The 72089-nt window shown below is 36.6% G+C and overlaps 3 long non-coding RNA genes across 3 annotated transcripts; 1 reads left to right on the top strand and 2 right to left on the bottom strand.

Moving 5' to 3' along the window:
- Positions 1 to 36503: 36503 nt before the first annotated feature.
- On the bottom strand, positions 36504 to 38705 carry LOC127846787 (uncharacterized). The gene is made up of 3 exons (XR_008033668.1): positions 38598 to 38705; positions 37937 to 38047; positions 36504 to 37089 (listed from the first exon to the last, which is right to left on the bottom strand). It is a non-coding gene; the product is annotated as an uncharacterized LOC127846787 (long non-coding RNA).
- Positions 38706 to 45454: 6749 nt separating this feature from the next.
- On the bottom strand, positions 45455 to 47917 carry LOC127846768 (uncharacterized). Its single transcript, XR_008033658.1, has 3 exons — positions 47355 to 47917; positions 46286 to 46386; positions 45455 to 45913 (listed from the first exon to the last, which is right to left on the bottom strand). It is a non-coding gene; the product is annotated as an uncharacterized LOC127846768 (long non-coding RNA).
- An 18222-nt stretch (positions 47918 to 66139) lies between these two features.
- On the top strand, positions 66140 to 71619 carry LOC127846862 (uncharacterized). The gene is made up of 2 exons (XR_008033692.1): positions 66140 to 66752; positions 67760 to 71619. It is a non-coding gene; the product is annotated as an uncharacterized LOC127846862 (long non-coding RNA).
- The last annotated feature ends 470 nt before the right edge of the window (positions 71620 to 72089 follow it).

Genomic DNA, 72089 nt, shown 5'->3' with positions numbered 1-72089 from the left:
ATTTTGCTAAAATTGCCATAACTTCTTTATGATTAGATTAAATTTTGATTGATACTTTGACAAAACTACTCTTACCTTACATACCACAATAGACTCCACCCAAACCATCCCCCGTGCCCTCCCCCCCTCCCCCCGAATCCCCCCCCCCTATTTTTTATTTTTTATTTTTTTAAGATCATCTCACAAATGACCACCACACCCTCACACTATACCCCCACCCCACCCCCCCATAATTTTTTTTTTTTAAACCGATAAAAAACACAAATATTTATTTTATGTTTGAAATACCGTCCAACCATCGCACCCAAGAATCCCCCAACCCCCCCCACCCCCCCCCCCCCCCCCCCGCCCCCCACCCGAACCCCCCCCCCCCCCCTAATTTTTTTTTTTAAGAGCATCTCACAAATGACCACCACACCCTCACACTATACCCCCCCACCCCACCTCCACCCCAAATTTCATTTTTTTTAATGGTTAAACCCCCCCCCCCCCCCCCCCCGATTTATTTATTTTTTTAGCATTTTTTTTCTCATTTTTGGAAAATTATGTAATAAATGTCCACATTCCATGCTATACACCCCTCTTCACTCCACCCCTCCCTCCTTTGTGATTGAAAATGAAAGTCCCTTCACCTTTAAAAAGAAAATAGATGAGCGGTCTGCACCAGCAAGGGGGTGCTTATGTTTATTTATGGATTAACAGCACTTTATCATCTTTATGACAGTTTATGTAAGGCAATTACAATAAATGGTTGTTTATAGACTGATAAACAATGGAAAACAATACATAATCTATATATAGCATTGTGCTTTGATGTCATTGTTAATGGAACATAAACAAATGTGGTGTGCAGCAGGCACTCAACATTGACTGTGGTTGCTTATACCTAATAGAGTCAATAATTCCTTTTCATAGTCTTTACTAATGTGACAAAAAATCAGGAAAATGCTGAGCCCAGTGTTTATTTAGCTATTTGCCAGACAAGGTTTTCACAAATTCTTCTGTTTCAGAGTGACCTATGATAAAATACTTTGGATCCTCTATTGTAATAACAAAACAATTAATTCACCATGTTTGATCATGGGTCTCCCATAAAAAACTTAACACAAATCATGATACATAACACCTATAAGAGTCAACAATTCCTGTTAATGGTCTTGACTTGTGACAAAAAAATCTGGAACTTGGCCCATTGTTTATGTAGTTATTTGCCAGACAAGGTTTTTTACTTATTCTTCTTTTTCAGAGTGATCTATGATTGAATACTTTGGATCCTATATTTTTATAACAAAACAATTAACAAAATTCACAATACCTTACACACTTAAAACTCAAATACATATTCTCATGGCATTTCAGGGCACTTGTATGCTATGTTCATCAGTATTTTATCAATGATATTTCTGCCCTATGTTTATAAGCAGTTCACTTATTAAAATCACATTTTATCACCATGATGATGACAGGACAGTCGACCATAATGTCACACATTTGGTCACGCCTTCATATTACACAAATAAATTCAAGCATCATTTCAAATACTAAAGTCATCTACTGACTGAAAAAACAGCCAGGGTCACACATGCACTTTCATACTCAATGGTATACATCCAATAAAACCATGCTGCCAAATTCACACAACATGTTCCTACCCATAGTCAGTTATGTTGAAGTTAGTTAAAACAACATAGTTACATACACCATGTACCAATTTGTATGAGTAAATCTTTATATTGTTTCCGGGTTGCTTGCCCTTGACCTATTGTATATTGCAGCTCCTCATTACCCAAACCAAAATGAATGCTTGCGGCAAGCTCGCGGCAAGCTTGCGACAAGCTCGCCGCAAGCTTGCGAAGCTAAATTTTACCTTGTACAAGCTTGCGGCAAGCTTGCTAGTATTTTAATACAAAATTCTGCAAGCTTGTGCAAGCTTGCGCAAGCTTTTTTGGATGCAAGCTTGCGCAAGCTTTTTAGTAACTGTTGGACTTTGAAAATTTCAAAGTAGTGCATGTCAGCTGAAAGTAAGTAAAAATTTCAAAGTACAAAAATATATAAAAAGTTAACAAAAATCATTACTGCAAAGAAGGTTTTTTTTTTCCCAGCATATTGGGATTCAAATTTAATGGCATAAAACACAGAATCTTAATAATCAGGTAAACATTTTTTTCGGCCTAGCTGTTTAACATGACATAAATTTTGACCTTTCACGACCTTCTCAGAAGCCAATCAAATTTAAAATAAATGCCCGCCAGTATGTCTGAATGAATAACATCAAACAATCTCTTGGCTAATTCGAGAAAATGCCCCCTGAAACATTGACCTTCGAAATGAATAGGCATTCTGTGATACGATTTCCAAATGATCTCTTTGCAAAGGCTTAATTGGCCAGTGTTTCTCTGCTGTGTAAATCAATAAATGGGTCAACATCGTCTGGTGAAGTTGAAAATAGGACTTGCATTCAAGGCTATGTTTCCCTATTTAACAAGCAAATTCGTTGAATTGATATCCCCCGCCAATATGCTTCTGGACACAAAAGTGTTATATTTGACACTCAGCTAAAAAAGCATTTGTGTTACGATACAAAGGGCCATAACTCCGTAAATAACAGATGGTGTACAATGCCATTTGGCATGCATCATCCTCATATCCATATATATACTCATACCAAGTTTCAATAAAATGCACCAAAGCACTTCCATGACATGGCTCCGGACACAAAAGTGCCGGACGAACGGAAAGACGAAAAGACGGACTGACAACGCCAAAACAATATTCCTCTGCCATTGGCGGGGGATAATAATAACCACCATATTGTATGCGACACAAATAAAGATATATGTAAAAACAAGTGATGTGTTTGTGAAACACTATGTCCCCTTTTGAGGCTTTTGACCTATATATTTGACCTTTGACCTGGAAGGATGACCTTGACCGTTTTCCACTCAAAATTGCAGCTCCATGAGATACACATGCATGCCAAATATCAAGTTGCTATCTTCAATATTGCAATAGTTATGGCCAAATGTTAAAGTTTGTGCAAATCAACAAACCAACAGACAGGGCAAAAACAATACATGTATGTCCCCCAGTATAGACTGGGGGACATAAACATTGTTATTGCTGATATTTCAATTCACCTTGAATTTATCTTATTTTTTTGCTAATTTTGTTCTTCTGTAATTATTATTTCTTTAAAATTTTATAAATAACAAGATTTGGTGCTTTTCATCCTTTAAAATGTTTCACACAATACGATTTTAATTATATTTTTATGTTATCAAAATGAATCAAGTTTCTATGCATGATAAACTATAATAGAAATGTATAGTAGTTTAAATTTCTAAAACACATTTTTCCAGTCTCAAACTCCATGAAATGATACATAAATGACAATGTTTAATCAGATAAACACTGACCCCCAGCTGACCTGGACCTGGTTTTCTGCAGCCCCAATATTCCCTGACATTATGCTGAGCCCTCATACAAGAACCGGATTATGAAACCATCTGGTTAACAGGCTTTGGATTGGTTACTAGTAATTCACAGGAAGTTGTTTATATGTATTTGAATCAAGAGTGTTTAAACAACTGACTGACCTAAATTGAAGGTATAATTCCAAGCAATATTGTAGTGTAGAAAATGCCATGCAATTCTGATAGCAAGGGAGTATTGTGTGAAAAAACATTGTGTAATTAATACAGTGTGGAAATGAACAATACGTTTGTTTCAAAAGAGGTTCAAAGTGGCTGGTTACTGTGTTTTGGAATTCTTCACCAAATTCCTGTGTTGCTGGAATACTACAGAACAGCATAAAAGGTTTGTCTTTTGATTTCTGCATTTCTATTTAATTTAGATTATTGAATAATATAATTTGAATTATATTGATGTACTGTGTTCCAGTGGGAAATGTAAAAGGATGATCCATGGAAAGTCAATGTTGTGTGCCAATTTGAAGAAAAAACAACACAATTTCTAACAATAATAGATAAGAATACAAATATTGCTTTTAAATATATAGTTAGTACTTATATAAAACAACATTTCAGATCATATCATAGGATGGGGGGAAAAGGGGAGACTGCAACAGCTGAGCAGCACAAAAGCAGACAGTGTACAAACCAACACCAGTACAGCTTACATACGGTGTAGTGGAAGCCAATAAGTTTAACATGAAGTCTCCACCTAATGGCTTGAGTTGGACCACTGTGATCAAAGTCTGCAAGGGGCTTATCATTGGGAGGAATGTGAAACGGTAAAACAACAAGCACACAGAATATATTAAAAAATTGAAACTGAAAATTGCCAAATGACATTGACCTTATCTGTTAAAATACCAATTCAAAGCTGACCTACATTTTTGTTTAAAAGCGGATATTTGTTGATTTCTGTAGCATATCAATTTCATGTCATGATCTAGTCATGTAGAAATTATCAGGTTTTCTTTTATCACAAGTAAATAATAATATCACTATGCTATAACATGCTTATACCCTGTTTTTACAAATAAACTGTTAGCTCTGAACTGTAAAGCTAATTTTCAACTTGCAATGAGTTTCATAAAAAAAGCAGAATAGCAGATTCCTCAGAGCATCATTATGAAACATATCAATTAATCTTTTAATATTTTAACTCATAAAATTGCTTCCTGCTAATTATGGTTGCAGTCACATTTATTGAAATAAAAGGATATAAAAAATAATAACATTATATACATTTCAGTGGTATTGATTTCTCTTTTTTTCAGAGCTCTGGTGTTTAAAAGGTTCACCTTCATCGAGAACACGAAGTGTACATTACTCAGAGGCAACTTTCACAAGAACGGCATGCTTGAGCCTATATCAACAAAAGTTAACAATTGCTCTGCTGGATGTCCTTTTCAGCTGGGAACAACTTGCAAAGTCCAGCGCCAATGGGTCTGGGAAGGCCAATAATAGTCTAATATCAACAACATGTTTGCCTTGTGTTGCCACACAGGCTGTGAAACATTTTGTGTTAAATGCATTTAAAAAAGACAATGGTACACTGTGCCTGTCCGATTCAGCTTTCAACGACATACTTAACAGTAAATGTGCAAATGCTAGAAGGGCACTAACTTGTTGAAATGTTCAAATGTGTCAATTATGTAGATATGTATATACTATGTTATATAAACTGTAAAATATAAATTGTTCATTTGTACTCTTTACTTTTTTCTGATTGGAAGGTTGAACAAACTTGAAAGTACTATTCTATGGAATCTGCAAGCTTGCACAAGCTTGCGCGAGCTTGCAAATATACATCATCAGCAAGCTTGCACAAGCTTGCGCAAGCTCGCGCAAGCTTGCTGCGAGGTTCCAATTCTAAGCTTGCGCAAGCTTAATGAATCGCAAGCTTGCGCAAGCTTGCAAAACAAGAATTAGCAGCAAGCTTGCGCAAGCTCGGGCAAGCTTGCTGCGAGGTTCCAATTCTAAGCTTGCGCAGGCATCCTTTGCAAGCTTGCCGCAAGCATGTTAAAAGAGCTTGCGATTTTGGTTTGGGTAGCGACATGTGGATATATAAGGGGCAATTGTAGAGGCAATCAGCTTTGGATAAGCTGAATCAAAAAGGAACTTTGATCGAAGGGTTTTTTCCTTGATGATCTCTGTGTACTCAGTGCATGTACGTGTATCCCTTCTTTTCATTGATTGGCACCACCGTCCAATTGTTGGCTGCCTTCAATTTACTCTGAAATAACATAAAAGCATATTTGTAATTTTGAAATGTACACTAAAACTTATCATAAAAACTATGTATGAAATTTGTTTGCTATTTTAAACATTATTTTATTCATATCATGCCAATCAGGTAACATACCAATACTTTTCTGGGCTACTTGATTCACCAGTATTAACTTATGAACCTACCAATACTTTTCTGGGCTACTTGATTCACCAGTATTAACTTATGAACCTACCAATACTTTTCTGGGCTAGTTGATTCACCAGTATTAACTTATGAACCTACCAATACTTTTCTGGGCTACTTGATTCACCAGAATTAACTTATGAACCTACCAATACTTTTCTGGGCTACTTGATTCGCCAGTATTAACTTATGAACCTACCAATACTTTACTGGGCTACTTGATTCACCAGTATTAACTTATGAACCTACCAATACTTTTCTGGGCTACTTGATTCACCAGTATTAACTTATGAACCTACCAATACTTTTCTTGGCTTCTTGATTCACCAGTATGAGCTTATTATATGATGAAGTTATTATACTTGAGTCACTAACTGACAATTACTGTACAACTAGAGATTGGAGGAGAATGGCATTGAAATAATTTCATGACCAAGCACCATGCAAGTTATCTGAACAGTTCAGAAAACAAACCAGCTATCGGATATCCTCTGGTTTTCATAACATAAAAAGTTTCTGGTAAAAAAATGATAAAGCAATAATATTACCAAGAAACTTTAGGAAGCCCATAGAATCTTATTGAATATAAATATATTATTTTATCAATTAAAATATGCTAAGACAGGGTTGTTTGCATACTCTAAGTAAGATGTTATCTCTCCAATTCCTGACACATGACCAGGTGTGGTACTTCCTTGTGACACAAATGACAGGCCAGGACCTGGCGGGGGCTGATGACTGTGCATAGGTGAAGAGTTTGTTGTTCTAACATTATGCTGAACAATCAAACTTGCAATAGTTTGGCCGGCACGTCTTCCTAAATACCTTAAAAAGAAGGTATGTTTTAGAATATAAAATTGATCACATATCAATTTAATGAAACAACAAAATTGATGTTAAAATCAGGGAATAAACTGTATAATCATATTATCATATCATGATAATTGATTACATAATATAACATATACATTTGCATACCAGTATAATTTATAATATAATATATACCGAATAAATTAATCATTCATAATTCATCATTTATTATTAATTTGATGCTTCATTTGACTCGTGTTGGAGTGTTCCTTATAAGTTATAACGAATTCATTAAATTGATACGAACATCTTGGCATAGGGGCATAAAGGCTTATTTTAAAACGCGCAATGAACAAATTATGTTATCAGTGCGTATCTGGTTTCGTTGCAGAGTAAAATATCCAAACAATAAAACTAAATACCTATCCAAACTTTTGCTAAAATTCCTTTGTAAAAAGGCAACACTTGCCAAAAACTAAACATAGCTTCTAAAATATGACTTACAATTAGTGTGTTTAAGCCATTACCCTGACTTCGTCTTTTCCAACGATACTCCTATGTTTCTGCAAACACTCAGTCATGTCGCCAAGATTGAATAAATTCGAGCGATGTCGCTGGCTCCGGCTTTTGTTTCTCTTTTTTTATATTTTCGATCACAGAAATGAGATGCATTGTTTGTAAACCAAAAGCGGATAAGCGAAGCGCGCATGCGCAGGCTGCATTCTGGTATACTAGTTGGGATCCCATTCTTAATTTCTGACTAAAAATAACTCATTTCGCGTCTGAGACGCTTTATAATTTTCAGGTTTTCAAATCGTCAAAAATTGCATTTAATGGAAATTTTAGAGCATGGAAACAATTTGGTATTTTTTTTTAAAAGCAAATATCATAACTACAATGAAAATTTGCAAATCCGAAAAAAAAAATTTCAATTTTGTCAATTTATCAAAGTGTGAACAAGTCCCTTTAAGGGCTTCAGTTTAATGTTTAATGTATTTGGGATTTTTTGCCTGTAATGCTGAAACAAGTCAACAGTATGGCACACACCATTAAAATCTGTTTGAAAACAAAACTGATTTGGATGATCTAAACTAAATTTAAGAGTTTTAATTGAATTCCAATGAACCTTTAGGTTTTCAGTTGTCATCTCAAAGTTTTTAATATTGCTGGCCACATCCTTAAAATCAAAAAAATCTTTCAGAGTCATTTTATGTGCTATGTATGGTTTTTAGCATAGTTGCGGTTACGCAACTATGCTTATGTTAGAGCTACATTTCGAAAACCGGCATGGAACGGTTTACCATTATGAAGCCTTACCTTATCAAAAATCAGACGAAATATCTATTTAATATAGTATATGGTAATTCTAACATTTTTTTTATTTAGAAACGTTTTCTTCCAAGAATATTACTGACACCGTTTTTAGTGAATTTTTCTAAGACCGTTTTACGTGAAAAAACCTTCTAAGAAACTAAAACAAATTTCGTTCGTAAAAAAATTCTGTTCTGGTTGATAGTGATTGCACACCTACTTTCTATTTCCTTTGTTTACTGTTCTGGGAGAGGTCAAATTCATTAGGCCCTGGTTTAAGGATATGTAGAATTTCATTGGTTAATTATAAATAGAAATTAACATATTCTCAACAGGAAGTGGGGCATAAAGCACTTTCATTCTTTGTAAATGTGTAAAAAAAATAGCGGAGTACGATGAATGTTTTCTGATTTATGACATGGATTCTGACCTGCCTTTCTATGGATTAAATGAAGTAGAGTTTGAAAGTAATAGAGATGTGTTAATTTAAATGATTTACTTTGAGCCAGAAATTAACGTAACGAGTAGAGCTAACGGTTTAAATATGGCATCGAATTTAATGGATTCGCGCAAATTCTGGATGAGTGTTGTGTCTGTTAAATATTAAATGGAATGCCGTAAATGTATCAAGTCGGAAAAGAAAACGGATGGTTGCATAATGGTATGCGTGAAATAATGTAATTCTACGTATTTATTTTCATAGTTATGTCATTTTGTAACCATTCACATTCGTCCCAATTTGGAATTCCCGTTTCTAAAAATAGAACATTTTGGTAGCATGAACCAACAAGGGAGGCGACTAGTGATGTCAGAAATTGTTAAGGTTACAATAAACTAAATAATCGAGTCATGAATAATCCAGTCATGAAGGTCTGTACTCTCTAAACCAGGGACCTATACTGTATAGGTCCCTGTCTAAACAAATCATCATATTTTCCTCGAAGGCATGTTTTACACTTAAGATCTGGTTTTATCGTTTGGAAATATTGATATGGTAAGCATAGGTGTTCACTATTAAATACCTGAAATAGGATAAAGTTAGAGATTAGAGTAAAAAATGGAACTGCAAAAGATTACAATCCACTAGAAAACGGCCGAAAAAAGAAGGTGCAAAAACAGTCGATTTTGATTTGAGTCGAATTCTTTTTTGGTTTGAACATGACATATCTTTTTTATTGCTTAAATCGATTCAACTAAGAATGCCCCTCAAGAAAAGGTATGGTTATGGGGGTCTCTATTTGCAAAATGTTGCATTTATTTTTGCTTAAACTTGTCGCTTTTACATTGACACATATAAGGAAACAATTTAGTATATTTTTACCTAAACATTTACTTCAGCAGCAACTTCCCTGTATCTTGCAACTATGCTTTCAACGCCATCGGCGCTCTTGTTTATGATTGGCACTTCTTACGACTGTGGCCCACTGACCAGTTGTGTACACTTGCGGCTTGTCGATTGTCCACAGCTGAATGCATCGAGTCCCCTTCACTTTGCGTGTGACCTTTTTCTAAAGAATAATGAGTGACAGATTGAAAAAAATACCTATGCAGACAGTACCAAAGCATGGAGAAATAATACCGGTTTTTGTTTTGTGAAACACAATTGTCACTATAAAAAATGAAGTTGATTATACCTTGTTTAGCTTTTTTATCAATATAGCTCATTAAACATGATGCCATCTCGCAAGCCCCTCTCATGGCAATTGACTCATTCCAGAGGTAGCAATTACCTTCACCACTGCACAGGTCATACATTGTGAAATTAAAGGAATTTAATCTTCTCTTATAAAAAAGACTGGACTCGAAAGAATGTGGGGTTGACAAAATCTGCTCAAGTGCTCAAGATCAAAGCAACACACAGCTGTGTCCGTGCTAGCTTGGAATGTTTGTTTGTCTTTTTGTTGTCATGCCAACTGTTTGTTTGTTATATGTCTCTGATAACTGTCTTTTAGCTTTACCTTTTCTGCTGGTGATGAATTATTATAAGATTTACAAAGGTCACATTGATCCTTCATTGGGTGATAGAAGGACAAAAACATAAGTCATTACAGAATACTGACCTGTAAATACTTTCTGAGACACACTCGAGTGGAAATTTTCCTTGTACAAACAGTACATTTTTGAAATGTTTAATTCAGAAGGGAGATAAAGTTTTTTTGATTCATGTCTGCAATAATGGCTTTCCACTGCTTGGAATGAATTAATATGAGACCTTACCTGATCCAGGTGCTCAGCACTTGCTTTGTTTGGCCGACTATCATGCTTACCACATGCATCATCGTGGCACACACCCAATATACAGTCCAACCCCTCTTAAGCAGCCAGTCAAGGGAAACAGCCAAATTGGCTGCTTAAGCGGGGTGGCCTCTTAAGAGGGGGTTGGGTCAAAGGGAGTCTGGAGTTGATGAGTGCATGGCCAACTGTTCAATTTTTTATAAACAAAATGATAAATATGTGTACATGTACTAAACACTGTAAATACTTAAAATAATTTTATTTCTTCCTTACTAAAATCAGCTATAAGACAACATTTTCATTCAAAAAAATATTTTATTCATCTCTCTAATCATCATCAATATCAGCATCATCAGAATCAAGTCAATGAAAAAGAATCATTCTCATGATTCATTGTTTACACAATGCGCGTTGATGGCCCCAATGCACTCAAGATGGGAACAGTTGTGAATCAGTTATGCGTGAATAACTCCCGTGTCACTATAAATCGATAATTTAGTCGGTTTATTGCAGTTTTATGGCTTTGAATACCTACCGCACGAATTGGTCTCGACAGTGATCTCCTTCACGATAAAATCGTGGCCAGTTACTTAAGAGACTGATAGTAGCAACCAGGTGTAATCCTCCTGGTAATCGTGCTTTTTATGCATACTATTATAAAAACATTTTTTCGCCGCGTAAAGGGTTTTATCAAAATTAATATTGAAATAATTGTAAATATAAAACAAATATAAATGTTTTGTTTTATTCCCAAATGAGAATAATAATTTGTAATCCGAAACACACTCCCGATTGTTTAATGTTAACGAGACGTTTACAAATTCTAGCATCATGTATTTCCTTTGTCCCGACAAAAGCGCGCGAAGATTATGCACCAATGTACAATTTTACGCCATACCCATGGTTCGAAAGCATGCGTGTATTGATTTTTGGATAAAAACTTTGTAGCACAGAGAACATGTAGATCAGTTGATTTCGGTTAAAAGTTTCGTTGTTCTTTTTAACTTTTAATTAGCCGATAATTGTCATAAATGTGTGCTTGAAATAGTATGAGCTACAAATAATTAATTATAAATTAAGAATCTCCTTTCCAGTAATAATAGGTGATATTCGCACGTGCGGAGACAAAAAGATCAAACGGTCGCATATTGCTTTTAACCCGATAACCCGATAATCCGCCGCTAATTAATTGCAATTTGCAAACTGGCTGTCAAAATGTTTATCACACATCACCCTTCAGTACTACAGAGCCTAAACCGCAGACTGGAAGTACGTATCGATTTTTTCGCCGTTGCGTCTGTGTAATTTTGCCAATGTACATGACTGACTTACTTGCGCGTGACCACTCATATGGGGGAAATTTAACATTTGGGATGCAAAATTGCTGGCCGCTGGCCGGAGAAACGGGGTTACCGCTTAAGAGGGGTGCATTATATAGTGTTTATCGACGGTCGCGGCACAGACCGGCCGCCTACACGGGGTGACCGGCGATGAGGGGTGACCGGAAGTAGGGGTTGGACTGTATTCATTTTTTCAAACGCAGTTTTTACCATTTTGTCTGATATTCCAAGTGTATGCAAAAAAAATGTTTTACATACTCTGTTTTTCTCAATATTAGAGGATGCAGTGGGCATATTGTAGATTACAGAGTTTTTTCTTCTAGAATTGTCTGATTTTGTAGTTTTCAACCTTTTGTTTTTTTGTACAGCATTTGCCACAATGAAATTCCTCTGCTTATTTATATCACCTAGCGGCCAAAAGTTATGGAAAATGTTTTCTCTATCAGACTCATTGAAGTTGGACATACACTTAAAATTAAATTGACCTCCACAGCCCTTTTTCACTAACTTACTTGGTTTCACTGCTCCTACACGACCTACATAGCTTTTACCTTCATTTCGCGTATGTTTTGCTATATTACGTTTACATTTATTTTCATCCCTTTTTCTTTTCCTACACCGACTAGCCTGATCGACCCACTACAGCGTTTTTTTTCACCTGTTTGGGAACAGGTCCTGTCCCCTAGAAATTGAGAATTTTTGAGTCGGGAAATCCTTCAAATTGGGAATTTTCGCGTCGTGAAATCCATCAAATTGGGAAATATCAAAAATCATACAAATACATCAACTGGAATCTATTTTATGTAGTAAACAATGCTTTTATACACTATCAATGGCATTCTGGGATAGGGTAGATCATAAGTCTGTATAACAAATACCAGTTTATTTAAAAAAAAATTAAGAACTGGTTTTCCAGATAGAATTAATGGGTATTGCCGCAATATAAGTGAAAATTGTTTAAAATGGCATAAAGCCCAATTGAAAAATTACTTTGTGTAGCAATTTGAGATCACTTGTCTAAATTAAAAGGACCAGCAGATGATCATTGTTATAATGGAAAACAGAAATAAAGGTGTCTAAATTTATGCTTGGCTGATTTCGTTTTGTTCACTTTCTTCGAGTAGTATTTTGAATTGTGACTCATTTTCTGGCTATTTATATAAAAACCACGATACGAATGTGCAAAAAGTAGTTGACTTTTTAACTTCGCCACGAGTATTTGAAGAGTAAAACGAGATTTCGGATTTCCATATTTGGGTTTGTTTACTACGTAAAGACGTCGCTACGAATAAAACCAAAACCCGGGAAAATATTTTGTCAAAGTCGGCATTTCGAAATATCTATCATTCTTTTCGGATAAGGGTTTTATTTTGTATATTGAATCTGTATTTAACGAGAACGTTCAATAAACAACTGTCACGAGCATGTGAAACATTGTTATAGAAGCGTACAAAACAAGGTCAATTTTACTACTATTGCCTTATTTGGTTGACTGTTTCCCTGCCAGCATTCAATAATGCCGCATTATGTATGCCGGCCGGGGAACAGTCAACTTGGTAACTAGGTGGCTCCACCTATCGGAAGTTGCGTCGGCCTCATTCTAAAAGAACAACAACAACTACAACAACAACCGTATCCTTTTCATACTTGTTTACTAACTTCTGAAGTCGTTTTGAGACAAAAAAGATAGTCTATTTGGGATTTTCGAATCGATACAAGGCCTTTTTTTATATAAACTATTTGGGATAAGACATTTTTCTAAATTGGGAAGGGTCCGTCGGCGATTTTGGGACCAGGTCCGGTTCCGATTGGGAACAGGGCCGTTTACCGGACCCGTTCAAAGAAGGAAAAATAACGCTGCACTATAGATTTAATTGCCAAAGAGTGAACATCTTTTTCACCATCTTTACCAGCATTGGTGGAAATGATTGGACTGACCTCAGGAATCTTACCGGAACTACTAACATTTGAATTACTAGCGACGTTTGTTTTCGTTTGGCATAGCATTGCTAATGGTATATCATCACTAGTACAACTCAGTGTGCTATCACTAATTGTCTATCATCATTATTTTCATCATCATCTCTTTTATCATCAGCATCATCCTTGTCATTTTCAATACAGTCATCTTTGCCAGCACAAACATCTACATCATTACCATCCCCTACATCTAAATCAAGATCAGAATCTAAATCTAAATCCCCAGTGTTTTGATCATTTTTACAAACATTGTCAGAACAATTAGTATCTGCTTTAAAAAAATCATCTGTACTAACAGCAGTTTCATATTCTGTTAAAGAGAAAACATCTGCATCAATACTACCACTATCAGATTGTTTCATGGCTCTCTCACATACTATCATCCAATACACCATCAGATTGTTTCATGGCTCTCTTACACATACTACCATCCAATACACCATCAGATAGTTTCATGGCTCTCTGACACATACTATCATCCAATACACCATCAGATTGTTTCATGGCTCTCTCACACATACTATAATCCAACAAAGTGTTATTAATGCAACTTAGCAAAAGATCACTGTTATTTAAGTCACATAGTACAGCATCAATTTGGCTTTTAAAACCATCTTGATCTTCACTGTAGAGGCTTGAAAGTTCAGTGCTACTGTCTTCATTGGGCCCGCTCAATTGCTTCATTTGCCCTTAAAAGCCTACAACAGTACTCCCCATCAGAGCATGGGTCAAAAAAACTAAAGTTGCTGTCAGTATCAGTTTGAATGATCAGAACTGCCAATCTTAAGAGGTGTAACAGGAAGGGTGATGGCTGCCATTTCAAAAGGGACAGGTTGCTTGAAAAAGAGATGCTGCTAAATGTCCAACGAAGTTACACAGTGCAAAGATGGTCCTGTGCTCTGTAAGACATGCTGTGCCACCGTCGGCTTCAAGCATGCCAACTTCATTCCTGCTATGCGAGTCAAACAAATAATAACTGTCGTCATTTTTTCAAGATACATGTGGAATAGAATGGTTTGCTGTTTCCAATCGTTAAAATGCACCCAGTCATGAGATGTGCATTCATCAATTTTTCAACTGCATCATTCAGTGAATAAAATGGCTCACTAGTGAAACTTTGTAAGTTACCATGCATGCAAACAGTCTGCTACATTTGCAGTTGTTGTTGGGAGGTCATCCAGATTGAGATATGTCACGGATGTGTTGTCAGCGATTTTCCTCCTTCTTTATAAAGTACCGGTAAACGGTACTTTCCCAATCGAGCAAAAATTCCCAAATACCCAATCGGCATCTGAAAAAATCCCAATCGGCGTCCGAATTTTTTCTCAAAACGATCGAAAGTTTCGTAACAAAATCCAACTTTCGGCGAGTGAACAAAGAAAATCGTATAGTTGTGTGTAACCATGCGCTCGATTAATATCGGGTTTTATTATTCAGCGCGTTCAATCAATAGAGTCGTTACTGTTTGCGGTTCCTGTACGAAAATTCTATGCAAATTCTGTATAGAGTCTATACAAAATCTGCCCAGAATCAAGACAGAATTCATTTTTTCTGTACAAAGAGGACACAGACACAGAATATACCTTGCAATCTGTACAGATTTTCTAAGCAGAATTACAATGAAGCAGAATTTTATCTGTAAAGATTATTACACAAGACAGAATTTTAACACTTATAATTTTTACAAGACAGATTTTTAGCACTTTGCATTTTAGCCAGGCAGAATTTCTGTACTTGGTAGAAAAATGAGGCAGAATGTTGGACTTAGAACAAATTTAGATTCAACATTTCAAAATGGGACTTGTAAAATTTAAGAAACAGACTTCTGATTTCTGTTTCTTATTGTTTATTGCAGGAAACATTTCTCTATTCACCGAAAACTAACAGTTATGATCAATTCATACAATAGTTAAAATGACCAAAAAATACAGCATATTATTAGCAAAAAAAAACAAACAGCAGTACCTATTGTTCATACCATAAGGAACATAGAAAGTTACAATTTAATCCAACAGGCTTCAAGAAAAATCTACAATGGAGTGAAATAAGGTTTAATTTTTTTACAAAGTTTTTATTCTTTGCTTATTGCTGGATAAATTGTCCCAAAATACTGAAAATTGCTAGGACATTTTGTCTGCTGTTTGTCAGCAGTGACATTTTCAATGATATCCAAGATAGAGAGAGATCCAATTACCCAAGTTTACCCAAACACCAGCGTCAGGTGTGATTAATTTACTCCTATTTCAGCACATTTACTTTACTTGGCTCTCGTTTTATGAAAATATTCATTTGAATGCCATTGCTTTAACATAACACATTTTGTGACAAAAAATAAATATACCATTATAAATAGGAACAATTAAGAAATTAAGACATAACATTATTAAAGTGTTGTAATATATATGGTTTTAAAGATGTTTGGTTTAGTCTACTTTAAAAAGGTGGTTTAGTCTACTTTGAAAAGGATAGTACACTTGTAAGTGTGCGACAAAATCTCAGAGACTTGACATTCGAAGTTTTCAAGCGAAAATCAAAATGTTCCATGAAATGGGGCGCAGAAGACTATGAGGAAAGAATTATTATTACCAGAGGTATGTTAAAATTTGCTTTTTCTTTCATCAAAATATGTATTTAATCTGTTGACAGTATTTGGCTTTGTTTGTAAATTTGTTTAAAATTGAAACTTTGGTTGTGCATATCCAACTTATAATGCATAAATCATAGTTTCCTAGTTTTTGTAACAATGACCTTGACCTTGAAACGACTGGTCCCCGAATGAATTCCTATGCTAGGTCTGTATGTAAGCAATGAATCTGCATACAAATGATATATGCAGTATCGCCATCCAAACTCAAGTTATTGAGCAGAACTTATTGGTCATGGTGAGCTATATGATGTCTGTCTATGTATGTATATATAAGATCTTTTAAGGAGGCTTTTAGATCACCTGAGCACAAGGTTGTTCTTATTGTAAGCTTTTGTGATTGCCTTTTATCCATTGTGCCTCAAACATTTACCATGTAAACACTGTTGTGGAAATATTTAATGTCAAATCTTTATGAAACTTGTTTTGAACATATTTTTCAAATAATAGCACTTTTGCTCATCTTAAAAAAACAACAACATTTGTTTTAATGGTAATACGCCAAGTTAGGAAATGGTTCCTATACATACAAAAACATAGACACCAAGGTAATTCTTCCTTGTATTGCAATAATGAAATCTTCTGAACACAAGTGACAAACTGCACAAATAAGTTGAGTTACTTTGGGTCTTAGGTACTGGTAAGCTCAATATTTTCCTTTTACCCTCATTTTATTTGCATTAGCAGGCAAGTTAATAAAGATAAATGATTATAATTTTCCAGATGGAACATTATCCAACCTCAATAAAAAGATTTGGATTGCGCAAGTTTTGCAGACTGCTGCCTTTTACCTGATGGTGAAACTTAGTTCCGGGTATGTAAGGTATTAAAGTAGAAGTTTTTTTCATAAAAGTCTTTTTTTTATTAGTCTTTTCGAGAAATAAACATTGATTGTATCATCATAAAGCATACATAACTTTGACAAATGCTTCAATTTAACATTTGATTAGCAATGTTCACAGATTTTGATTTAGATCAACTTCTGTCTTAAAATATATTTTTTAGTTTTTAGAAGTGCTTTCATTTATTTTTAAACAGCCATAAATCCGAGGGAGACACAAGAACGGTCAAGAGGTCAGGCTCTGGCGGGGAACAAGCATGACATAAAGCCTGTGCTTGATGCCGTCATCATTTCTGCCTGCAAAGGTACATTTTGTCTTGGTTTTTTTGCTAGGTATTTAACATAATGAAACAGTGGTAGGAATTTTATTTAAATTTATGACCAGGTTTTCAAAGAAGATAAAAAATGAGATTATTAAATGCGGGTAGGGCGTATCTGGTCAATAACTTAAGTTTGCCTAGACTCAATTGATGACCTTGCATTGAGGCCAAGATAGGGATTGCATACAAAGCCCAAATGTGTCACTAAAAATAAACAAGAAACCGTCGGAGTCGGGTGATGCTCCCCAAACGTTTTTTTTGTCACAATATTGCACTATAAATTCAGATAAAAGCAAACGTCTTGAGGGCACAGTAGTTGGGGGACAATTTTTTTTTATAGAAAATTTCAAAAGGCCATAACTCTGTGAAAAATCATCCAGCCAGAACCCGCTGATAATATGCACATCTCCTCTTGGTAGTGAAGCTTCCCATAAAGTTTCATTGAATTCCGTCATTAGTTGCTGAGAAATAGCCCGGACAAGAATTGCACTATATGTACAGTTAATGGAAAATTTCAAAGGGCCATAACTCTGTGAAAAATCATCCGGCCAGAACCCGCTGAGAATATGCACATCTCCTCTTGGTAATGAAGCTTCCCATAAAGTTTCATTGAATTCCGGTCATTAGTTGCTGAGAAATAGTCCGGACAAGAATTGCACTATATGTACAGTTAATGGAAAATTTCAAAGGGCCATAACTCTGTGAAAACTCATCCGACCAGAACCCGCTGATAATATGCACATCTCCTCTTGGTAATGAAGCTTCCCATAAAGTTTCATTTAATTCCGGTCATTAGTTGCTGAGAAATAGCCCGGACAAGAATTGCACTATATGTATAGTTAATGGAAATTTTCAAAGGTCCATAACTCTGTGAAAAATCATCCGACCAGAACCCGCTGATAATATGCACATCTCCTCTTGGTAGTGAAGCTTCCCATTAAGTTTCATTGAATTCTGGTCATTAGTTGCTGAGAAATAGCCCGGAAAAGAATTGCACTATATGTACAGTTAATGGAAAATGTCAAAGGGCCATAACTCTGTGAAAAATCATCCGACCAGAACCTGCTGATAATATACACATCTCCTCTTGGTAGTGAAGCTTCTCATAAAGTTTCATCGAATTCCGGTCATTAGTTGCTGAGAAATAGCCCGGACAAAAATTGTGCACGGACGGACACACGGACAGACAGACGAAGCGGCGACTATATGCTCCCCCCAAAATAAATTTTGGGGGAGCATAAAAAGGTTAACCTGAGCTTGGATGGAGGTATTGGACACAAATTGTGTGTTAGCTTTATCCTTATTACAGCCATTCTCACCCTTCCTCTGAATGAAGTAGTGCAGTTGTCTGTTACTCAACTTACTGACATTAGTTTCACTGTTTGGTATAAGCACTTGGTCCTGGTAAACCAGCTATTCCAGGATACTTTGAGTTGGTTAACTTAATGATATGACAGGCATATTGTTGATATGCTGTTGACAACAGCCAATAATCCAACAAAATCAAACAATAATGCAAACGTAGAAAATTTAGTTGTTTGCAGTTTAAGTCGGATCAAGGTCAAAGTAACATTTACTAAATACCAAAAAACTATTGGGATCACATTTTAACTTTGGGTCTAATTAATACTAGAATCAAACAATGGTTTGAAATTCAATTGGATGTTTGTGCTACAAGTGAATTTTGTTGGGCTGGCACTTGATGTATGATGTCTTTAATACAGGTATGGCATTACTGTTTGAAACTGAGTAGTTAGAATAAATTGGTTTCACCATGTATCAGTTTTTTAGCTCGGCTGTTTTCGGAGAAAACCTGAGGTATTGTCATAGCCAGCTCGCCGTCCGGCGTCAGCTTTTCCGACGTGCTTAAACCTTGACATTTTGCTCTAAAATCAAAGTGCTTCCACCTACAACTTTCATATGTAGATCCACCTTGATGAGTTCTACACGCACACTCATTTTTGGGTCACTAGGTCAAATGTCAAGGTCACTGTGGCCTCTAAAAAAAAAAAAATATATATCTGACAAGCTTTTATTTATTCAAAACTGCACCCGCAGCCGAGCGTTGGCTCCTGTTATGCGGTGCCCTTGTTGAGGAATGATATAAATATGTAAATGTGTAAACATTTATTTTTTTCCGATAGGTTATGTCTGGATGTGGTGCAAAGACCACAGCAAAACAGTGCCAGATGACACCTCCTTCAACTAGGCAGTGACACTCCAAATAGACTACTCCAGGAAATAAATGAAATCATCTTGTTTTAATTGAGACTAAAAATAGGGGGTGTTAGATTGTTTAATTTTTTCCCTGTCATAATGTGATCAATTCAACAACAACAAAAATATTGGTACTGTCAGTATATTTCATTGTGTACATTTTATTGTTTACATTTTATAATCTCATAAAAAAATGTAATTTATTGATGGTCTGTTTATTTTGCTTTTTCTTCCTGCATACATTTTTTGTACAGAAAATTTTCTGTACAGAATTTAATATTAAACAGATTTTATTCTGCACAGAATTCTATTCTCACATTTTGGTTCTCACCAGATTTAATTCTGCCAGATTTTTTTCTGCCTCGAACAAATTCTGCTTAATTTAAATAATTCGTAAAATCTGTACAGAATTCGTTCTTTGTTTATATTGAAAAAATCTATAAATAGAAATCTGGTTCAACTCATCTAAAATGGACACCAAATATTTTCTGCACATATTCTACACAGATTTTGTGTATTTTATTCTGCACATAATCTGGTTGCAGTCTGCCCAAACATTTTCGTACAGGTTCTTTTGTCAGGCAGCCAGCGTACTGTTTGACGTCGGTTTGAAACCTTATCGTAGTTTGAAATGCCCTCCAGCACTGCCTCTGTGGAAAGGTTGTTCAGTCTAATGAACAATCTTTGCACGACCAATCAAAACTGTCTATCACAGGACACATTGACAGCTCTAATGATGCTGTGCAGAGAGGGATGCCAGCTTTACTGAGTGATGATCAAACATCAAAGATTGTTGAAATTTTCATAAAAATGAAAGTGAGAGACATTGCTTTATAAGAGATTAAAACAACTAGTAATTGATTTTGTGTCTTCTCTATAATATTTTGTTATTTATATCAATTTTATTACTTTAAGTTATGGTCATTAAGGCATGCCTGCAAATGATTATTTTAATGGGTATGTTCAATTAAGTTTGAACTGTATTTAATAAGACCCAAACTTCACGACGGGATTTTCCCAATTTAAGGATTTCACGACTCGATTTTTCCCAATTTTGAGGTTTTCACGACTCAATTTTTCCCAATTGGACCGGTACGGGTACTTTTCCCAATTGGACAAGGAAAATCGCTGGTTGTTGGTCAAAGATGTATAAAGAGCATCACCTTTATAAAAAATGTCATTTATGTCCTTAGACGTCCAAAACCTGTGTGGACACTTAAAACTCTCAAAAATTGCAGTGATGGCAATGGCCATGCATTGTCTTCCATTCCCAATAAGACTACTGTGGCCTTGATCACCCTCTTACAACATTCATTGCTTAATATCCTAAAATATAATACAGTAAATTCATTTTAAATGTAAAACTTCAGCTTTATTACTGTATTATACTGTTGAGAATAATGCCGCTTGCAATCAGTGTATTGCATCAAAACCTAAAATGTTAATATCATTTAATATAATTATTTTTTTAAATTTCAGTAACTAAATCAAACAGCTTCTGGTTTCAGTGGTTTGATTATTTTTAACAAATAAAAATATGCAAATTTTTCACACAATAAAGGAATCCTTAGTCTTATTTTACAGATAAATTTTAATACAGCAGACAATATAATTTCCAAATTCTTACCTTAAAACTACTTATTCTGTTATTATTCTGATTCTGTAAATTCTGTTTCAACCAAAATGTTAAATTACAAGGACTAATTATGTCATCAATGATGTCATAAGTGATGTCATATTATATATTATCATCATATGTTCAGATTTTTACTTCCCCTTACACTGTAAAGTGTATTTACATTTTCAGTGCAAAATGGTCGCAACTGCAGATACGACCGTTTTGCGATGAAAATAATTTCATTTTCAGATACGACCTTTTGCCAAATGATGGTTTTGGAGTGTTTAAAGCAGAATTTAGCTTTAATGTTTTTTCAGATGATAAATATTGACATTATATATCAAAATATGTAAAAAAAAGTCATTTTTGTAAAAAATTTCACTTACGAACGTTTTGGGCTAAGCCCGCGAATTATACTCTCGTTATTGTTGACAATTCATGGAAAAGAAAGTTGTTGGTATTAAGTTTAGAAAGATTGTATGGTGTGGATAAGCAAATAAGCAGGTGAGAATTATAATTATTTTGACACGCAGTGTTTTCATTTTTATTATTTGTTTCTTTTCTTTCCACATTCAGACTCCATGCTGAATTTACATCTGTTTCTGTAACAACGCTTCTGATTGGGTCTTTCGTTTTAGACCGACGAATCGTCAACAAAGTTTTAATAAAAATGGCGTGGTGTGACATTTTTCTGTTACAACGCTTCTGATTGGCTCTTTCGTTTTAGACCGACGAATCGTCAACGATGTTTCATAACAAGGGCTGTTTGTAAAACATGCATGCCCCCCATATGGGCTGTCCGTTGTACTGGCAGCCATTGTGTGAATACGACTTTTGTCACTGTGACCTTGACCTTTGACCTAGTCACCTGAAAATCAATAGGGGTCATCTGCAAGTCACGATCAATGTACCTATGAAGTGTCATGATCCTAGGCAAAAGCGTTCTTGAGTTATCATCCGAAAACCATTTTACTATTTTGGGTCACCGTGACCTTGACCTTTGACCTAGTGACCTCAAAATCAATAGGGGTCATCTGCCAGTCATGATCAATCTACCCATGAAGTTTCATGATCCTAGGCGTATGCGTTCTTGAGTTATCATCCGGAAACCATTTTACTATTTCGGGTCACCGTGACCTTGACCTTTGACCTAGTGACCTCAAAATCAATAGGGGTCATCTGCAAGTCATGATCGATGTACCTATGAAGTTTCATGATCCTAGGCCCAAGCGTTCTCGAGTTATCGTCTGACAACCACCTGGTGGACGGACCGTACGACCGACATGAGCAAAGCAATATACCCCCTCTTCTTCGAAGGGGGGCATAAAAATGGTGCCGTGTGACACCACTAAATTTATTACACTATCGGATAAAAAACAACAGGTTTTTCTAGAAATTCAACCGATGATATGGATTGCCAATTGGTTAATAATGAAAACACTGGACACGTACATTCTTCCCTCTGCTGTTGCTTCCTTTAATCAAGTAGTAATAATTTCTAAATCCAAAATCTTTTTATGCCCCCAGTAGGGTGGCATATAGCACTTGAACTGTCCGTCAGTATGTGTGTTTGTCAGTCTGTCCGTCCGTCCGAAAAAAAAACTTTAATGTTGGCCATAACTTTTGCATTATTGAAGATAGAAACTTGATATTTGGCATGCATGTGTATCTCATGAAGCTGAACATTTTGAGTGGTGGAAGTTCAAGGTCAAGGTCATCCTTCAAGGTCAAAGGTAAAAAAAAAAAAATTAATTCAAAGCGGGGTTCTCATGAAGCTGCACATTTTGAGTGGTGGAAGTTCAAGGTCAAGGTCATCCTTCTAGGTCAAAGGTTAAATTTTTTTTTTTTAAATTCAAAGCGGCGCAATAGGGGGCATTGTGTTTCTGATGAACACATTCTCTTGTTTTTAATGGATGTAGCTTTAGTGCGCTTTAACATATTTGAATTAAACAGACAACATTGCTTTGTTCTAAATGACATGATTATTAATTGCAATTTAAGCTAAAGTATCTTAGCTTCCACAAGTCAAAATTATACATTTGTGAGTGAGTGCATTTCAAATTCTTACAAATACAAATAGTTTTGTTCTGATTCTGACTTTTGTTTAATGTAAGAAGGAAATAACATTTAATAAAGACCTAGTAAAGGTAAATTCAGAGATGTTTATGCTGCAGAATGTTGCCCTTGTGTTAGTTTGGGAAATGAAAAATAATTTGTAGTCATTTTGAAGAATGGATTGAAATAAAGCACAATCCAAGTGGTCATATGTGGAACAATGTGGATTTGTCCATCTGTGTCTTGCTTGTTATAATAAATGCGAGTGTGTGCATGGAATAATGGAGGTTTGTCCATGTGTGCATACTTTTTTAAAGCTTATTCTAGGGATGAAAATTAAAGAAACAAGAAGAAAACTGAGACAAGGATTAAACCAAAGTTGATATGATTTTAAGTTTTGACCTTATTGTCTGGCTGTCAAGGGCAACATTATAGTTATTGTCAAAGTAAATTTGTACATTTTGGAGAAAGCTTTACCACTTTAGATCATTTTTCTTGTTTACACAAACCCAGTTTATCTTTTGTCACAAACTCTGACATATTTTCTTTTGAAGATACCCCCATAACTATCCCCGAAAAACAAACCTTAGCAACGCTCTCTTATTTGTTTAAAATACTCGCAGCCTGCTGCTTTTATAATATCAAAGGCATTACCGCTATCAGACGCTTTACCCGCAAAATAGACGGACAAATGATGTGCCGAGTTTTTAATTTTCACGACTCGAGACGACTGACGCGTGACCTTTGTTTTCAGTTCAAACATGAATTTCGGAGTGAAATATAGTGGCCGTTTGCCGTTATGGACAGTTGACCGTTATTCTTAAGTGTAATATAGAGTGATTTTCGTCTGGGGGGGGGGATCCAGACTGACCGTTGTCTGCAGGTGACCGTAAGGTCAGTTTCAACTGTGTTTTATTTGCCTCCTTTTCTTGCAATATGTCCGCAGCGTGTGAATGTTCATTCAGCAATGAATTTCTCGCTTGCATTTGGTTGGACTTGTGCTTTCAAAATTCAGATTTGTTTGTATTAACTTTGTTTTTATCAATCTTTTAGCTACGTAAATAATGTATGGTGTTTTATAATGGGTAAAAATAAACTTTTTTGCTGATAATATAACCATAGTTATGATTAATTTATTCACTGCATTTTAGAGACATCGGTCCGATATAGGACAGTTGTTAATTTTTATTTTGTTTAAAATACATACAAAACTGATCATATCCAAGTGATTTGGGAAATTTCAATAACATTTTAGTTACACAAATAGCACCTATCATTAAAAGACTCAATTGGTGGGGTAATGATTTTTCATCGGACAGTCTCACGTCGGCCCGTCGTCTGTCCTATCTGCAGATATTCCGACCATTTTCTGATATCTGTCCAATATGGGCTTGCTGACTGGGTAGTTCCATTTGAAGTTCAAAACCATTAACCATTAGCGTCAATTGCTTTTGATTTGCCATCTGAATTTGCATAGACTGATAGTGTGTACTCTTCTTCTTCATCTTGTACATGTATGTGGTTCGTAGATTTTGACTTTTGTGTATGGCACTTCTTTGCAAGATGCCCTTTTTTCAAGCACTTGTAACACTTGGAGTATTTTTGTGGATATATCTTTGGGTAATGCTTTCCATTGCCTGTGACAGCGGCGTCAAATGTTAGCGAGTCCTCTGCCAATAACTTTCTTAGCATTGATTCCGATGATAGGCCACAAACGAATCTGTCTCTCAAGGCTTCATCTATAAATGTACCATAATTGCAATTGGTAGCAAGACTGACTTCAGCTCTACCACATACTCTCCTACCTTTTCACCCTTTTTTTGATTTCTCTTATTGTCCCCTACCGGTTTCACCATGATGGCCTACGTTATACTGTCAAGCACTCGAAAAGTCGAGCGGGCTGTCTTCCGACTGCTCTTGTTGAAAAATATTTTATCACTTTCCTCCTCCCCGAATCATAACATACTACATTCCTTCTGAAAAAAACTGTAATCAATTCCTATGTATATACATTTGAAAACATTTTGTTGCAGTGTAAATTTCACAATATGGTTTTATTGACAATTTTGTACATTTAATTGCCAATATACTGCCGTGCATTTATACGCATTTGTCTTTTCATTGTCTGCTTAGCACTGGACATCTCTCTCCAACATTCATTGAATCCTTGGGTGTCCATTTACTGACTATGAATGGCGTACACTGAAAACATGATTATTTCACATTTCAGTTAAAAGAATTACATTCTAAAATCTCAGAAACAAAATTATATGAAAATATTTTATGCATAATATTTTGTCCGCATTAAAGGCTTCAACTAAACATATAAGCTATTTGGATAATCCAATGTTAAAAGTGTTATCTTTGTATAAATAGCCTTAAAGGAGTTGTAAATAATTTAAATTGGACATCAGGCAGTCTAATTTAACTAGAGCTATCATTAAAACGTATAAACACCATTGAACACTACCCCTACATAAATTGGCAGCTCACTCATAAAGGCATGCCACTTTTTTAGTATGAAAAATTACAAATTACACCAATGATGAACTGCATTTTTTTTTAAACAGGACTTTTTTAGCTCACCTGTCACGAAGTGACATGGTGAGCTTATGTGACCATGTGATGTCCAGCGTCCGTTGTGCGTGTGTCCGTCAACAATTTGTTTGTGTAGACAGTAGAGGTCACCGTTTTCATCCAATCTTTATGAAATTTGGTCAGAATGTTTATCGTGATTAAATCTGAGTTGGGATTGTATTTGGGTCATCTGGGGTCAAAAACTAGGTCACTAGGTCAAATAATATATAAACCTTGTGTAGACAAAAGAGGTCACAGTTTTCATCCAATCTGTATGACATTTGGTCAGAATATTTATCTTGAAGAAACTTGGGTTGGGATTGTATTTGGGTCATCTGGGGTCAAAAACTAGGTCACTAGGTCAAATAATAGAAAAAAACCTTGTGTAGACAATAGAGGTCACAGTTTTCATCCAATCTTTATGAAATTTGGTCATAATGTATAGCTTGATGAAATCTGGGTTGGGGTTTTATTTGGGTTATCTGGGGTCCAAAACTAGGTCACTTGGTCAAATAATAGAAAAACCTTTAACAGCATAATTCATTGTTTTCACTAAGTGTATAATAATAATTTATATATCAGATTAAAGAGAATAAAATTTTCTTTATTATGGTTTTTATTTCATGAAAATCCAGTAACGATAAGTGTTATAAATTGTTGCTTAATTATTGAACAATGCGGATTATCGGTATTTTCACACGTCCACGGTAGAGTGCAATATGGCGGACACGGTTCGGTGACAGTGGGTATTTTCCACATGTTTTGCGGTGAGGTAAATCCTAATTAATATTTATGAAGTGAAATTTACCAATCAGAGGAGGAATTCCCCTTTATGATGATGCAACTTCCGTTAAAATCGGCTTGTAAACAATTGTGTTAGAATGGACAAACGTCTGCGTGAATTTGTCGGAAACTTAATCGGTATGTATCAATAGAAGTTATATCGTTTAATGGTACATACTCTAAGCTTTAATTTGATATATTTCATGACCAAATCAGTTCACGTTTACCCCAACGCAATTTTGTTCAAAGTTCAGTAGTTACGAAAATCCCGAAATCCTCTACGGCAAAGCCACCTTTTTGAATTTCCTTCGCTTAGCGAAAAATTAACGAAATATTGTTGCGCTCCTCTTATGTATGGGGTAAACAGACAGAGCAACTCAGTTATTTTATTAAATCATTTAATTATTCTAACTCTTGACATAACCACTTTTAGGCAATAAACATATTTTGCTCAAAGGATAAAAAAACAAACCTTAAACCGTAAGAAATATAATAAACGCGAGACAAGTGTTGCTATGGCGAGAAATAAACATGTTTATGATCAAATTCGTTCATCATAATGCATAATAAAACTGTAGGTGACATTATTGACGAAAATAACTGTGATGTTTAATGTAACTAAAAATTGTATACATATAAAGAATACTGGGGCACATCACTACCCCCACGACAGAAAGCCAAAGCTCCTGCTGGCGTCAACTTAATCAAAGCTGCCAACAAAGCCGGTCAATTATTGAAAACGAAAACCGTTTAACTTCTACTTTTTAAAGCAAAAACATTTTACACCACAGTCACAGCAAATTCTTATAATAATGTAAACTGTAAGCCACATCAGCAAGTAATTTTGACATTAAAGGGGCCTTTTCACAGATTTTGGCCTTTTTTAACTTTTTCATTAAATGCTTTATATTGATAAATGTAAACATTGGATCGTAAAAGCTCCAGTAAAAAATCAAGAATAAAATTAAAAAAAGGAAAAGAACATTGCCCGGAGCAGGTTTCGAACCAGTGACCCCTAGAGTCCTGCCAGAGTCCTGAAGTAAAAACGCTTTAGCCTACTGAGCTATTCCGCCGAGTACACATACTTGACGTATTTTATACCTTATATAAGCAATCTTCGTAGTTTCACAAAATTTAACGACAAAAACAGAACTCTCCAAATTATTCAATCGTTTCGCGTTGCAACGCTTTATAATTTTTAGGTTTTAAAATCGTCAAAAGATGCATATAATGGCTATATTAGACCATGGTAAATGTTCAGTATTACTGTTTCCTCACAAATATCTTAACTAAAACGAAAATGTGCGAATCTGAAACAACTTTTTTCAATTTTGTCAATTTACCAAAGCGTGAAAAGATCCCTTTAACGTACTATCGTAAAGTGTTAGTTTACAGGCATTGATACAAATGCGTATAACTATCCACACAGCCCCTCATTATTAAAATTTACAGAGACTAGATAATTGACAAAAAAGTAACAAGAATAGTAAAAGAGAACGGAATAATACATCTCGATAGCAGGATGCATACATACACACACATGTAATGATAATGACTTTGCATGTTTCACTAACTCAATTGTCCGTTAAATCACACTTTGATAAAGTCAATTAAGTTCAATTTTTCAACACAACGTCCGTTAGATTATTGTTTTAATAAAGTCCATACAGTTCACATCGGTAATCTTCTTCCGTATTTGTTAAACTAACACACGTGATAACACATCAGCAGGCGTCAATTTGACAGTCTAATGAACGTTCGTCGGTGGTTGTAAATCCACACACTGTCATGCCGATTATGAATGAGTCATTTTCACGTTCCACATCAATTCTTCCTCGTCGGTTTTCTTGCATCCCGCATTTCTCGGTTCATGGAGCGCAGACTTCGCTCGATGCGGCGCGTCTCCTCTAGTATCTGGGCACTCCTGTCCGCTATTGTAGCTAAGTGTCCCACGGCCTGGCCGAACAGCTCGCGAATGGAACGCAACTCCCCTGCTTCACTGGTCTCCGCTTCTTGGCCCTAGAAAAGGGGGTCTGCCTGGTCCGTCTCAGTCGGCATGACGCTCTCGTCCTGGACCGGTGTAAAGGGAGCTGGTGGGGATGTCACGGCCTCACATCTGGTGGCGATGAACGCAGGGCCGTCATATTTTTCTGCTGAGCCGGCAAAGGCTGCGTCCCATGCCATCTGGACCGGATCTCCGGGAGCAGTTGTCGCTGAGACGCCGACATCTGCGTCAATCATCTGCGTGAGCCAACCAGGCAACTCCGTCGCAGACGCCTCCACTACTGTCCCAACGTGCTTTTCAAAGTCGCCTGGAGTGAACGTCCCCACCCTCATTATGGACGCATCGTCGACCGCACCCGTCCATTGTACTGCTGCCCGATGTGGCGCATACCGGTCGAAGTGGCTAGCGAGGCTCCAAGCGTCCATTGCCTTGTAACCGCATAAGGTACAATAAAACAGCGCTTTCACGAGGAATGTGCTCCTGAAGCACGTGCTCGAACAATCGGCAGCGCCGGTCCTGTTTGCCGCAGTGCCTGCAGAAGTACAATCTGCCGCCATTTTGCGCGTGAGCCATTCTGGAAACACAGAGAGGCATATAGTGTAGGTTCAAAATATGCAGCTCCACGAGATACACATGGATGCCAAATATTAAGTTGCTCCGTTCAATATTTAAAAAGTAATGATAAAACTTTAAAGAAGGTTAAAGTTTTAGGAAAGAAAAATACAATGATCTTTGACCTTGACTTTTCACCACTCAAAATGAGCAACTCCATGCGATACACATGCATGGTAAATATGAAGTTGGTATGTTCAATATTGCAAAAGTTATCAAACTTTAACCAAGGTTAAAGTTTTGGACAGAATGACAGACAGACAGACCGACAGGACAAAAACAATATACCCCCGATATATCGATCCGGGGGCATAAACAATTTTGCCAAGACTTTTTGACAATACTTAGAACTCCAAAAACAGCCATGCTAAAATTTAATTACTAAACTACTCACATAGTCGCCCATTTGCACTTCTGGCCTTGTTTTTCGGCTTGTAAGATTTTGTTTTTTAAATAACCTCACCCTCAAAATACATGCACACAATGGTCGAAAAGGTGACACAAAATATTAATAATTTTACATGTGTGATTGTATTAAATTCAGCGTTTTTTCTTGCCCTTTAGGGAAAGTACCATTTACCGGTTAAAATTAAATTAGTTCATTTCTATCTATATCACTATTATTGATGTTTGAGCAAATGTATATTATGCGAATTCACTCCCTTGAAAATGCATTTTTATTTTTCATGTGCAGTAATTCAAGCATTTATGGGTTTTTTTAGGGATGGCAATGAATACCGATTTGGTATTCGAATATTCTGTCATCCTTCCGATCGAATATTTGGATATTCGGTCCACATCTGTTGGAAAAAAATCAACTTTGTTTACCGTACCATTACTCCATGATATCTACTTTCGCTTTTACCGGAAGTTCACCGGAACTGACTAAATATTAACACAGCGTTGCTGCCGCAAATGAATCACAAAAACTGTTTTTTAAATGTTAAATATTGTACATCAACAATATAGAACGAGAAACATAATATTTACTTGACAACAAAACAATTACATGACAAAACAGTTAGACCTAAAAATATTTAAGCTGAACTTAAACGTATTATTAACATAGCAAACACATTAAAAAAAACAAATTTATTAATATACGGACAAAACACCAACAATAGATACTGAAACAAGATGCCACAACACACTTTAAACCTGTTTAACAGTCAGTCTTTTACTGTTGCCACATTTAAAAGTCACTCGGATCGTTGTCTCTGGGCACATGAACATTGTTCTTATTCAAAAACGCAATTGCGTCTACAATATCACTGGCGAGTCTATTTATGGATAACCAATCCAGTGGTGGAGAATATGCGCTCAGATGGCACAGAAGTTGCAGGCACAGAAGAACACTCCTAGCAACATGAGCGACTTTCGGAAATTCGTTCTCGTAGTTTCCAAAAGTCAAGAGGTTTAGCGTTCGGTTCCATTTTCATTAGCAAATATCTCTGAAGTTCGTCAGAATCTCTCTCACGTTGCTTCTTTCCTCTGTGTCTGTCTCGGTCAGTGCCTATTTGACGTATGATTTTTACCCGTCTAAATCAATTCTTTTACATTTACAATGATTTTCAAACAATAAAAAAGAAACAAATAAGCTGGCAATTAACTAAGCTTCAGAACGGATATAATTATGAAACCTCAAAGTTTAATAAAAATGATCTAAATTGCCCCCCCCCCCCCCCATCCAAGCATTTTGTGATGGATTGGGAACATTATTGGAATTGGCCGGAGGCCGGAAATATACAAGCATGATTTGCTTCAGCGACTATCATAAACACACGTCTTAAAAGGTCAAAAACTGACCTGTCACCTGACCAACAGACTATATAAATCACTATAGCACGTGCATTCTTATGTTTATGTTGTCTTGTTTAACCAAACGACAAACAAACTCCAGCTCACCAAAAAAACGCATTGTTTTTATGTCCCCCACCACTTTAGTGGGGGACATATTGTTTTTTCCCTTTCTGTTGGTTTGTAATGCTTTGTTTGTTTGCGCCAACTTTAACATTTGCCATAACTTTTGTAATATTGAAGATAGCAACTTGATATTTGGCATGCATGTGTATCTCGTGAAGCTGCACATTTTGAGTGGTGAAAGATCATCCTTCAAGGTCAAAGTAAAAAAAAATACAATCCAAGGAAATTAATAAGCTTTAAAAGGGAGATAATTTCTAAACCTGCCAAATGATATATTGAAACTTTATTTCAAAGCGGCGCAATATGGGCATTGTGTTTCTGACAAACACATCTCTTGTAATTTAAAAAAAAGTATAATGTTTCTAGCAAAAAGCTACAATTTAAGGGCTCTTATTCATTAAAGGTGGAAGTATATATCAAAAGTATTTCCAACCTGCACAAGTGCTATTGAAGCCATAAATAATCATTATTCAATGCTAAAGGTTTTAAGAAATTCTGTCAAAAAATTGCTGAGAAGTTTAGGTTACACAATTTGTGACTGACAGAAAGATGGACAAAGTGACTCAAATATTGCCCCCCTTTGTACCTTTGGTATGGGAGCATAATTACCTTTTACTTCAGAATAAGGTTTGTAGTTGTACCTTTCTTCGTCCAACATCCGGCAACCAAACTAGATCATCTCTTGCTAGGGTTGACGAGGGGGGGGGGGGGGCAGCAAGCAGTATCTTTTCACTTCTTCAACTGGAACGTATCATTTCGGCATCTTGAGTGCTGGCTCACCCAGGCTTTGTATTGTTCACATTTTGATGTGGTTGCTTTAGTAAGTTTAGACAGATCAAGATCTGGGAAGAGCTCACGAAGGTGCCTTTGAAGAAGATCAATATCATCATCTGTTACAGTGTTTAAAATATGGAAGGGTTTGTCCTACAACTTAAGCCTAGAAAACTTGCAAGCCAATGTTGCCGTGACGTCTTCAATCGCATCTTCCCACGCCTGCTTTAAGTTTGGATGTTTAACTGATTTCTCTTTTATTTCAGCCATACTGTAACACTGACCAAGTAGTTTCTCCTCATTTTCGTCACAAGGCTTTCTTGCCAATGCAACATTTTGAAGCCCCAAATTGAGAATGCTCATTACCGTTTCTGCAGGATTCACATAGCTGTGGTTGGGTGCACATCTGCCCAGAATAAGCAAAGTTCAGTTCCTTGAATATACAAATGCTTGCGCATTTAAAGGGGCCTTTTCACAGATTTTGGCATATTTTGAAGTTTGTCATTAAATGCTTTATATTGATAAATGTAAACATTGGATCTTAAAAGCTCCAGTAAAGAATCAAGAATAAAATTTAAAGAAGGAAAACAAGTAGCCAGAACCAGGGCTCGAACCAGTGACCCCCGGAGTCCTGGAGTAAGTCTGAAGTAAAAACGCATTAGCCCTCTTGGCTATTCCACCAGGTATACATAGTTTAGGTATTTTATACGTTATATAAGCAATCTTCGTAGTTTCGTAAATTTAAACGACAACAACAGAACTCTCCAAATTATTCAATCGTTTCGCGTTGCAACGCTTTATAATTTTTAGGTTTTCAAATCGTCAAAAGATACATATAATGGCTATATTGGAGTATGGTAAATGTTCAGTACTACTGTTTCCTCACAAATATCATAACTAAAACGAAAATTTGCGAATCTGAAACAACTTTTTTCAATTTTGTCAATTTACCAAACCGTGAAAAGATCCCTTTAACACTCGAGTGTATTTCCCTGATCACATCCACCGTCGGTGAATTTAAATAGAAGAGTTGGTACTTGTTTGTCAACCCTGAGAATTTTCACTAAAGCAGCTGCATGGCGTAATGCTGAAGATGGCTTGAAAACAGAATCATTAAAAATTACTGTAACCTGACCTCGGAACAAATGAGGATGTTGATGAATCTGCTATTTCGCAGTTTAGGTAAACAGAAGGTGTAAGTGAGCCCGAACTCTGCATATCGTGGTCTAGGGCACTTAACGTTGAAGTGATTGGTACGATACTTAGTTTACCCCAAACACCTGTCAACATCAATGCTCCTGGATTGCCGAAGGGTACTTTAGCTTTATCGTCACAAAAAAGAAGCTTTGCATGATCTTTATTTTCATTGGCACATTCTTTCATGTATCTAAATTGCGCGTTACAGTAGTGTTCATCTGGATGTGCAACTCGCAGTGGTCGTCTTTGAACTTTAAGCGAACCGGGCTTTTTGAACACTGAGACTTTGCTTGCTGCATCATTTCATCGAGAGATATGAACTTTGACATACAATTATGAGCTTCCCCATGGCGGCAATCATCAGCAGATGTCACCTCTTCTACTATACCAGACAACACATTGAAGAATGAGTCAAACTTATTGTTTGGTCTCCCTGGATTTAGTTCTCTTAGATTTTTAACCAGTCCAGTCTCTCCTGAAAATATTAGCCTAAGCCTTTCTTGGGTAACATGATTTTCAGCAGCTGATTTATCTTAAGTTAAATGTGTATATATGTAATCAGATACAGCTGGTGAGATAAAAAGAACAGAACCAGTTATGTAACTAAAATGAACTATACGTTGAGCGGAAATTTTCACTGACTTTTCTTCGTTGATCACAAATCCCAGAGATTCCAACTTGTTAATCATCAGAACCATATTACTTGCACAAACAGCTTGATCATTATGCATATTTATGCTATCATCAATGTAATATGAGCATCTTATACCCATTTTTCTGAAAAAAAGCATATACTAGCTTCAACACTTTTGTTTATTGCACTGAGCTCAAACCAAAAACAAAGCAAACAAAATTATATAACTGACCTCTTCATTCAAACTTAAGGTACTTTTCGAAAGATTTATGAATAGGAATAGACCAATAAGCTTTCCATAGGTCGAGACTAGTTGCAATAATTCAACTATCAGCTTTATAACCCAATGGGTTGCTGATAGTTGCAATGCGCTCTCTCTTGGCCATGGGTGCAAAATGTTATCAACAATGCAAACTGGGTTAAGGAACACTGAAACTGCAAGAACTTATACAAGTTTACCTGTCTAAACCACAAACTCATGTGAATGGTACCATTAAAGCAAGCAATAATTGGTTTTTATTGACTTCGTCTTCTATCGTACTTTTTATCTACCATATTGGATCAGTTTGCAATTTCCCGAATTAAAGTGTCGCTGTCGGCTAGCGCATTACACCAAATGTTTGCACAACGGGTTAGGGACGAACGACAACTCTGCTAGGAGCTTGCGATTACACTATTATTGATGCTATGGGTCCGTATTCACCGACGTTTTGGTGAAAGTTTAAATTATAAACACAAACTTAAGAAAATAAATCAATGGAAATAACGTTTAACCAATAATAATTGTCACAAAACGATCACAAAACGATCACATCAACATTAGAAAACTTTACTTCATCAATAAAAATAACATGTTACAGCATAAAATGAATACATCTACATTGAAACAAGTTTTACACGTCAAATGAAAAATATGCTACCATATTAATTGGTTCTTGTCCCAGCGCTGTGTATCCCCAATGACAAAGTACTTTGGCAATTATAATTATAAATATCAACAATGTCATGCACAAATGTTACTACCTGCCAGTAAACAGTGAAATAAGCACTAATAGTACTATTCGGTGTAAGTGTTAATTCTAGGCACATACTTACTAGAATAAATCAATCGAAATAACGCTAAACCCATGATAATGGTCACAAAACAATCAAAATAAAGAGAACTTCATAATATTTTGTCCGGACACGCTCCAAAACAAGTACAGCTTCGTGTGCATCTGTTACAACAAATGCACAACTGGCAAACACATTCTTCACATGTGTCATCTTGACAACCATCGCCTTGGGCCGGAATAGGATTCATGTCTTTAGTTCTTAGCTCCTTCAGAATGGTACGTCTGATGCATTCCCCCCCATTCACCATGGTCTTCAAATTAGCGTCATCGCTATCCGTAATGGACCGCGGGTACGCGAAAACCACAGCAAGAGCGGGATCTCCATCCCTACCGGCTCTGCAAATCTCCTGCCAGTAAGACAGGATAGAGCGCGGTGCGCCCCAGTGGACCACGAGCCTCACGTCTGGAATGTCGATCTACCATCACAGAAAATAAATGTCATTGTTGAGTATCAAGATTTACCTTTTTTTAAAATAAAAATACATACTCATGTTTTAACTTCGTACGATATACAAGTTTAATTTATTAGGTATGGATGTGATTGAGCAAAATGGAATAAGAGAAACTTTATTAACTAAGTAAATAATAGTTTTATAGAGACAAAAAGTAGAAGTGAATTATAATCATTGTGAAAGTAACTTACTCCAAGCCCAAAGGCGATTGCTGCCACAACGACGCGAACTCTTCCGGCTTGGAAATCATTTATAATCCTCTACTTCGTGGCGTCCGTTGTTGAAGATGTAAACATTTCAACAACGCGGTTGCAGCTACGGTGCTCCCCGTTGTAGGACATGTCACCCAGTTGAATAACCAACCATGACCACACTTGATATACACACCTGTACGACGTGAAATCGCAAAAGGAAGATCTTTTTGACATACATGTAATAATTAAGATTATTTGTTTATAGGAACACAGACATAGAAAAGCATATAAAACATCGTTGCAAATTTCAGAAACAGTTTAGTTTACCCAATTACCCGGGTGTACTTTGTCCAGGATTTTCCATGGAAATCCATGGAAAATATGAGGCTGGAGTATTCGGACTAAGTTTCCAGCCTTTTCCAGCGTCAATATTTAAAAAAAAAGGGTGGAAAATTGTCCATGGTATGTGGAAATAGCCTGGAATAGTTTCCATGGTTTTCCAGGCTCCCTGGAATAATTACCATGGAACAATTTCCAGGGTTTTCCAGCCAGCATGGAATAAATACCGTCCGAATACTCCATGTAATCTGGAAAACCATGGATTTTTTTCCAGGGTTTTCCAGATTACATGGAGTATTCGGACGGTATTTTTTCCATGCTGGCTGGAAAACCCTGGAAAATGTTCAAGGGTTTTTCCTTGTTTAATATTCCATGGATGCCTGGTATAACTGGAAAATTGTCCAGCGTTTACCATGTTCACTGAATAGAAAAAGAAATTTCTGGTCTAAAAACAATATTCATGTATTAAATGAATACAATACTCACAGCTTAAATAAATCATAATTTAAGGTTAGATTAAAACAAAACAAAAAATCAACATAATGCCTTAGTTTCTTCGATGTATTATTTTCTTCACAATTCATCAAAATATAACATCAGATTACAAATTGTGTTACATTTATTTAACAAATTATTCAGATCAAACAAGTGTTGTTTAATACATGCTTACAAAGCCTCTAGGTCCATTATCATAAATCAGGCCCTTACATAACAGAACAGGCGCTACTATAAAAGTTAAAAAGTATAATGCAACCTTAACAACATGTATTCAAAGTAACAAAATACAAGCAAGTCAAGTAATATACAGTAACAATTCACGAACCCTGTACAAACGATATACAAGAAACAAATGAAAAATTTAAGTTATTTTAGCTACTTCATGTTTGTCACAATATATGTAGCTGCCCATGAGCACAAGGATACTATTTTTCTCAGCTACTTTCACTTTAATGCAATTTAGGTGCTCAATTTCATTAAAATACTTTTATATAATTTTATTGTTCAAAGAAATTCAGAACATAATGCATGTACATGTATTACTTTCCAAGTGACAGTTTAAAATATAATTGCAAGTCTAAAACTTGTGTAAGCAGCTTAGTAAATTATAAGTACCCAGGTGGGATAAAATTACAGTTTTTAAAAACTTTTTTGTTAATTAGCTGGGCTTCAGTAGGTCGTGGATCTTTTATAGAACTTGTACTGCTGTTATACTGTACGGCTCCTGCATGATCTCTGAAAGAAAAACAAAGCAAACAATATTACAAGAAAGTCATAAGTTTTTTACATTCATCTGTAAAAGTAAATGGGGAGGCGGAAAACTACAACGGGCGAGGCATGGTCAGGGGTGATAACCCCAAAAAAGGGTTAGGGTAAGGGTTAGGGTTAGGGGTCGGGTTAGGGTTAGGGTTGGGTTTAGGCTAACCCAAACCCTAACCCGACCCCTAACACTAACCCTGACCCTTACCCTAACCTTCTAACCCCCCCTTGCGCAATACCATACCATGCCTCGCCCGTTGTAGTTTTCCGCCTCTCAAGTAAATGTGCAGCAATCATATGATTGAATATCTATACTTCAATGCTCATTCATATTTTAATATATTTTAGATATTTCATATCACTGCTCAATTCGGTACATCTGGCTTTTTTGTATTTGAGCGAACATTTACGATCCTAAGTAGTTAGCAATTATTTCTTTTCCATTTACTGAAATTTATTCTCTTTAAGTTTGCAAGCGGGCTTTAATCTACTTGCAAACAGGCAACCACACAGGAAAACTGAGACTTTCAAGTGAATAAATTGGTGATTTAACTTATATTTTTATATGACTCTCTTTTATTTTGAAATTTATATTGTTGTTTTCTTAAATGCCCCAAAACGGGGTACACTAGCATGTATCTGGAAACTCAAACATATATAGGAATTTTATATTCAGATATTGCTATATGAAAGTTATGCTAATTCATATAAAAATAACCTGTAATTGAAACTAGACCAAAATATTTGATACCAAAAAGACAAAATACTTTCAGGTGGTTAACACTAAATTACTTATATGAGCCCGGGGCATAACAATATTTACCATGAATTTGTGGCCATGTTAGTCCTCTTGGTAAATGCGCCAAAAGAGCCGCTTTGCTGTCTTGGGTTATTTCCCTGCCAAACTCTGCAGTATCTTCCATCAACTGGTCAGCTACAGTTAAAGCACATAATGAAAATGTATATAGAAAATAATTCAAGTATTGTTTTAAATATTTAGTAAAATGGTCTTTAAATAATAACTTACCATGAAGTTAATACATCACAAAGCATAGCATAACAAAATTTGTAGGTATGATTAGTACAAATTTATTATTGCTATAATTAGAATGATGTGTAATTCTATTGGTATGAAAATGCACAGTGAAACCTAAAAAACAATGCTATTGGTTTAATTAATTTATTTATAAACATTAACAGCATTAATGAGCATTGAGTTCTCATCATGCACAGCACATAACTCCCTTAGCCTCAGTTCCCTAGCCATGCATTATAAACTTCCGATACTACATTCAAGCTTATTAATATCTCCACATAGGACTTCCTTTATCAAGCGGAAATAAGTGAAAATGTGTGTGACAGCTGCTTTTAAACTTCTATATTTGCCATACTTTTACCTAAAATGTCACATAAAAAAGGTCTACAATGATGACATAAGAAGAATAAATTTAAAGGAATATTTAGAAATAATGAAAAGCACAAACCTTCAGTTGTTGTTCTATTCCTAGACAGACTTCTGAAACACTTGTATGCATCACTTTTTAACAACATTTCATGTCACTTTCCAAATGATATCCATACATTATTATTTTAAGAAATTCTTGTTAATGGAAAAACTCATTACTCTACTGTTTGTGAACATTACATTAAATTCATTTTAACAACAAGTTTAACCTGCATATTTTCTACAATACGCCTGCTCCAGAATTTCAATCTAACAGGTAAACTTTCTGTATTTGAACTCAGCCAATCAGAAAAGGCTGTGATATTTTATAACCAATAGATTAGCAGCAGACATATCTGACTCACACACAGGTTTATCAGATAGTTTGTTAATTGCAAACCTGGACTGTAGTTAAATATTGAGTGTGTATACACCTTGAACAGGGTTAAGGAATTTAAACTTGTAGACATTGCTTTGAAAGTTACTACTATTACTTCTACTACTAGTACTACTACTACTACTACTACTTCTGCAAAACTACTACTACTATTACAACAGCCACAACAACAACAACAACTACTACTACTACTACTACTACTATTACTACTACTGCTACTTCTACTACTACTACTACTACTACTACTACTACTACTACTTCTACTACTACTACTATTACTACTACTACTACTGCTGCTACTACTGCTACTACTACTACTACTGCTTCAACTACTACTACTGCTTCAACTACTACTACTACTACTGCTGCTGCTACTGCTGCTGCTGCTACTACTCCTGCTGCTGCTGCTGCTGCTACTACTACTACTACTACTGCTGCTGCTACTACTACAACTCCTGCTGCAGCGACTACTACTACTACTACTGCTGCTGCTGCTGCTGTTACTACTACTACTACTACTACCACTACTACTACTACTACTACTACTACTACTTCTACTACTACTACTAGTACTTCAACTACTATTGCTACTACTACTGCTACTACTACTGCTACTGATGCTGCTACTGCTACTACTGCTGCTGCTGCTACTTCTACTACTACTACTTCTACTACTACTATGTCTACTACTACTACTGCTGCTGCTGCTGCTGCTGCTAATGCTACTTCCTTAACTACTACTACTACTGCTGCTACTAGTATTGTTATTATTATTTATACTACTATTGCTACCATTACTGCTACTATTCCTGTAAATGCTAAAACAACAACACAATAATAACTGCTACTACTGCTACTGTCACTTAAATTTGCACCAATAGTATAATTATCAGTAGTTTAACTGCTTGTACAACTTATACAACAACCACTTTTACTTCTACTCCTACAACATATTCTACTGCCAGCCTCAGCATTACTACTTCTACCACTACTACTACTACTATAACTACTACTATTTCTGCCCAAACTATGCACATTGTTTTATGTTTTATTCATACGTTGTGTAAATTGTTGAACTCTGATTTACTTTGAATAAAATGTGTTGCATTTTTATAAGTTATTTTCTCCTCTTATAAAGTCTAAGTTTTTTCCAGGGTCAGCTGAAAATGTTAGAGTCTTTTCCATGCTTAAAAAATTCTATGTTCCACTTTCAATGCTATCTGGAAATATTTTCCATGGTTATCCAGCCTAAATCCAGCATTTTCCATTCCTTTTCCATGCTTTTCCATCCAAGGCTGGAAAATGCTTGGAAAAAAAGTCCACGTTTCATGGACATTTCTAGAACAAAACCCTGGAAAACCCTGGAAACTGTTTCAAATTCCAGGGATTTCCATGGAATTCCATGTTATACCATGGATTTCCAGCCTAAGTTCCATGATTACCCTGGACAATGTACACCTGGGCACAAAGATCTTCACACTATTGTACATAATACATAAATTTTAAACAAACAAGCCAACATTCTGATTAAAACAGAATTGAATTGAATTAAAATTACACACTTGCAGAATATTATAGTCTTAACCAGTTTGGGTGTTGTCTGAAACTGTTGCAGCAACCACACCAGCTCTTCCTCAGGGTGATCAGTCGATTTTCTTACCACCAGTCGAATATTCGGTCTGAAGATTTTATCATACAAATAGTATCATAATTATAATAGTTATAGCGTTGTATTTAATTATCTGGGTACACTTTAACTTATTTAACTACTGACGCAAATATCTGACGTACACAGGGAGTTTTAATTAAATTGTATGTTATTTATTTTTCAAAGACTTTTACCAATTATTATCAAACTATAAGTTTAACTAAAAATATACAGAAACCCAATCTTAGGACTTGTATTGCAAAATGTCGTTAACTTGAACACACAATCTAAATTAGTCTTAATTAATGCATGAAAATGTTAAAGGCATGAGTTAAAAGCACACATGGAAGGCGACATGAAAAAAATGCCGGAGGTGAAATGGAAGTGTTTTTTTTCTCAAGCAACTATCTTTTAATAGCGTTCTCTTAGTCGCGAGAAGGGCACTTTCCTTTTTTTGCAAAAGGACACTAGGCGCGGGAAACGTTAACTGTCAAGTGAACGTGACTCGATTGGCTGACCTGTTACACAAAATTAGGCAACTTATTGGCACAATTCCCCCCAATTGGATGACCCGTTATGCAAAATGAGTCAACCAAATGGCACAATTCTTATCCGCCATGCGTTTTTACATAACTTAGAACGAATTTCGATTCATAAAACCGTTTATTAGTGGATACAGTTTTTTTTATACGACGTTTGCTGTTAATTGCAATTATATAAAACTTACTGCTAAGCATTTAATATTTGCTGCGAGGATTGTGGTATTTTGTCTCATTTACTTGTCGGGTAATAGGCCGATGGATAACGCATCGTCGGACAACAGCAGACCTTGGTGTATATCCTGCTGTACCTTCTCTGTTGCTGTGGCAGTAACTGCAAGTAAGGGTACATCTGTCAGGCTGCACAGTTCCCCAATTTGTCGGAACTCTGGTCGGAAATCTTCGCCCCTAATAATGTTATACTGTTAATAAGTACAATTTATTTTTGTTTTGTTCCCATATAGAAAAATATTTAGACATAATTGTGTTTACATATCGGTATAAAAAACCCATAAATACCTATAACGATGGGTACATAAGTATAAACCTATTATACATAATTTAACACAACGTGTAATTACATAAGTACTGCTAAACAAGTCGCCTGATCTTCATGAGTTATGTGTACACGTAATGCTATAAGTATTATTCGCGTATTGTGTTTCGTATATATATGTTTAGTTCTTTTGTATTAAAACACGTATGTCGTCCAAATTCTATGAATTTTCTGTCCTTCCTAGTTTGCCTGTTTAGGTCCTTTCCCCGTCTATATAAGGAGTGTCTTCCATCGTCCTTCTACCTGTTTTGGTGTGAATGAATAACCCATAAAATTTAATTCATTTGTAACTTCCAACCACAAAACCTTTTTCATGGATGGATTTTTGAATGTGTCCACTTTGTCTTTGTATAACGCAAAAAGTAGTTCTGTTTGTGGCCTTGAACACTTTAATGTCTCTGTAGAACTAGAAGTGTTCTGTTTGTGGCCTTGTCCACTTTAATGTCTCTGTAGAACTAGAAGTGTTCTGTTTGTGGCCTTGACCACTTTAATGTCTCTGTAGAACTAGAAGTGTTCTGTTTGTGGCCTTGACCACTTTAATGTCTCTGTAGAACTAGAAGTGTTCTGTTTGTGGCCTTGTCCACTTTAATGTCTCTGTAGAACTAGAAGTGTTCTGTTTGTGGCCTTGAACACTTTAATGTCTCTGTAGAACTAGAAGTGTTCTGTTTGTGGCCTTGTCCACTTTAATGTCTCTGTAGAACTAGAAGTGTTCTGTTTGTGGCCTTGTCCACTTTAATGTCTCTGTAGAACTAGAAGTGTTCTGTTTGTGGCCTTGTCCACTTTAATGTCTCTGTAGAACTAGAAGTGTTCTGTTTGTGGCCTTGTCCACTTTAATGTCTCTGTAGAACTAGAAGTGTTCTGTTTGTGGCCTTGTCCACTTTAATGTCTCTGTAGAACTAGAAGTGTTCTGTTTGTGGCCTTGTCCACTTTAATGTCTCTGTAGAACTAGAAGTGTCATCTTGTTCTTTGTATAGAAGCTCTGCTACTTCTGCCACAGCAGAAGTTGTCCCTACAATAGCAACAATGTAATTTAAGAAACACTTTAGTTGGTAAATTAGATGAACATTTAATTTAAACTATAAATTTTGCCAAAAATATATATGGATGCCCCAACTGTAGATTTTTATATTTATAGCAGGACTACTGAATGTGGCAGTTTGGTAAGTTTCATCTACATGTATTTCATAACAAAGGTTTAAGCAGAATGGCATTCACAGAATCTTTAGACAGACGGACAGTGCAATGCTTATAAAATTAGACGACAACCAATCAAACGCTTTAGAAGCGCTCTTTATCTTTCAGAAGCTCTTCCGTTTTACCAAACGAACCGGCTACCGGAGACTGTCTATCAGTCAAATTTCTATATTCTTTCTTCCATGGTTTCCTGTCTGTGTTTTTCCTATTTGGGCACCTATTGCTGACATGGCCTTCTTCGTCACATGAAAAGCATATTATAGGGGATGAAGGCCTTGACCATTTCCCTTTTAGATTGTCTTGTTCTTGTGCAGAAAATTTGTTTCTATATTGAAAACTCTTCAGCATTTCATACATTTCTTTGTGCATCTCTATCATTTCCCTGTGCATCTTGAGAAAGATGGATTAATCTTCCCTGGACTGCTGCATCCGTCTTTCCTCTGTCACAAATCTTTTTCCATTTATTCGTCTCAAATCTTCCCCTTCTTCTTCATCTTCATCAGAACTTTCATCAAAGTTTACCTGGCGTATACCACCAACCTTCTTCGGGTGCTTTATTTGCAGCTTTCCAACGAAGTCAGACTGTCGACAGCTTCAAACAGTGTCTTCGGACTCAATTTCATGACTTCATAGGCAAGGTCTTGATCTGGGATGCCGTTCAAAAAATGTTGAATATAGAGTTGCATAAACGTCTCAGTTCCATCGATGTCCGGGAAGGCTTTCTGCATTTGTGTTTGAATTCTTGAAGCCAAGTCTTGTAATGTCTTTGATGAACTCTTTCGCATAATGTTTAGGCTAGCTCTGTATGTTTATGCCGGTGTCCAATGTCCAAACCTCTTGATAAGTGCATCAGACAGAAGATCAGTATCTTGGATTATTTTTCTGTCTAACCCCGTGGCAAAGGTGGCTGCTCCCCCTCTCAAATTAAGGAGTAACTGGGTCCCAAATTCTTCTTTATTCAGTCGGAGACTATCTGCAGACACTTGGAATTGCATCCAGAATGCGTCCCATTCTTCTGACTTTCCTGAATAGTACGGTAATCTGGGCATTACTCTCATATGGCCGTAAGAGTGTGGGGATCTGTCCATCCAAGGTTCTGTTCTACTTGGGTATTCATTGATCGGGCCTGCTGTCTGTTGTCTTGGAAATGCTGGAGGTGTATATATGGTAAAAGCACGTTGGTGTCTGTTGAATTAAACCAGATGCGGTTGTTGTTGTCTCTCTTTTTTTTATACATGTCTGGATCCCACAGTTATTCTTGGCTGATATTGATCAAGATTGATTTACTGTTGGGGAACAGGTCCAACGGAAGGTCTGAAGGGTTTGGGTCGATGAATTCCCTTGTCCCTCTCACAGTTGTTTGTAATTATCTCTGATGGTGGACTGTTGTCTCTTCCGAACAATCCCCTTGGCAGCACCATTCCTTCAGAAGATCTGTAAGGACAACTTATAATTCTTTCTTGAGTAATGAAAGGCTAAAACCCGTCGTTTGCTTGAGGGTGGTTACTGGTGTTTCTCTCTCGGTGGTAAGTGGAATGACTGGTACTGAGGTCGTTTCCATGTCTGTAGGTGTGAGAGCCTTGGTGACGCGTTTGATTGACTTCCCGTCTGTAGATCTGCCGTGGAATCATATGGATTTCTATGGAAATCGTTAGATGGAATTCCGTGGAGTATTGGCACTAACTTTCCATCCGATTCCATGCAATCAATGGAAAAGTGAAAAAAAACAGAAGGGGGACTTGATATGGGATGGAATTCCATAAAATGCCGTGGAATTCCATAGAATTCCGTGGTATTCCATTTAATGCCGTGGAATTCCATAGAATGCCGTGGAATTCCATAGAATGCCGTGGAATTCCATAGTATGCCGTGGAATTCCATAGAACGCCGTGGAATTCCATAGAACGCCGTGGAATTCCATGGAATGCCGTGGAATTCCATAGAATGCCGTGGAATTCCATAGAATGCCGTGGAATTCCTTGAAAAGCTATGGAAATTAATAAAAAGCTGGAATAAAATAGAAAAAAAAACAGATTATAGATCAAAGGCATTTTATTGATTTTGAAAATGACAAATGTGAATGTAACTAAAGGTTTCATCATAGAAGTTAAACAAGTACAAGATCTGGCATCAATCATTAACCACACACATGCAGTCACAGTACATATTCAAAAATGAGTGGTTTTACATTTTCATAAAGTACCTACTCTCTTAACCACAAGCATGCATGCACACATTCAAAAACACATCCATAAACATGCACGCATATACAGGTGAGAAAAGAAAAACTTATAAAAGGCACAATATAAAACATAGAAGTAGAATTTTACATTTCTCTAATGACAAGTAAACTTCCTTTCTCACATATGTTCATAAACACACACAATTACATGCACACACACATCACGCACAATTGTTCTAGAATTTTTTCTCATAAATTTTAACGTTCAACAACTGTTCCTTATTAATTCTAGAACACTTTCAGTATGATAACAGAAGTTCAGTAAATTCTAGTTGATGTGTTCCAGTACAATTCTAGAAAAGTTCCGAAGGTTAACTTCAAATATTTTAGTCTGAAACCAACTTTTTAGAAAACAAATTCCCATGCAGACCGCCAGTATTCAAGTACTGAGCATAGTTAATAATAATACATAACAAATTAACAACTGTTGTAAATTGGTTATTTATTATACTATGCTCAGTACTGTTGAACACGGACTTAATTCAATTATCCAAGTTTCAAATTCCTAAATTAAAAAAAACAACAAATAAATTAAGACCAAAAACAAACACAAAATACAATTCACAAAATAAATAACTGGTCTTTTTTATACAAGAAGTAACCAAAATAAAACATGTCACCAGCCACAGACTGCCAGGCTTAACACAGAGGCTAGTTTTTAAAAATGTTTGTCCAAGTCTTCCACTGCCATTTTCCTTTTCTTCTGAGAATATTGAACACCAGTCACTGCCTCCGGGTCCTTTTTGGTATGAGGTACATTGTATACTGCTCACATGTGCTCTACAGAATAAAAAATCATAAAAATGTCTAAAGCAAAGAGTTATTTACATTCAAACTATAACAAGAGATTGCAAAGCAATATGGTCCCCTAACTGTAAAACTTCACTATTTTAAGTTTGTTAAATATATTTGTTGCCATAGCAACCAGAATTCTTGCATTATAAACAACATGAAATGACGTGCAAAATGTCCTTATTGTCATCTGTTCATGTTTCAAGTTTCATGAAAAAATACTTAGAACTTTTAAAGTTATCCCAGGATCCAGAAAAGTGTAACTGACTTAGACCAATATATTGAATTCCAAAAAGACAAAATACTTTCAGGTGGTTAACATTAAATAACTTATCTAGCCGAGGGCATGACAATATTTACCATGAATTTGTGGCCCTGTAAGTCCTCTAGGTAAATGCGCTTAAAGAGCCGCTTTGCTGTTGGATTATTTCCCTGCCAAACTCTGCAGTATCTTCCATCAACTGGTCAATGGTAATTAAAGCACATAATGAAAATGTATAGGGAACGTAATTCATTAACTTAATTTGTTGGTATGATTAGTAAAAATTTATTATTGCTATAATTAGAATGATGTGTAATTCTATTGGTATGAAAATGCACACTCAGATACCTAAAAACCAATTCCATTGGTTTAATTTTTTATTTACAAGCAAATACGTTGAATTGATATCCCCCACCAACATGCTTCTGGACACATAAGTATTATATTTGACACTCAAACAAGCATTTTTTAAAGATACAAAGGGCCATAACCCCGTTTTTAACAGATGGTGTACAATTCCATTTGGCGTGCATCATCCTTTTATCCATATATATACTCGAACCAGGTTTCAATGAAATCCGCCAAAGCACTTCCAGGATATGGCCTAGGACACACAAAAAGCATTTTTTCAAGATACAAAGGGCCATAACTCTGTTATTAACTAATGGTGTACAATGCCATTTGGCATGCATCATCCTCTTATCCATATACATACTCATACCAAGTTTCAGTGAAATCTGCCAAAGCACTTCCAAGATATGGCTACGGACGGATGGAAAGACAGACAGACGTAAGGATGGAACGACGGACAGACAACGCCAAAACAATATCCCTCCGCCTATGGCGGGGGATAATGATAAACATTAACACCATTAATGAGCATTGAGTGCTCAACATGCACAGTAAAAAACTTCCTTAGCCTGCAGTTCCATAACATTGCATGATAAAATTCCGATATAAACATTCAACGTTATTAATTTCTCCACATAGGTCTTATTACTTCCTTTTTCAACCTGCAAACTCCACTAAGTGAAAATTTGGGTGACAGCTGCTTTTAAACTAATATTTGCCATACTAAAACCTCAAATATCACATAAAAAGGTCTACAATAATGTCATAAGAAGATTAAATTTAAAGGAATATTTAGAAATAATAAAAATCACAAACCTTCAGTTGTTGTTCTATTCCTAGACAGACTGCTCAAACACTGTATGCATCACTCTTTAGCAATATTTCATGTCACTTTCCAAATTATATAAATACATAAGTATTTTAAGAAAGTGTTTTTAATGGAAAAACTAATGAACTCTTCTGTTTGTTAAATGTCTTTAACTTTATTTTAACAAGTTAAACCAGTACATTGTCCACCATGTTTCATGTTTCAATCTAACAGGTAAACTTTCTGTATTTGAATTCAGCCAATTAGAAAAGGCTGTTATATCTTATAACCAATAGATTTGCAGCAAACATACCCAACATCTGATGAACAAAACATGCTTGGCTTATCAGATAGATTGTTATTTGACAACCTGGACTGGCTGAGTTTGATATTGAGAAAAAACAGTGTGTATACCACTTGGACAGGGTTAAGGAATTTAAACTTGTAGAAATTGCTTTGAAAGTAACAACTACTCCTACTTCTGCAGAACTACTACTTTAATTACTACAGCATCAACAACACCACCAACAACAACAACAGCAACAATAACAGCAGCAACAGCAGCAACAACAACAGCAGCAACAACAACAGCAGCAACAGCAGCAGCAACAACTTCTACTACAGCAACAACTACTACTACTGCTACCTCTTTTGCTACTACTATTGCTACAGAAACTGTTAATGCTACTACTACTACTACTACCACCACAACCTCTACTGATATAAAAACACTACTGCTACTACATCAATTACTACAACAACAACACCTACTACAACAACAACAACAACTACTACTACTAATACAGCAACTACATCTACAACTACTACTACTACTGCTGCTACTGCTGTCGCTACTATGAATTCATTTGGCTATTTTTAAGTGTAAGGTGTTCTTATTCCCCATAAGAACTTTTGTAGAACTAACTGGTTCTTAAAGCATTCTAGATGTGTTCTAGAACTACATTTTAAAACATTTTTTGAAAATTTTGACCATATTTTGTCCTTGAAATGTTCTAAAAAGGTTATTGAAATTATTGGAACAGTTTCAGTCCTAAGCCATTTTCCACAAATGTTCTGGATTAATTCTAAAAAAACTGTTTTGGAACAATTCCAGAACATACGTTTTAGAACACAAATATGAAACTGTTCCAATTTCTAGAACAAATTTATATATATCTTTATTGCATTTTCTTTTAAATACAAAATACATGATGCAAATAAATTTATACATGTATTAAACTACAAATACATTTCAGACAACCAGCGAAAATTTTCTAGTTATTTTCCATTGATTTCCATCCAAGAAAATGTATAAGTTATTTTCCATAACGATTTCCGTTGAAAAAAATGGCTAAGTCCAACTTTCCATGGTGTTTTCCATACATTCCGTGGAAATGCATGGAATTTTAGTCAAGATTCCGTGGAATTCCATAACAGCTTCAGATGGAAAATTGGCAAGTGGATGGAATTCCATCAAATTCCATGGATTTCCATCGATTTCCGTAGAATTCCATAATATTTTCTACGGAATTCCATAGAAAAGTGCTAATGACTATGGCAGATCTACAGACGGGTTGCACTTGAGCGTCCAGCGGGTAATCTTCACGGTGTCTTGGTCCTCTCAGGTGTGACGCAGTGGTCTCGCTGGTAGTTGTTAGAGGCTTGAATGTCCTCTGCAAGTGGTCATCTATGTAACTCGAACTCCTTGGCCGCTGATCGTCTTCTCTATTACAGCTTTTTGTCTTGTGATCATCCTTGGAGTAGGAATTTCTCATCAAGTGTGGAGTGCTCCTCTGACTGTAGCTTCTCCATTCGTTTTCTTCATTTCCAGGTGTTTCCTCTGCACACTGAGCTTGGCAATCTTGTCCATTAGGATACCGATGCCTAAATAGCTGTGACAATGGCGTTTCTGGAACAATGATCTGCTGGCTGGGTGGAGTAATGTCGGTTTCTGGTAAATCCAAGATGGGACATGGCGAAAGCTGTGGAAGTATCACGGTACTGCAGCTGCTTGGGCGCTTGCGTTCTGGATGTGGCTGTGTTGACTCATCTTGAATGCCGATGGAAGTTTTCTTGACCGCAGCTCCATGTGGTTGCCTTTCGTTTTCAGTCTTCTTTCTTACTTACGAGATTATTACAAATTTACCAAATTGCAACATTGGTAACAGACTTGTTTTAAAAAAATCAGATAATTTTGAAGAAGTTTTGATTGAAGTGTTCACTTTAAAGTTACTGAAATAATGAACCATTACCCTGATGGAATGCCAAAGATAGTTGCAGGTCAAAAACAGTAATGAATATTTTGAAATGTGAACACTAAGGGTTAGTGTTAGTAGTAACAGTGTTAAAGATCTGTTCAGCTAATAAAGTTTGGCTAGCAAAAGTTCAGACTCATAACTTCTTTAGTTTAAACTTTGACTTACAAAAAAAATGCTCCTTCAAGACTGGATATTTTAACCTGAGACCTGAAATCTGACTTGTTAAAAATCTGAAAGGAGATAACCTTGGTGGGACCGATCCCACTTCTGACAATACTTTTGTGGCGGTGCGGTCTCGTTCGCTTACGCAAGTGAACCGGTCACGGGACGGTTATGAGTTAATAGAGTTATGTAATGTTGTGAGCACCTATATAATGCGGAAATATTATTTGAGTCTAATTAAAGAACGCTTATTTCCGGTCAGGATGACACCACTGACTGGTTGTAATTCAATTTACTAAAGGCGCCCAGTCAGATACGCCTGAATACACTTAAAGAATTAATCTATAAATGAAAACCAAAGCAGCTTTAATGAAAATAACTTACTTTTATTCTCAGAACTATACAGCATGTAATAACGCTACATTTTCACAATTGTCCTAAAGACGTGACAGTAATGTGACATTATGAAACAAAGCAAAATTGTGTTGAACAAAAGCCAGCCAAGTCTGAAGTATAAAGTTCTGTACAGGAATTATTAGAAAAATATGCATTTTAAAGTATTAGACCTTAAAGTGTTTTGAAATCAGGGGTAATAAATTCCAGAGTTGATCTAAAAATAGATTAGGGAGACTGAGTAACCAGGTTAAACATGGGAGTTAAATACTGCAAACTTATATACAGGTTGTCTTTCTGTTAGCTATTTCTTAAATGATAGGCTTATCATAAGCGATGATGACTAACTGTTAATTATGAATAATGACATCATATTGGTTACAGGTTATTAACCGGTCAACCAAACGCATTAAGTAGTTAAAATGTTTAAGAGTACGTAAACAATGTTATACCGCTCGAACTTCTCTATAGAAACGAAAGTAATTTCTAATTTGAGAACGCTTGCATCATTAATTTATTTTTGAATGGGCCACTCATATAACGTTCGCGTCATATCGCTAACAAAATGACGCAACGCCTCCGGCAATCCCCTTCTCAGCATCGGTCAGCAGGAGGCCCCTGTCACGATTCCCTGTTAGGCTTGGTTTGAGTAAGATGTCGGTAACAACACAACGCTGCTCCACAAGGCATTGCAACATCATCTGCGAAAAAAATCCAGAGCGTTAGAACATCCTGGATTATGTAATAGTCAGAAAGTTGCATGACAACTCGTCCCGATCGCAGCTCTGCTGTCATGGTAGTGGAGTGCTGGAAGTGGCCGATGATCTTTTGTGCCCTCGACATCACGTCTGCCACTGACGGAAGGTCCATGATCGGCTTCACCAACAACTGAAGGGTGAAGGTCGTGGACAATGACTACAGCACGTCCCTTCAGACCAGACTCATCCACAGAGTCCTTAGGGCGGATAGCGATGTTTTTGCTGGTGTCGCTCTGGCATGGCGCGTGTCTTTAGAATGCGCGACTCCATTGACCAGTCTTCTATAATGTAGTGGACGGTAAGTGTGAGGTATGCCTCTGTGTCATTGGATGTCCAGGCGTCAGTTGTGAGGGCGACTGACGTGCTTCCCTGAAGACTGGACAGCAGAGACTTCTTTGCGTCATCATACTGCTGGTCAATGCGCACCCTGATGGTTGTTCATGAAGGCACCTTGTACTGTGGATTCAGCAGTTGCATCAGATGCCGAAAGCTCTCGTGTTCCATGATTTTGATGGGCAGGTATGCCTGGACCACGAAACTCTCAAGGGCCTGGTTGATCGCCTCGCTCAACGATGGTTGGGGGCCATAAACCTTGTGTAATGTCTGTTGCTGTGCCACATCCGGACTTGCCTTGTTGTTGTCAATGGACTGATGCTTAAATCTGATATGATTTCGCAGATTTGAGGTGCCGCCATGTTGTTCAATTGTTGCACTTCATAACAGACAAGAAGCACTGATCTTGTCTGTTGATTTTCTGAAGTATATCCATACCTCGGGACGATAATTTTCGTTATTTCGACAAGAATTTAACTACGAATGCAATTCGTGATAAAATTGTTTCTTATAAACACTGTATTTTCGCGAGCAATCAGTGTTGGATATTGGTTAAAAAACATCAAAAAAGCCATCCATTGTCTCAACTGTTTTTATCACGAGTTTGATAAACGTGTCAGTTACGTCTTCGCTAATAGCCCCCCACTCCCCGCAATTTGCCAGTAAAATGTTCGCAAGTCAAACAAAAAAATTGTGCCAATTATCAAAACACGCCCACTATTTGTTATCATAAAGGTATTGATTTATTGCTTTATTAATTTGTTTGTTGACACGTCATTTATTACCGTCAATGGTGCGGCATGTTGTTCTAACTAATCGCAAGCGTAAGTTGGCAGTATGTCACGCGCAAAAAGGAAAAACGTACGTTATTCCATGAAAAAAAAACATAATCAAATATTGTGTCAGGTTAACCTTGTGCCGAAAATGTAACCGGTAAACTGGTCGTTTCGGTAGGTTTACCGATTAACCTCTTGCATCCTTACTAAAAATATATTTGACAAAAATTCACCATCTTCATGATGAGAATGTATTATTGCCCCTTCTTGAAGCATTTTTTTCAACTTCTGTTTATATTATAAATTTTTCTGAATCTGAAAAATTTATTTTGTTTGGAATTTTCCTTTGACCTGGAAGATCATCAAATATAATTTTATAGCCTTGTACCTTTCTAAAACTTATTGCTCAAAAGTTAAATTCTTCCATTCAGGAAAACAGAAAAGTAACTTGTCAAGATCACTCACCTGGAGCTCAAACACTGATGGCTGCTGTAGTTTTGGTTATTAGAAGCAGAAGGTACAACTTTCTTCACTGTGTTGGACGTCTGACGGTGCCCAAACTGACCATAACCGTCCTTCTTTTTACCAAGAGTCAAACCTGAACCAGGGCCTCTTGTATACGGCTTTTGCCTCCATCTCTGGTAGCTGGTAGTCCTTCTTCACCTTATAGGACTTGAGGAAAAAGATTTTGTAATGGATGAGTATTTTCCAATCTTTACACTTGTCCCATATTTCTTAAGTTCTTTGCTAGCATCATCTTAGGAAGTCGTCGGAACATTGCAAACCCCCGAATACTTCTGTTTGAGAAAAGGCCTCATAAGGTATCTACGCCTTAACATTAAATTGTACTTGACATAAAATGGTCAAAGAATCAGAAATCAAAGTTTTGACTTTGGTACTCATGAAGTGTATGGCTTCAAGACCTGTGCCAACTCTAACAGTCAGGAAGCATCCCAAACATAAGAAGATTCTGAGAATCTCGAATAATTTTGTCAGTTGTTTGAACTTTCCTATTCCTGACTAAATCACCCAAAATCTCCTCATTGACTCTAGGGGCTGACAAGAACTCACAGTCCGAGGGAACTTTGTACTTCTCTATTGTCTATTAACCTCACACTGTAATGTGCATGAATCATTAATCAACTTGGCCAGAGACTTCGAAATGGGATCCCCCTTCTCAGGATTGAGCCTTCAACAAAGGCTGAGGCCAATTATCATCATTTTCAGATGAGGTATCATTTTCATTCAGACTTTTCTCATTATCATCCGAGAGAGAACCCTGCCTCGCATTGTGACTGTTACCATTATTCAAGCTCTTAGAATTATTACTGGCCCTATCACGATTGACCAAAACAGAACTATCCGACTCCCAGTCGTGACCATCTTGAGACAATTCAAAGGATTCTGTGACCGTCTGTGAAGAACGAGACTTATCTATGCCTAAATTAGATCTCATTTTATTGTAATTCTCTTGTGAAATACCTGCTAAATTGTTCAAATCAACCAAATTAGATTTGCTTCCTGAAAGTTCACAGCCATTTGCATTATGGTCAAGTGGTCTATGCAGATCGTTTCCGTTATTTTCGTTAACAACGTGAACAACCGACCTGCGAGGGGCCCTTGGCGGGAAAACTGATCCACTTCTATTTTGAGAAGTATTACTATCCCTGAGGGAGCTTTTTTACGGTGTGAAGCTGAAACAGGTGAACACCGAAAAATTAGAGGAATCTTTGCAACCTTGACTTTTATCATTATTATGGTCGGACACCACTACTGGAAGAGACATCCTCTTACCCCTTCTATCCTTAGTACGCCTCGACATCGTCGAAGGCAAGTCCAAAAAACAAGAGGATTGCGTATGAGTTTATGGCTCAGCTAAAAATAGCTGTAAGAAACAACCACTAAAAGAATGCAAAGCATTCAATAAAAGCATTCAAGAAGCACAAATAAATGCAAAAATTTTAACACACCTCAAAACCGCGTGGTTGCTCACCTACGAAGACTGTACCAGTCTTCTAAGACTAAAGAAATCTATGAGAATGCAAGTGTTATAGTGATTTATATAGTCTGTTGGTCAGGTGACAGGTCAGTTTTTGACATTTAAAGAAGCGTGTTTATGATTGTCGCTGAAGCGAATCATGCTAGTATATGGAAGGCCGTTACATAGTCTAATGAAAATAATTAGGGATGCAAGAGGTTACACAAATCATTAACCGGTTAACGTTTTTCCATAACCCGTTAACCGAAACGCATTAAGTAGATAAAATAATTTAGAGTACGTACAAAATGTCATACCACTCGAACCGCTCTGTAGAAACAAATTATTTCATATTTGAAATCGCTTGCGTTGATAACATGCCAGTTTCGTAATAAAATGAATTATAAAAAATATTTTCATAATTTTGATAATGTATTCTATATATTTGATTTATTTTTCCTGTGTAAATGCATAAGAGTAAAAAACTAAAGAACTACACAATGTTCATTTTAACGTGTTATTAGCTTATTTTTGGTTGGGGCCGCTTTAAGTACGTTCGCGCCGTATCGCTCACAATAATGGTGTGTTCCTGTGTTCATTTTGTTATAATTTTTCAAGCTCAAATTGGCTTAATATAGAAATGTTTTTTCCCTTTCAATTTGACGTAAAGTGGGTCATGTGTGTTCAACAAATCCGCATCTCTTTTTATTCGATAATTGCATATTTTGTTGTTTGCATTTTAGCGTTTGTAGCCGAATTTGTATCGTTTGATTTTCATTATACAATTAAAAAATGTGCGTAAAATTAAGGACACAAATAAAATTAATTTTGAATGAAATGTAAGTTGAATATTTAATATAATCAGTGTATTTATTTAATAGGGAAGTAACTAAGTATTTTGATCTCATATACTGATAGTTACGTATGTTTGTCGACGTACCATAGCGCGCAAATTTTACGCAATTACACAAATATTAAATTTAACGGGTTTATTAAAAAAAAAAAGATGTTTATTTATTTAATTAGTTAAAGATTTGCTTTCTTAAATAGAACTTGCATCGGACGGTAGTGGTGGAATTATAGATGTAAATTATCATAATGATATTAATTTTTGATAAACAAAAACGACGTTAACTCGTCATGATTTTAACTACGAATGCAATTCTTGATAAAATTGTTACTTATTAACACAAAATTTTCGCGAGCAATCAGTGTTGGATATTGGTGAACAAAACATCAAAATTAGCCGTCCAATGTCTCAACTGTTTGTTATCGCAGGTTCAATAAACGTGTCAATTACGTCTTCGCTAATAGCTCCCACTCACCGCAGTTCGCTAGTTAAATTTTAGCGAGTCAAAAAACCAATAGTGTCAGTTATCAAAACGTACCCCCTATTTGTTATCACAAAGGTATTGATTAGTTACTTTATTACTTTGATTATTGACACGTTATTTATTACCGTCGATGGTGCAGCATGTTGTTCGAACTAGTCACCAGCGCAAGTTGGCAGTATGTCATGCGAAAAAATTAAAATCATACGAAATATTCCATGAAAAAAAAAATCATAAATTTTTTCCAGGTTGACCTGTACCCGAAAATGTAACTGGTTAACTGGTCGTTTTGGAAGGTTAACCGATTAACCTCTTGCATCCTTAAAAATAACGCATCAGAGTGGGCATAAATCAACTGTAATAGTTAGCTGTAAAGTTCATAAATAAATTGCACTCCTGTCATATCGTGACATCTTTGGCACTGCATCGGGTAATATCATTTTTTCATCAACATGTTTAATGCAGACCTGTTTACTTCTACGGATTCGCCGTAGTTACTACGGATTCTTTGGCTAAACTACGCACTACGGATTTGTACTGAAAAACTACGGATCGGTCGATCAAAATGGTCAAATTTGGGTTTTTAATCGTACTTTCGCTTATTTTCGGTCATTGCGGGTAATTTTTCAATCAAAATCATTTTGGGGCTTGCGTGGTAAAAAATGTTAAATTTCAAGCCTTCCGGGGACAATGCAGAATATCATTGACCCGAATGTTGGCATTTTAAACATGGCGAGTTCTTCCAAACGGCCCGGTACAGAATCAAACGCCGATATTGACATACCAAATAAAAAAGTTACTTAAAACAAAGTCTCAAAAGTACAAAGAAAGTTATAGAGAATACTGGCCATGCCTCGGGCCGTCCTTAAAAGGAAAACAGAACTTCACTGTTCAACATGTACATGTACCATTGACTTTTCGTGTGCTCATGAGTCATGGAGGCAATAATGACTAAGAGACACATTGACTGGCAGGGCCACATGAATTGGAAGATGATCAAATCTTCAAATAAAGACATTTTCACTATGATGCGAGGATCAAGCTTCGAGAAGGACTTGAAAATACCAATGCGGAGGTTATTATGTGCGAGTTTATTGCACAGATCAACTTGTCTCTAACAACGGCCTTGACTGAAACACTAAAAGTTATATTTCCTGATTCAGAAATCGCTCAAAGTAGGTTATAGTTTAAAAAGCATGCATACAGTTCATTTTATGAGGCACAGCTCTTTGTATAATTGTTAATAAGCTATATGAAACCAACTACAGCTTCGATCTCTATCATCTAAGTGCATGTCGTACCCAGTCTTTTTTGCTACCAATTAATTTGGTATCTTAATGCCTCTCAAAAAATGATGTCAAAATGTATGTTGTGGTAATGGTTTGAACTTGTTTCCAATCAGAGAAAGCTGACACATGTTAGAGGAATAGTCAATTTGATCTCATCAACTTATCATTTGAGACAGTTCTTCAACAATTATAAAAGATTATTACTATCATTGAGATAGAGCGATCCTCTGACAACCCTGGAACTATAAAACTAAACACAGGTGAAACCTTATATTATAGTGCTGTTTAGCAGGGTAGTGTGCACATCCACTAAATAATAAAAGTTATAACGTGATTAACAGATAAAATTAATAGAAGCTAAATTCATCTAATGCTTTATGTACCGTTAAACTGATATGTGATCCAGTCATGCTGTTTATATGCTCTAAATGATTGAACAGTTAAAACTACTGACAACAGCCCAAAACTACTGAGAGATGCCCTTTAAACTACTGAGAGGCAATCGGTAGGGTAAACAGGTCTGTTAATGTAAAGTCGAATTTTTACACCAATATGAATTTTTTTAAGAAACCCTGGCGAATATGTCGCTCGGGGGACATTGGTTGATATCATGTTTGGTGCAAAAACTTTTTCACTGGCGTACCTTTAAAGAAATTTGTAAATAAAGTGCTAAATAGGGAACAAATCTCTGCATTGTCGACTTCAAATAGCCATATTTCAATAAATCCTAAATAATAATAACCAGGATTTTTCTAACATACATGATAATACCTCCTTTGCATATACCTAAAGATATTTTAATTTAAAAATGCCTATATATAATTATAGAACTGGATTTACTTACCCTACTGAAATTCAGCCAAATTTATCGGAAACTTTTCCATGCAGGTCGAACTTTTCACGTCAGTTCGGTTTTCCGGGAATCTAAAGGCATAATTAATTTTGTTCCACATTCTGCTCAGGATTCTGTACCTCTAAAGCCTGCACTTGTTGAACATCGTGCTCAAGATTCTGTACATTTGAACGACACGCTTCTTTTACATTTGTACTTGACCTTGACAAAGAAATGGGTGGGTCAAAAGTATATGAACATCCATCATGTTCAATTGTGACATTGTATGAACTTGGCTCCACTTTTCTCATCATACATCTATTAGGTCATGTATAGATGCATTCATAATTGTATTTCCAGGTATAGTTATACATTCACCCAGTCCATGTTTGGTTGTCAGCACGCCCACAATCAATGACTTCCCATTGTTCTCAGTCCCACAGATCTCAGTGGGACCATGTACAACAAAGCATTCAAATTGTTTGCATTGGGGCAATAAAAACTCATTTTCATTTTTATCAAGATAACATACATCTCCAATTTGAATGAAAGAAGGTACGAACTCTTCAAAAATATTGTTAGGATCATCAGTATCTTCATGAAGTATTGTTATGCCCCTCTTCGAAGAAAAGATGGTATATTGTTTTGCACATGTCGGTCCGTCGGTCTGTCGGTCCGTCGGTCCGTCCACCAGATGGTTTCCGGATGATAACTCAAGAACGCTTAGGCCTAGGATCATGAAACTTCATAGGTACATTGATCATGACTGGCAGATGACCCCTATTGATTTTCATGTCACTAGGTCAAAGGTCAAGGTCACAGTGACTCTAAATAGTAAAATGTTTTCCGGATGATATCACAAGAATGCTTAGGCCTAGGATCATGAAACTTCATTGGTACATTGATCATGACTGGCAGATGACCCCTATTTATTTTCAGGTCACTAGGTCAAAGGTTAAGGTCACAGTGAGATAGTTGAAATAGTAAAATAGTAAACAGTGAGATAGTTGAAATAGTAAAATTGTTTCCGGATGATAACTCAAGAATGCTTACGCCTAGGATCATGAAACTTCATAGGTATATTGATCATGACTGGCAAATGACCCCTATTGATTTCAGGTCACTAGGTCAAAGGTCAAGGTCACAGTGACTCGAAACAGTAAAATGGTTTCCGGATGATATCTCTAAAATGCTTACGCATAGGATCATGAAACTTCATAGGTACATTGATCATGACTGGCAGATGACCCGATTGATTTTCAGGTTACTAGGTCCAAGGTCAAGGTCACAGTGACTCGAAACAGTAAAATGGTTTCCGGATGATAACTCAAGAATGCTTACGCCTAGGATCATGAAACTTCATAGGAACATTGATCATGACTGGCAGATGACCCCTATTGATTTTCAGCTCACTAGGTCAAAGGTCAAGGTCATAGTGACTCAAAACAGTAAAATGGTTTTCAGATGATAACTCAAGAACGCTTAGGCCTAGGATCAAGAAACTCCATAGGTACATTGATCATGACTGGCATATGACCCCAATTGATTTTCAGGTCACTAGGTCAAAGGTCAAGGTCACAGTGACTCGAAATAGTAAAATGGTTTCCTGATGATAACTCAAGAATAATTAGGCCTAGGATCATGAAACTTGATAGGTACATTGATCATGACTGGCAGATGATCCGTGTTGATTTTCTGGTCACTTGGTCCAAGGTCAAGGTCAGAGTGACAGAAAACGTATTCACACAATAGCTGCCACTACAACTGACAGCCCATATGGGGGGCATGCATGTTTTTCAAACAGACCTTGTTTCACACGTATCTATGGAATAAGCACTAATAGATGTCCAGTTATCACTATAAGCAGACTGATGGATGCGTGTGTAGTGACAATCTCTTCATTTTTGTTCCCTTCACTTCTATCAGTATCAAACAAAACTTGTATCTCATCCTGTTTAGAAGAACTTGATTCAGTTGGGTGTTCACTTTTCTTACACTTAGTTTTAATGTATAGGTAGTGTTGGGATGCAAACATTCCATATGATTTCAAAAAGTCTTGATAGGAACACTAATTTCCATGTCTGTCTTTGGATTCCATTATCTTGGTTCCATCATACTGAGATAAGTGAACCTCCATGTCTTTCAGTTAACCCTTCTGGCTCTTCCACTCAGAAAAGAAGAGATTTTTCCCTTACTCAGGCAAAAAGTCAACATTCTGGGTTTCTTCAATAGAATAAGTAATTGTTCTGACACCTCGACCTTGTTTCACTGATTTATCTTGTTTGTAGCATCCTTTTCCATTGTTCATGCCCCCCAAGGAGGGCATATAGTGATCACACTGTCCGTCTATCCAACTGCCTGTCCGTCACACTTTGCGTTTAAGTTTCGAAAAATGCTCATAACTTTTATCAAAGCGTTTTTCGGGGGCATATGTCATCCTATGGAGGCAGCTCTTGTTTCCTCTTTGAAATGAAGCCATCCAAAGTGAACCTTGTGATCTTTATGTCTTCCACCCTTTGGAGGACCTTTCATGTGTTCAGATGGCTGAAATGTATCAAAGAAATTAATTAGTAAGAAATTATAACACACCTCGAAATGTGTCTTCTGATATGGTGCCCCTACTAATAGAAACATGCAGCACAGGATTAAACATCATCGACTAATGCACCAACTGATGGTGGAATTGCTCATTCTGAGAGCAGATACATAGTCATACCAAGGATTACACACTAGTAGACTTTTGTTACATGTAACAGTTAATATTCGTCAGCACTTCAAGCTCATTCCCATGAACTTGCTCCAAATGTCGTGCAAGTTTAGGATATATGCACACATGTATTTTATCCCATATCCTCTTGCCTTCATTAGTCTTTTTTGAAGTAGCTACGTGTATGATTTCTTTCTGTACATTCACTAGTGGGATACTGGATTTTCCCATTTCAACCTGTTCTTTGTCTCCATCTTCTTGTATGGCATTTGAACTTTCTTCCATGTATATGGTCACAGTGCCTTGTTCTGGATAAACTAAGCTTTCAGTATGACTTTCACTTTTATCTAATGGAGAATAATCCACATCATCATCATCAGCAGCATTATCATCATTATTAACATCACCATCACATGAATATTCGGCAAAGTCATCAGTAGCCATTTGTTGCTCTTCAGCATCGCTAAAAAGTAAAAACAATTGGAATTGTATTGTTTATGAAAGAAAATCTACCAATATTTTGACAAAAGCCTTTATATCAGTATTAGATAAGTACCGATATAATGGTAATGACACCTGTCTGCTTTTTTATGCCACCGGATCGAAAGATCGGGGTATATTGTTTTTGGCCTGTCTGTCTGTCATTCATTCATTGTGTGTGTCCCAAAACTTTAACATTGGTTAAAGTTTTGCAATAACTCTTGCATTATTGAAGATAGCAACTTGATATTTGGCATGCATGTGTATCTCATGGAGCTGCACATTTTGAGTGGTGAAAGGTCAAGGTCATCCTTCAAGGTCAATGGTCAAATATATGGCTTCTAAGCGGCGCAATCGGGGGCATTGTGTTTCTGACAAAAACATCTCTTGTTTATTTATATATGTATGTGCATGTATGTTCACACATATGTCAATGTATGTTCATAAAATACAGTGAACACGTTGAACGTCTTACATGGAACCTACATATAGTTTGAGATTGTAGGGGGCAGTGTGAAGTGTTTTGTGCAAAAGCAAATATCGAGAGGTGAACAGAAGACTGTTGTGACTCATATTAAATAAAGAAGGAGATACGACAGTTTTCCGATATAACCTTCCATTATAAAACTTTCATTTGCACTGCAAAAACCTTTGCGGAACCAGGAGTGTCTCTAGGTCGAGCGGGTCCTTGGGTCGGGATGTACTCATTTAACATGAACAGCTTTAACATTTCATTGATTTTATTGCGTGCATGTCATTTCAATATTCCTTAATAATTATACCCCCATTACCATAAGTAATGGAGGCTATATAGGAGTCAATTTGTCGGTCTGTCCCGAAATCTTGTCCGGGCAATACCTATGTTGTTCATTGTGAGATTTTCAAATCATTTGGCACATTTGTTGACCATCATTGGATGGTGTGTCGCGCGCAAGAAGTACGTCAATATCTCAAAGGTCAAGGTCACACTTTGAGTTCAAAGGTCAAAAATAGCCATAAATGAGCTTGTCTGGGCCATAACTTTGTTATTTATTGTGAGATTTTAAAATCATTTGGCACATTTGTTCACCATAATTGGACGGTGTGTCGCGCGAAAGAATAACGTTGATATCTCCAAGGTCAATGTCACTCTGAGTTAAAGGTCAAAAAAGGCCATAAATGAGCTTGTCCGGGCCATAACTATGTGTGTCGTTCATTGTGAGATTTTAAAATCATTCGGCACATTTGTTCACCATCACAGCACAATGTGTTGCGCAAAAGAATTACGTTGATATCTCCTAAGTCAAGGTCACACTTTTAGTTAAAAGGTCAAAAAGGCCTTAAATGAGCTTGTCCGGGCCATAACTATGTCGTTCATTGTGAGATTTTAAAATCATTTGTTCACCATTATTGGACGGTGTGTCGCACGATAGAATTATGTCTATATCTCGAAGATCAAGGACATACTTTGAGTTCAAAGGTAAAAAAATTGCCATAAATGATAATTGCATAATAATTCTTAAAACTCGCCATAAATTAGATTCTCTTTTTTTGTTAAGACAGCATGTAAAATAGTCTGTGTCAGTGCGGCACGTAGGGGTATACGCCACGTTTGCGACAAAGCTCTAGTTAATAAATGTCGTAAAATGGGGCCAGTTGCATTGGTTGAAGTTCAAATAAGTATACAAGAATATTATTGCTAAAAAACAGATTATTACCATGACACTTCTGGTTAAGTTAGACATGTTGTATGCTGAAAGAGCAAAGAGATTTTACGCATAACGGCCCCGATTTACTGGTTTGAGCGCCTTATATAGGCATCAAGATGCTGGAACTGAATGCTGCATTGCTGGCAGCCATCAGATGCTGTAAGTACCGAGGCGGTACTTTGGTTAAACTATTATAAGAACAATAATATTGTGAACAATACTTAATCACTTATTAACATATGCCACATTATAATAAGCGCTTTTCATAGATAACAAAAACATTCAAATAACTACACCAAACATTTCACAGTTATAAAGACTTATAAAGGTTTGAGGTGTCTAAAGCTCCCCAGCATAACGCCACACAACCTGTTAAATAGTGCTGCATAGGTGTGACTTTAACGGACTTGAAAATGATTCAATTGACATGTTATGCATAATTATCGTAAGAATTCCGATGTAGAGACACATATTACAAGTATCATAATTTCAGCTTTGACACATACAAATGTCAAGCTATGCTTAATAAACTGTAAGTACTATTCAATTATGACAAAAGCTCTTGTATTATAATTCGGACAGTACTAAGTTCGGACAGGTCCACCCAGGCTATTACACTCTCCCCACCTTAAAGATTTAAACTTCTCCTGAAGTTTGATAAGCAATTTTAAACTGTACATAACAGTATGATAACAGTAAATTGTATATACAGGTTAAGGCACTTCACAGTGTTAAAAGATCAGAATTTTCAAAACTTCTCCAGAAGTTTTCACAAACAATATTTAACCGTTCAAAAAAGTATGATAACAGTCAATTGTATAAACAGGATAACGCATAATAGTACTGGGTATTATCATAACAGCACTAATTGAATAAATAACTTCACATTGTTAAAAGATCAACATTTTTGCATAACATACATGTAGTTATATAATCACTAAGGCATTATCACTTTCAGAATTTCCTGGATCAATCAATCTGTTTCAGTCCAATGCGACATGGTTTGATTAAAAGCACAGTTTCGGTTTCTTAAGTCACACATTGTAAAAAGTCCATTATCATAGTCCATTTAAATTCACTTGGTCCATTTTCATTTTTAACCACAATTGCAAGTCCTTTGTCTAAGCACAATAAAATGTTAATTAGAATATACTGAAATGTCCATTTAGATAAAAGTCCATGTTAATCTGCTTATCACACTGGGAAAAACACTATAAACATTTAAATGAAATTATTTTGACTTTTTAAAAAAGTCCTTAGAATTTTATCATTTATTGTCCCCTACCGGTGACTTATGGTTTTCGCTCTGTGTGCCTGTCTGTGTGTCTGTCAAACTTTTCTGGATCCTGCGATAACTTCAGTAGTTCTCAATATTTTTTCATGAAACTTAAAACATGGATAGATTACAATATGGACATTATGCATGTCATTTTATTTTGTTCCTATGTCAAAAATTATGGTTGCTATGGCAACAAATAGACTAGAAATACTGCTGAAAATGGTGTTTTTTCTGATCTTGCGATAACTTTAAAAGATCTTCATATTTTTCATGAAACTTGAAACATGGATAGATGGCAATATGGACATTATGCACGTCATTTCATTTTGTCTCTATGTCAAAATTTCTTGTTGCTATGGCAACAAATATATTTTAAAAAATCTGACAATGGTGGAGCCGATAGGGGACATGTATTGCTTGGCAATAGTCTTGTTAAAATTCCTGTTCACACACACTACTGTTGCTTCACTTTATGTTCCATGTCCTGGCTAGTCCGTGGCAAACTGGGTGGCTTGGATGGATACGATAAATAATGGTAAGAACTTCTATTATAATGTCCATGATTTTGACTTGATTTAATATTATGCATTAACTTTCACACATGTATTATGAGTACTTAGTACACATCATAGTTCATTTGCTATGGTTTGCAGGGGCATTGGGCTTGTTGGTTGACTCTGTGTTGAGGCGCCTTGGAATGTGATGAAGTTCATCGAAGATGGAAGGTCTGGTCGTGGTTGTAGAGGGGAAAGAGTTGATAAGTTGTAGTTTGCTGGACTCTGGGTATGGATCTTGATTGATGGCAATGCGTCTAACGTCTTCATAGTTCATGACTTACATTTTGGTTTCAAGAGATGAGACTTGGAGAATTGTTCCCGGGAGCACCAAAAAGTTGTACTTGAGGAGGAGGGTCCTTTCCATGGGATGGAAGCCGGTTGCTTGTTCCAGGAGATTTGCGGCATATTCGGCGGCAAAAGCTTTTTGGTCTGGAGTAAAAGATGTCCAATTCTTGGGAGGCCATTTAAGAAAAGGGCTGATGGAAACAGATTCTTCTGGTACGGAGGTCCATTTACGTCGTCCTAGAGGAAGGAGGGGCATCGTGCCATCGAGAAGGAGGTTCTCTGCCATTTTTGCTGACGACTGAATGACTGTGGGGATGTATATGGGTTTGTTTGTGGGGTTGTAGGTGGGTTTGTTTGTAGGCGTGTAGGTGGATTTGTTTGTAGGGGTGTAGGTAGGTTTGTGTGAAGGGGTGTATTTGTGGTACGTGTTGAACACAGTCATGGTTGGGTGATAGGTGTGTTGTGGCGAGTAAGGTGATGTCTGGGCGGGCTCGGGTTCGTATTAGGGTGTGGCTGAGGTCGGAGGGATTCTCGGGTCAGGTGATACTGGATTGTGATATGGTGATTCTGCGGTGCAGTTGCCCGAGTCGTGTGTGGATGATGTGTGTGTCTTGTCGTCCAAGGATATAGGTGTTGGTTATCTGAGTGATGTTGCAGAAGATGGGCATGGTAAAGATGCTGGTGTCTTCTGGGGGTTGTCGGTGGTTCAGTGGATGTTGTCCGGTCTGTTGGAGAAGTACTACTAGCTTTCATGACCGTTGTTGGGGAGGATGTGGCCGGTACAGTGGTCTTCTGGTTGGTGGCTGATTCTGTGATGGTTTCCGATGTTGTTCTTATGGTTGGTGATTGATTTGCAGATAAGCGTGCACAATGATCTTGTGGTGGCATGATTGAGTTAATGTAGGTTTCTGGTATGTTCAAGGAGTTGATGATGGGTTCTTGGTGCTGTGAGTGATGAGGCAACCGAGTCCATGGTCCAGAAGGTGGTGTGAAATGTGCAATTCTAGACATCATTTTGTAAAGAAGATGTGTTGTTACGTCAGGATTTGTGATGGCGGATTCCTTGATTCTGATTTTGAAGACATTGACGTCTGTCGTTACATAAATGATGATGATGATGCTTTTGATGGTGTAGTTGGGGTTGTGTCTTGGGCGTTTTGTGGGACGAATGCTGGGGTTGTCTGGGAGAACTGACCAACCGTCATTCCACTGGGATGCTCCAGGGGTGCGACCAGAAGCCCAGCGGATAACCGAATCTCGAGCCGCTCTGGCTTCTTCAGAGTCGTAGAGGGGATATGTTGGTGTAGACGGCAAGATAGGAAAAAGGATTTCGTTCATAGAAGAAACAGTTCATGGTAGAAAGAGATGTCGGTGGCAGGTCATTGTAGATAGATGGATACTGTTCTTTCACATGCCGAGACAGGTCTGCTCGAGCAGCTGGAGTTTCACTTCTTTATATTGCATTGCACAACAGTTTGATGTGTGCTGTGTGGATGCAGTAGCGTGTATCCCCGTACATATCTTCGATGTTGTTATATTTTCAGCCTTCAGAGGCTGGTGGCGGTATTGTGTTTTTATTAGTATTTTGTTTATAATGAGAATTCAATACTGCTCCAGCAGCTGGAGTTTCACTTCTTTATATTGCATTGCACAACAGTTTGATGTGTGCTGCGTGGATGCAGTAGCTTGTATCCCAGTACATATCTTCGATGTTGTTATATTTTCAGCCTTCAGAGGCTGGTGGCGGTATTGTGTTTTTATTATTATTTTGTTTATTATGAGAATTCAATACTGCTCCAGCAGCTGGAGTTTCACTTCTTTATATTGGACGTGACGAAACTCTTGGGGACGTTCACGATAACACCAAGGGCAGATGACTGAGATTTGTGAGTGATTCACTCTGATCATGTGGTTTGACAGATCCCTCTTGGTGAGGAAAACGGCAGGACATTCTGTACAGGGAAACCGAGTCGAGTCCTTTGTTCGATGTGCAGATACTGGATATAGAATTAAAGATTTCATTGTACTCTCTCACATAATGCGGTTTTTATGCTCCCCAAAAATTTTCGGGGAGCATATAGTTGCATGTTTGTCATTCCTTCCTTCCTTACTTCATTACTTCCTGCCGTCACACTTGTATTACAGTTTCTCATAGCACCTTCAATACTTTACCGATCTCTTTCATATTTGGGCATAATCCAACACATAAACAAAAACATATGGAAGAGGAGTAAATCGCAGGAGGTTGATCAGTCTACCTTATTACTCGGTCGAGCTCAACTAAGGAATATAAACATAAGGTACGTATACGCTTTTCACTTCAATGCTGTAATTCATAGTATATTCCATCTCGTGTCATGTAACTCAGACCTGATATCGCAGCTCATATAAAATACTCTTTAAAAGGTGTTGACCGGTTTGTAATTGTTGTTGTGTTTGTTCGTTTTCGCAAAAAATGAGCAAGTTCTATGATATAAAATACTATTATTTTCTTTTGTAACCATTTGCCAAGGGACCACCTGCATTATGAAATTATAATTGATTGTTTCTAATGTTTACTTGAAGTGCAGACAATCACTTTGGTAGTGGGGAAGATTTGTATAATGTTAGACGATCAATGTGTATTGGTTTTGCAAATGCATTAGAATCCTTTGACTAGATATACAAGGTCATCCACTTGTGGGTTAGGCTATCGGGACCTTTCCATCTTGGCGCAAATTTACTACATACCCCTGGACGCTTCGATATGTCATGTAACCACACTGCATCACCGGGATGTAGTAATCGTTTCTTTGCATGAAGGTCATAATGTCGTTTCCTGGACAATATTTTGGATATCAGAACTTTACAGGCTGTGTCGTGGATGAGTTTAAGCTGGGCAAGCAGTCGGATGGTGTAATCTGTACTGGATTCTGTAGAATAATGCGAAGGATTTGGCGAAAGTCCCACCAGCGCTTGTAATGGTAAAATATTCTCATGTCAAAAAACATTTTGTTCGGTGTTTGGCCTGTACTGGTATGAACTGATGACCGATACGCCATCATGACTTGTTGAAGATACCGATCCAAGTCCTACTGATTTGAATTGAAGTACATGCTAAGCATAGTTCCCAAAGAATGATTAAAACGCTCGACAGTTGCATTTGATTGGGGTGCAATGGCGTAGAACGGGTGTGATGTATCTGTAGTAATTGACACATCTTCAAATAGTTTTGAGACAAAGATTGTACCTCTGTCTGTATGAATTTGCATAGGAACCCCAAATATGGAACTAAAGTTATGCAGAAATGCTTTTGCTATTGTTTCAGAAAGCTGATTGGGAAGAGCAATTGCCTCTGTCCATCGGGTTAAACAGTCACAAATAACAAGGACGTACGAATTACCATCACTGGTACGAGGAAGAGTGCCAAAGATATCAAGAGCCACTCGTTCGAAAGGTTCAAGTGCGGGAACAGAGCCAAGCGGGAACAGAGCCAAGCGGGGACTTGGAGGGTTTTATACGGCTTTCTTGCTGCACATGAATAACATTCAGAGCAGAACTTCTCAAAGGAGGACTTTATCCCAGGCCAATAGAAAGTTTGCTGTACCTTTGCCAGCATTTTGTCAGTGCCAAGGTGAGCTGATGAGGGGATGTTGTGCATAAAGTCAAGTAGCTCAGGTCTGAGGATAAATGGGACTAGCAGTTGCTTGAAACTAATGTTGCTATCATCATATCAGGTGCAAAATAGACAACAACCAAGTAATGAAAGTCTGTCCCACATACGCAAGAGAGTTTTGGTTTCACTGCTTTGATCCATTACTTGGGACCATGTTGGGCGCAAGCTGGATTGCATGAGAATATGATTATGAAACTTAGTGAAGGGTCTTGTCTTTTTTTGACTGGATATCTTCTAATGACCAGTTATCTAGTAAAAGTGGCGAGAATTTGAAAACAGTTTGACTGCGAGTAACAACTCTGACATCAGCACTGGAGAGACCTGAGGGAAGACTCAAATCACATTGATAAAAGCCCTGCGTCAGTCACACAGAATCTACTTGGATTTTATTCATCGGCAAACTTCTTTCAATTTTTTTAAGCAACTGGCTGAAACTCTACACTACTTAAATCTGCTGTGGGATTGATTTATATCTTACAATATCTGTTTCAATTCGCCATGTCTGGGATCAAAGACTGAACTATCATTTTGTATATCAACAGTGAGCAATAAAAGCCGCTTTGACTGTTAGCCAAAAGTGGTTAAGCGCTCAGTAGTTGATCAGGACGTTTTAGGTTCGAGCAAAGGACCGCTCAATAATGTCATTGTTTCTTCATTCTATACATAGATGGTGACGTTATTGTCACCTCTATACTAAGACGCATCACATTCCCCTGGTTTGGGGAATTATGCTTCCACCAAAGTAGTTCTGCGTAGGAATGAAAATGTCAATAATAAAATAAAAGTCGTTTTTTATTGGTGTTTAAAATGGAATGTAGTTTAAAGAAATGTTATTTCACTATGTTTAAATGTGATTTTGAATCTCTATTAAGACTGATAGCGATTATCAGAAGCATGATTACCTGACCTACTTTCGCTTTCACTTTACACTCTTAAAAGAAGTGCTACCCTCAATTCCTTTCGCGTTAGAACACAGGTCAGAAAGACCGGTGTGTACACAATGATCGTTTCTTTGAATATGGAAATTCATCTAGATTGCACAGTGGACCGTATTGAAAATTAGTTACTAAAACTTAACTACCAGTTTTGTTTTTAATAATCAGCAACAGATCAATATGTAAATATCCGACTTCTTTCATTATTTTTAGCTCACCTGAGCACAATGTGCTCATGGAGAGCTTTTGTGATCGACTTTTGTCTGTCGTGCGTCATGCGGCATCAACATTTTGCCTTGTGAACACTCTCGAGGCCACATTTATTTTCTGATCTTCATGAAATTTGGTCAGAACATTTGTCCCATTGATACCTCGACTGAGTTCGAAACTGGGTCATGCTGGGTCAAAAACTCTGTCACTAGGTCTAAAAAAGAAAAACCTTGTGAACACTGTAGAAGTCACATTTGATGCCCAATCTTCATGTAACTTTGTCAAAATGTTTGTCAAATGATATGTTGGTTGAGTTCAAAAATGGTTCCGGTCCGTTGAAAAACATGGCCGCCAGGGGGCGGGGCAGTATTCCTTATATGGCTAAAGAGAAACTTTGTGAACACTCTAGAAGTCACAATTTTTTACCAATCGTCATGAAACTTAGTCAAAACATTGGTTTCATTGATATCTCGGACGAGTTCGAAAATTGTCCAGATCATCGAAAACACAAGACCGCCAGGGGGCGGGACAGTTTTCTCTATATGTATATGGTGAAAACATGTAAACACTCTAGAAGTCACATTTTTCGTCCAATCTTAATGAAATTTGGTGAGAACATGTGTTTTCAGGATATGACTGTTGAGTTTGAAAATGGTTCGGATCTGTAAAAAAACATGGCCTCTAGGGGGGTCATTTTCCTTATTTTTATATAGTAAAAAAAGGAAGCTTGTGAAAACTCTAGAAGTCAAATTTTTCGCCTTATCATCATAATGTTTTTTTTTTAACATCAATTTTATAGATATCTAGGAAGAGTTCGAACATGGTGTTGATGGGTGAAAAAAACATGGCCGCCAGGGGGTGGGGTAGTTTTCTCTATATGTATATAATGAAAACATGTGAACAGTCTAGAAGACACATTTTTATTGCCCAATCTTCATGAAATTTAGTCAGAACATTTGTTTCCTGGATGCGACACTTGTGTTCGAAAATGGTTTGGATCGGTAAAAAAAAACATGGCCTCCAAGGGGGAGGGTTCTTTTTGCTTATATTTATATAGTAAAAAAGCTTGTGAACGCTCTAGAAGTCACTTTTTTTCCCTAATCTTCATGAAATTTTGTCAAAACATTATTTATGTTGATGGCTCGGACGAGTTTAAAAATGGTCGTGATCAGTGGAAAAACTGCCTTGTAATTGTTTACTTTGTTTTTATTCTTATAATAATAATTATTTAAATTGCAATTTTTAATAACTTTTAAATTTTATTAATGATAGTTAATAATTTATAAATTCATTAATCATGAATCAGGTATTTTTTTCATTGAATGATAATTCTTAAGACATGAAATAAATGCTTTAAACTCTCTGTAAGTGTGAATGCAGATAGTTTACATCAGTAGTCAGTGCTGCATCTCTTCTGACCAGTGCTTATATTTACCTGGATACTAAGAATAGCAGTGCTCTCATTTATTTGGATTTTTACCTACATTCAAAAACTGGGTATACAAGTGAAAGACTAATGTTAGATCCCTAGTCCACTAATTGAAAGTTTGGGGTTAGTGGATTACTAACCTGCCAGACCTGTTTATTGTAGCAACTGTAAGTATATGGATGTGAGATTAATGTTCTAAGTTGAAATTTCACTTAGTCAAAGTGACTTAGTCTTATTTTTCTCTAAATGAAAATATTGAATTAGTGATTTACTGTGTTTCACTAACTGGGAATGTTAAGTTAGTGGAGTTTGTTTAGTTCTTTTATCTAAGTGCAATTATTAACTAAGTGATAACTAAGGCAAAGTGACTTTGTATTTCTTTTCTCTAAGTGAAAAATATTGAGTTAGGGATTTAATAAAGAATAGGACTTAGTGAATTTATGCAACAACAAGTTAGTGTTTTTAATAAGTCATGAGTGAACAAAGTGAATTTATTAAATGACACATCTCAGCTAGTCTTTTAATTAAAGTGACTTAGTGTGTTGTGATTAACGCAAGTTATAAGTGATTAATCAAAGTCCAAGAAATGTATTTAAACTGTTTGTTTTCTTTAAGTATCTTACATAAGACGTAAGTGAATATAACAATGAAAGTGAGTTCTTAATTATTTGTTTAGTGAAAGTGAAGTTTGTGAGTGAATTCAATTATAGTGATCACGGGTGTTTGTTTATCCTAGTACTTTATACAGGCGTTTGCCTCATACTGAACACAAACTGTTGACCAAGTTAAGACATAAAAGTGTATAATTGTTTTCGAAATCTTGTTTTAACTATGATTAACTTTTGCAAGTTTATGAAATGTATTTATATATGAATTGTTTGCATTATTGCTTAATTATAAATGATGAAAGTTTGGAAAGAATAAAAATAGTTTAGTCACATTGTTGTTGATTTTTCTTGTGCCTCAAGCTAGGCTCAGACGAGCTCCAGTAGCTTTTCTCGTCACAGTATGTGATAAATAAATAATAATTAAAATTATTGACTTCATTTAAATTTGATAGCCGGCATGGCGGGTGAAACACTTCAGTATATAGTGAAAACATATTACAGTCTAGGAGACACATTTTTTGCCCAATCTTCATGAAATTTGTACATATCTTGGGAGAGTTCAAAAATGGTTCAGGTCTGTTAAAAAACATGGCCACCAGGGGGCCATTTGTTGTTCATTCTTCATGAAACTTGGTTAGAACATTTGTTTCATTGATATTACGGGCTGCAAAGAACAGGTCATTTCTTTTTATCCCAGGTGATCGACTTTGTGCCTTTCAGGCCCTCTTGTTTAGAAATATGAAGAATGATTTATTTCATAACCGCAAGTACATATTAAGCATGTCATCTTCTGATGGAAT

Source organism: Dreissena polymorpha, chromosome 1, assembly GCF_020536995.1.
Source record: "Dreissena polymorpha isolate Duluth1 chromosome 1, UMN_Dpol_1.0, whole genome shotgun sequence".
NCBI lineage: Eukaryota > Metazoa > Mollusca > Bivalvia > Myida > Dreissenidae > Dreissena > Dreissena polymorpha.
This window is presented reverse-complemented; position numbering and strand designations above follow the sequence as displayed.